Below are 72089 nucleotides of genomic sequence, written 5' to 3'. Positions count from 1 at the left end.
GTGGGATTCGGGTTTAAAAACGGCACAGAATTTTGAGAATGTAGGGCATTGTAGAACTATGAATATGTCCATTCATTTGAATGGGAATTTCCTGGAAATTTCTGGATAACCGGAATTTTTTGAAAATGTTGATATTAGCACAGTTGTCCTAGATGATCTGAATGGGTTGGTGTTGGAATTTTTGGAATTGGTTGAAAAATGTTGACGTAGTACTAATTTGAATTGAGAATGGGTGTTTCAAAATTTCAGGAAAACCAGGAATTTGTGTGAAAAACCCCCCCCAAAAAACTTGTTGTCCCAACTAAGAGGAAAGTTTTGAATGTGGAATGGTCAAAAACGGTTGAAAAATGTGGACTATGAAAACTTTCCAGGAAGAGGTGATAATAGGGGATTTGGGGAATTCCTGGAATTGTTTTGAACTTGTAAAATGGTAGTTTGATTGTCCAGGGTGAGTGGAGTGTGTGGATGGTGGAACACTTCCAATCGGGGGAGAAATGTGGGATATGCAGCAGATTGTATAATGCCCGTTCACTGTCAATCCTGGGAAATTCCGGGAAAACCGGGAATGTTGGAAGAGGAAAACATGTTTTGCGTTTGATATATTGGAAGAGTAGTGTGGGCGGATGGTTGAAAGGGGGGATTCGGGTTTAAAAACGACACAACATTTTGAGAATTTAGGGCATTGTAGAACTATGAACATGTCCATTCATTTGAATGGGAATTTCCTGGAAATTTCTGGAAAACCAGACATTTTTCAAAATGTTGATACTAGCACAGTTGTCCAAGATGAAATGAATGGGTTGGTGTTGGAATTTATGGAATCGGCTGCAAAATGTTGACGTAATATTAATTTGAATTGAGAATGGGTGTTTTGAAATTTCAGAAAAAACAGGAATTTGTATGAAAAAAAATAAAATAAAACTCTTGTCCCAACTAAGAGGAACGTTTTGAATGTGGAATGGTCAAAAACGGTTGAAAAATGTGGACTATGAAAACTTTCCAAGACGAGGTGATAATAGGGGATTTTGGGAATTCCTAGAATTGTTTTGAACTTGTAAAATGGTAGTTTGATTGTCCAGGGTGAGTGGAGTGTGTGGATGGTGGAACGCTTCCAATCGGGTGAGAAATGTGGGATATGCAGCAGATTGTATAATGCCCGTTCACTGTCAATCCTGGGAAATTCCGGGAAAACCGGGAATGTTGGAAGAGGAAAACATGTTTTGTGTTTGATGTATTGGAAGAGTAGTGTGGGCGGATGGTTGAAAGGTGGGATTCGGGTTTAAAAACGGCACAACATTTTGAGAATTTAGGGCATTGTAGAACTATGAATATGTCCATTCATTTGAATGGGAATTTCCTGAAAATTTCTGGAAAACCGGAAACATTTTTAAATGTTGATACTAGCACAGTTGTCTTAGATGATATGAATGGGTTGGTGTTGGAATTTTTGGAATCGGTTGAAAAATGTTGACGTAGTATTAATTTGAATTGAGAATGGGTGTTTAGAAATTTCAGGAAAACCAGGAATTTGTGTGAAAAAAACCAAAAGAACTTGTTGTTCCAACTAAGAGGAAAGTTTTGAAGGTGGAATGGTCAAAAACGGTTGAAAAATGTGGACTATGAAAACTTTCCAGGAAGAGGTGATAATAGGGGATTTGGGGAATTCCTGGAATTGTTTTGAACTTGTAAAATGGTAGTTTGATTGTCCAGGGTGAGTGGAGTGTGTGGATGGTGGAACGCTTCCAATTGGGTGAGAAATGTGGGATATGCAGCAGATTGTATAACGCCCGTTCAGTCAATCCTGGGAAATTCCGGGAAAACCAGGAATGTTGGCCCCCCGGAGCCGCCCCTTGAACACCCCTGCTGTAAAATGTAGTGTTTTTTTTGTTTTTTTACAATATATTATGGTAAGTGGAAAAACAGTATTATTGTTTCTTACAGTAAAAAACTGGCACCTAAAATTGACGGTGGTTTTTATAACACATTTCTGGAAATGGAAAAACAGTAACAGTGTTTTTTTTGTTTTTGGCAATCAGCTGCCAGTGTTTTACTGTAAAAAAAAATGTGGTACTGTGTTTCCATTTACAATAATACAGCATAAAAACAACAACCGTAGACTTTACTGGCAGCTCGTTGACAGAATTTCACCCTAAAAAACAGTGGAACATTTTTTTTAATTAAATTTTGTTATATGCGATTAAGAACACTGTAAAAAAAAAAAAAAAAAAAGTATATTGTCATCTTTACAATTTGATGGATAAAAATCATAGATTGAGCAAATATGTAAAAATTGATTTGTATAACATAAAAATAGTTTGGGAAGTATGATAATATAATATTTGTTGCAATAATAGATGATATTAAAGTGACTATTTACTATAAATACATCAATTATTGACGTTTAATAATCGATATTTTCATCATCCATGTCCGAATTGCAATGCATCTAAAAATCGAGTCCGCATTATGTTTGTCTTTAATCACAGTAAGTGTGTTTGTCCTACAGGTCTTTTTCCACAATAATATCATACTGTGGCTTTAATGCCGTGACAATATCGTAAAGAGAGATGTTCATGTTGTTACATCCCTAATGAATAATGTTTTACAGGTGATACTGCTGATCGGATTCATTTTGTAGATATTAATACCTCCGCCTCCCCTCTGTGGCACGTTGTGTAGATTCTGTGTAACATGTTTATGTGTGCTTATGACTATCAAGTTCTTTTCTTGGCCTCAATCTGAAAACCTGAATTTTCCCTTGGTGATTAATAAGGTATCCATCCATCCATCCATCTTAATTGTAACTCAGTCCTCATTTGAAAAGTGACAAATGCATAAAGCTCGCAGAGCTCTGCCCTCACGGAGTAATCTTGTTCATTAATTTTTAATCGCCAGGCCAGCGTTAGCGGCATGGAAGTGAATAAAAGGCCACACCCACTTCCTGTATGACCTCATACTTTAGCCCCCAGTCGCTCATCCAGAATTCCTGGATCACACGGCAGCAGATCCAGCAAGAGACTGACATCCTGAGCACAATCAGTTCTACAGCCTTCAATCATCAACTATGCTCTTTGACATCCAACTATACAGGTGTCATCCCAACCAGGCAGGTGTCATCCCAACCAGGCAGGTGTCATCCCAACTAAACAGGTGTCATCCCAACCAGGCAGGTGTCATCCCAACTAAACAGGTGTCATCCCAACTAAACAGGTGTCATCCCAACCAGGCAGGTGTCATCCCAACTATACGGGTGTCATCTCAACTATACGGGTGTCATCCCAACTATACGGGTGTCATCCCAACTATACGGGTGTCAACCCAACTATACGGGTGTCATCCCAACCAGGCAGGTGCCATCACAACCAGGCAGGTGTCATCCCAACCAGGCAGGTTTAATCCCAACTAAACAGGTGTCATCCCAACTAAACAGGCGTCATTCCAACCAGGCAGGTGTCATTCCAACTAAACAGGTGTTATCCCAATCAATACAGGTGTCATCCCAATCAATACAGGTGTCATCCCAACAATACAGGTGTCATCCCAACTAAACAGGTGTCATCCCAACTAAACAGGTGTCATCCCAACTAGACAGGCGTCATCCCAACTAGACAGGCGTCATCCCAACCAGACAGGTGTCATCCCAACCAGACAGGTGTCATCCCAACTATGCAGGTGTCATCCCAACCAGGCAGGTTTCATCCCAACCAGGCAGGTTTCATCCCAACTAAACAGGTGTCATCCCAACTAAACAGGTGTCATCCCAACCAGGCAGGTGTCATCCCAACCAGGCAGGTGTCATCCCAACTATACGGGTGTCATCTCAACTATACGGGTGTCATCCCAACTATACGGGTGTCAACCCAACTATACGGGTGTCATTCCAACTATACGGGTGTCATCCCAACTAAACACGTGTCATCCCAACCAGGCAGGTGCCATCCCAACCAGGCAGGTGTCATCCCAACCAGGCAGGTTTAATCCCAACTAAACAGGTGTCATCTCAACCAGGCAGGTGTCATCCCAACTAAACAGGTGTCATTCCAACCAGGCAGGTGACATTCCAACTAAACAGGTGTTATCCCAATCAATACAGGTGTCATCCCAACAATACAGGTGTCATCCCAACTAAACAGGTGTCATCCCAACTAAACAGGTGTCATCCCAACTAGACAGGCGTCATCCCAACTAGACAGGCGTCATCCCAACTAGACAGGTGTCATCCCAACCAGACAGGTGTCATCCCAACCAGACAGGTGTCATCCCAACCAGACAGGTGTCATCCCAACTATGCAGGTGTCATCCCAACTAAACAGGTGTCATCCCAACTAAACAGGTGTCATCCCAACCAGACAGGTGTCATCCCAACTAAACAGGTGTCATCCCAACTAGACATGTGTCATCCCAACTAGGCAGGTGTCATCCCAACTAAACAGGTGTCATTCCAACCAGGCAGGTGTCATTCCAACTAAACAGGTGTTATCCCAATCAATACAGGTGTCATCCCAATCAATACAGGTGTCATCCCAACAATACAGGTGTCATCCCAACTAAACAGGTGTCATCCCAACTAAACAGGTGTCATCCCAACTAGACAGGCGTCATCCCAACCAGACAGGTGTCATCCCAACCAGACAGGTGTCATCCCAACCAGACAGGTGTCATCCCAACTATGCAGGTGTCATCCCAACCAGGTAGGTTTCATCCCAACTAAACAGGTGTCATCCCAACCAGACAGGTGTCATCCCAACTAGACAGGTGTCATCCCAACTAAACAGGTGTCATCCCAACTAGGCAGGTGTCATTCCAACTAGGCAGGTGTCATCCCAACTATGCAGGTGTCACCCCAACCAGGCAGGTTTCATCCCAACTAAACAGGTGTCATCCCAACCAGGCAGGTTTCATCCCAACTAAACAGGTGTCATCTCAACAAGGCAGGTTTCATCCCAACTAAACAGATGTCATTCCAACCAGGCAGGTGTCATCCCAACAGATAACATTTGTATGGTCAAATGGAGATTTGGATGCATTTCCCAGCCCCAACTTGACAGCAATGTTGATGTGAGCGACTCACCTTTGTGACCCGTCATGACAGCCAGATGCAGCGGTGTGTTTCCTGGAGAAAACACAAGTCACAGTGTTTAGTTCAGGGGTGTCAAACTCAAATACAGAGTGGGCCAAAATTTTAAACTGAACAAAGCCGCGGGCCAAGGTTGAACAAATGAACCTTTTAATAGGGACCCAAACAAGTTTTGCATTGAATATTGAACAAGCAAGGCTTATATAACTTTATAGTGACATGCAAAATCGAGTTTCAAATAATAATAATAATAATAATTAAAAAATATAAATGGCATATCAAATACTATTTAAATAAAAATTGAATGCCTCTTTTCTATTTGCAGCCTTCTGAGGTAAATATCAACATTAACTTTTTCCACAGGCTAATACATTTGAAAATAAAATAATGAATACAACAACCATTCAGGACTTTAAACTGCTCAGTTTGCAACACACTGATCTAGTCTGATGTGCCCAAGCCAGATACCTGCCATCTTTTCTTGGATGCTAGTTCATTCATGTCGGGACTCAGGCTTTGAGCTGAGGCAACCTTCATTATCCAACCAAGGTGTTCATCAGTCATTATATCTCATATTCCACAGTCCTGGGGGCGTGCCTTACAGGCACTGCTTTTAACGTCCTCTACGAGCTGACGTCACGTCCGCTTTTCATCCCTTCTAACAACGTGCCCGCCCAGTCACAAGATATGAGGGGCTCCTGTACGCACACACACGTAAATGCAAAGCATACTTCATCAACAGCCATACAGGTTACGCTGAGAGTGGCCGTATAAGCAACTTTAACATTGTTAGAAATATACGCCACACTGTGAATCCACACCAAACAAGAATGACAAACACATTTTGGGAGAACATCCGCATAGTAACACAACAAAACAAATACCCAGAACCCTTTGCAGCACTAACTCTTCCGGGACGCTACAATATACACCCCCGCTACCTCCAAACCCCCCCCCCCCACCCCCCACAATGTAAACAAACGCCATGGGTGGATCTACACCTGACATCCACTGTAATGATACCAAGTACAGGGGCGTATCTCGTCGATACTACTATGATTACATCGATATTTTCAAGCATCACAAAATCTATTTTAGTTTTTTTCTATAAACTCAGGAAATACGTCCCTGGACACATGAGGACTTAAATTATGACCAACGTATGATCCTGTAACTACTTGGTATCGGATCGATACCTAAATGCGTGGTATCGTCCACAACTAATGTAAAGTATCAAAGAAGAGAAGAATAAGTGATTATTACATTTTAACAGAAGTGCAGATAGAACATGTTAAAACTGAAAATAAGCAAATATTAACAGTAAACGAACAAGTAAATAAATAATGATTTTTTACAGTTTGTCCTTTATAATGCTGACAAAATAATAGGTAGATAAATGACAATATGTTACTGCATACGTCAGCAGACTAATTAGGAGTCTTTGTTTGTTTACTTACTACTAAAAGACAAGTTGTCTAGTATGTTCACTATTTTATTTAAGGACTAAATTACAATAATAAACATATGTTTCATGTACACTAAGATTTGTTATTAAAATAAAGCCAATAATGTCATTTTTTGTGGTTCCCTTCATTTAGAAAAGTATCAAAATACATTTTGGTACCGGTACCAAAATATTGGTATCAGGACAACCCTACTTTAAAGACTACCTTTTAGTGCGAGTACCTTAAAAAATAGCAACTTACCAGTTACTCAGTTCTTCAGTAGTTTTTTTCCACTGAATACTCACTTGGGTGAGTACTTTTTTACTCCAGTCATATTACTGTAATAATGTCACAGTACTCTTACTTGAGTACAATTGGTGCCTACTCTGCGTCTCATATTACGGAAATGGTCTGTTAAGTGACATTAAAAGTGGTTATGTCACTAAAGGCTTTATCCTAGCAATGCATTCTGGGAAAATAAGCACTTGGGAATCCCTCCAGGGGAAACCAAGCAGCGCTTTTTCAAAAACAGGAGAGGAATTAGCAGACATTACAGTCAACACAAGTACAGGATGGCCATCTTTTACAAACAGCATAAAGCAGGGGTGGGCAATTAATTTTTACCGGGGGCCGCATGAGCAACCCGAGCACTGCTGGAGGGCCACACTGACAATATTTCAATTAAATTTTGCTCAAATTATTTTTGATATACCGTAAGATAGATAATAATAATAATAATATTTTCATTTAACCTAACTTATCTTTATACAAAAGCAGATGGCTTTTGATGGTTTTATTTTTAACACTTTCTTACACAACACTTCCTGATGTATATTACAATACAAAAATTTCAATTTCTGTCACTTTATCCTGCATCCTCTTTTTTGTAAAACCTTTATTTAACCAGATAAGAAAACGTTGTGAACGTAGCACGTACGCCTGTAAGGTGATTGGCGAAGAAGGAGGAAGCGTTGCTGTTGCGGAAATGAGGAGTGAGGATTGGTTTTCCTTTTGGAAAGAACGAGATAAGTTGAGCTGTGTTAGTATAGCATGCTCAATAAAAGTTTAAAAAGTGCATCAGACTTGGTGTGCATTTCTTCTGGACGCTACAATTGTTGTCAGAAGTGGGATGAAATGCCTCCCAGTTCGCCTTGCCATCAAACCTGGGAGTCTTCATTGAGGGCGGAATTCCCCCCGTGGCAAGCAGCGTGGCTGCACCTGTAAACGCTCTCTCTCTCTCTCTCTCTCTCTCTCTCTCTCTCTCTTTGCGGCGAGCTCCTCACGTGGCACGTACCTCCCGATGACGTAGCACACAAACAGTGCAGTATGCGCAAAGTTTTACTTCTGCCACCAATTGTAGCGTCCAGAAGACGTGCACATCAAGTCTGACGCTCTTTTTAAACTTTTATTGAGCAAGCTATACTAACACAGCTCAACATATCTCGTTCCTTCCACACGCACGTCTCCTCACTCCTCATTTACGCAACTCAAGAAGACAACATCTACTTCAGCAGGTGGTTACACTATATTCTTTAAACACAGCAACGTGTGTACCACAAATAAGCACACAGCTTTACCTTTACTTGTCTTGTTGAAAACACGCCATTCGTCATCAACTTTTCTCTTTTTAGCGTTTCGGGGATAACCGGGCATCACTTGTCGCTGTGCGCCTTCCCTCACAGGACATACGCACATATAACACTTTTCAAAATAAAAGCAGCACAGTTGTATTGCACGCACGACAAAGATGTTTTTTTAAATGTATTTTGTAATTTGAGATTGCCGCTGCGCGCACGAGCATACGTCCACACGGAAGTAATACAAATAACGCTTTTCAAAACAAAAGCAGCACCGTTGTATTGCACACTCGAAATAGATGCTTTTTAAAATTTATTTTGTAATTTATAATTGGCCTCACGCGGGCCGGACAGGGACGTACAAAGGGCCGGATGCGGCCCGCGGGCCGCACAATGCCCAGGTCTGGCATAAAGGGACAAGCGGTAGAAAATGGATGGATGGATGGATCATAAAAGTGTGGCAATAGGAGGGAGAATTAAATCTCTATTGAAGGTTATATTTCTGTTTCTACAGCACAATTATGCATACAAGGATTGTCCCGGTATCAATAGTTTAGTACCGGTACCAAAATGTATATGGATACTTTTCCAAATAAAGGGAACTACGAAAAACGTCAATATTGGCTCTATTTTAACAGAAAATCTTACACTACATTAAACACTCACAGTCAAAGAACAATTTTACAAGTTCAAATATGAATTAAAAGGCATATAAATGGCATCGACCCTGAAGGGAACGTCTTCCCTGTGCTCTTCGGACTACAGTCTGCACCGGACCGAACAGCAGGACAGGTGTAACAACTACATTATTACTTTTTATAACTCCTCGTGCAGATCTGAATGTTCATTATTTAAATGTTTACCTAAGTTTGAAGCAAAGCTGCTAATACTAATCGCCACATTTGGCGAGGTGTCTTTTAAAGCAGCCGTTGTGAGAGTAGCGTGTGTGTGTGTGCTCCTTTAAGAATGGCAGTATGTGGGGTGAGTGAGTGGGCTAGTTAGGAGAGGTAGCGCTAGCATACAAATACTTCCATATTGTTAGTTTTGAAGTCCAAATACTTCCATATTGTTAGTTTTGAAGTCCAAATACTTCCATATTGTTAGTTTTGAAGTCCAAATACTTCCATATTGTTAGTTTTGAAGTCCAAATACTTCCATATTGTTAGTTTTGAAGTCCAAATACTTCCATATTGTTAGTTTTGAAGTGCAAATACTTCCATATTGTTAGTTTTGAAGTCCAAATACTTCCATATTGTCAGTTTTGAAGTCCAAATACTTCAATATTGTTAGTTTTTAAGTCAAACTATTTCCATATTGCTAGTTTTGAAGTCCAAATATTTCCATCTTGTTAGTTTTGAAGTCCAAATACTTCCATATTGTTAGTTTTTAAGTCAAACTATTTCCATCTTGTTAGTTTTGAAGTCCAAATACTTCCATATTGTTAGTTTTTAAGTCCCAATACTTCCATATTGTTAGTTTTGAAGTCCAAATACTTCCATATTGTTAGTTTTGAAGTGCAAATACTTCCATATTGTTAGTTTTGAAGTGCAAATACTTCCATATTGTTAGTTTTTAAGTCCCAATACTTCCATATTGTTAGTTTTGAAGTCCAAATACTTCCATATTGTTAGTTTTGAAGTCCAAATACTTCCATATTGTTAGTTTTGAACTGCAAATACTTCCATATTGTTAGTTTTGAAGTCCAAATACTTCCATATTGTTAGCTTTGAAGTCCAAATACTTAAATATTGTTAGTTTTTAAGTCAAACTATTTCCATATTGTTAGTTTTGAAGTCCAAATATTTCCATCTTGTTAGTTTTGAAGTCCAAATACTTCCATATTGTTAGTTTTGAAGTCCAAATACTTCCATATTGTTAGTTTTGAAGTCTGAATACTTCCATATTGTTAGTTTTGAAGTCCAAATACTTCCATATTGTTAGTTTTGAAGTGCAAATACTTCCATATTGTTAGTTTTGAAGTCCAAATACTTCCATATTGTTAGTTTTGAAGTCCAAATACTTCCATATTGTTAGTTTTGAAGTGCAAATACTTCCATATTGTTAGTTTTGAAGTCCAAATACTTCCATATTGTTAGTTTTGAAGTCCAAATATTTCAATATTGTTAGTTCTAAGTCAAACTATTTCCATATTGTTAGTTTTGAAGTCCAAATAGTTCCATCTTGTTAGTTTTGAAGTCCAAATACTTCCATATTGTTAGTTTTTAAGTCCCAATACTTCCATATTGTTCGTTTTGAAGTCAAAATACTTCCATATTGTTCGTTTTGAAGTCAAAATACTTTCATATTGTTAGTTTTGAAGTCCAAATAAAGTTAAAGTTAAAGTACCAATGATTGTCACACACACACTAGGTGTGGCGAAATTATTCTTTGCATTTGACCCATCACCCTTGATCAATACTTCCATTATCGGACATCCCTAATTAAAATCGATCATTTCCTAACAAACATCATCCCTAGAACGCGCCCTCAGTCTCCGTCCGGCTGTTTGGTCCCGGGACTGTGGACACACTTGACCGAACGAACGACAAGACAATATCGGAATATCGGATATCGGCAAAAAGCCATTATCGGACATCCCTAATTGAAATCGATCATTTCCTAACAAACATCATCCCTAGAACGCGCCCTCAGACTCCGTCCGGCTGTTTGGTCCCCGGACTGTGGACACACTTGACCGAACGAACGACAAGACAATATCGGAATATCGGAAAAAAGCCATTATCGCACATCCCTAATTGAAATCGATCATTTCCTAACAAACATCATCCCTAGAACGCGCCCTCAGTCTCCGTCCGGCTGTTTGGTCCCAGGACTGTGGACACACTTGACCGAACGAACAACAAGACAATATCGGAATATCGGATATCGGCAAAAAGCCATTATCGGACATCCCTAATTGAAATCAATCATTTCCTAACAAACATCATCCCTAGAACGCGCCCTCAGTCTCCGTCCGGCTGTTTGGTCCCAGGACTGTGGACACACTTGACCGAACGAACGACAAGACAATATCGGATATCGGCAAAAAGCCATTATCGGACATCCCTAATTGAAATCGATCATTTCCTAACAAACATCATCCCTAGAACGCGCCCTCAGTCTCCGTCCGGCTGTTTGGTCCCCGGACTGTGGACACACTTGACCCGAACGAACGACAAGACAATATCGGAATATCGGCAAAAAGCCATTATCGCACATCCCTAATTGAAATCGATCATTTCCTAACAAACATCATCCCTAGAACGCGCCCTCAGTCTCCGTCCGGCTGTTTGGTCCCAGGACTGTGGACACACTTGACCGAACGAACGACAAGACAATATCGGATATCGGCAAAAAGCCATTATCGGACATCCCTAATTGAAATCGATCATTTCCTAACAAACATCATCCCTAGAACGCGCCCTCAGACTCCGTCCGGCTGTTTGGTCCCCGGACTGTGGACACACTTGACCGAACGAACGACAAGACAATATCGGAATATCGGCAAAAAGCCATTATCGGACATCCCTAATTGAAATCGATCATTTCCTAACAAACATCATCCCTAGAACGCGCCCTCAGTCTCCGTCCGGCTGTTTGGTCCCCGGACTGTGGACTAGGGCTGAACGATTTCAGGAAAAAATCTGATCACGATTTTTCTGACAGAAATTGCGATTTCGATTTTGACTCACGATTTCTTTTCAAATCAAGCTTCAGTAACAGTAACAGATTTAAAACATGACAAAAAATGATATACCATGAAAACATTAAATGCTATGTAATGCAAGGATGAATACTAAAAGGTAAGAATTGCTTCAAACATGTATTTATTAAGAAACATGCATGTACATTCTCCAAAGTTCTTGACCAACAGCAGTTATTAAAACTAAAGAACTAAAACCAGTACAAAAACCTTAATTATGTTAAGATAAATAAAAAAGTTTAAGTTAAATAAAATACAAAACAATTCCAACACAAAAAGCAATGCTTAATATATAATAAGAAAAACAAAATTCAACAACTTCAATAAAGGAAAAAAAGGATCCTGACCTTATGTAAACAGTCTTATACTCAAGTAGGTAGGTCAGTCTTTTATGGCTCAAGAGAGCTAGCCTATCAACATCTATAGCAGCAATTCAAGTACTTTATTCAACCCTGGAAGAAACCTGAACAATATTTTAAAGTGAAATTGAAAAGTAATGGTAATAAAGAAAATACTATTACAAAAACAAAATGACCCAACCTCTGCCCTTCTGAAAAATATGTCCGACATTAAAATAGGTGGGTCATTCATTTACCGCTTAGCAGCACCCAAATATTGCACATCTATTCTGTTAACAATAGAACATAATATTCCTGAAAACTAGCATTTATCTTTTTTTTTTTTTACAAAAACTGACACCACAAGTCAGGGTAAAGTGCAGAACAAACACAATCTAAAAAGTACTTTAACAATAATACTTGCTTCCCTGACATCTCTACATCACTCTTCACAGATTTTTGGTCAAGAAAACTAGCATGTCAACCTTTGATGGTTTAAGACATGAGCGCTGACATGTGACAACATTGCCACTAGCACTAAACAATCTTTCTGATGTAAGGAGTTATACTGGCAAACGACGCTGTAATTGTGGTATGTTTGCTACAATGGGCTGAATCGCTCGGGGTTGACTTTTCACCGGACTTTTTGGTCATACATTCGTCGTGTAACTGCCGGTGGTGATTTTTCAAGTGCCGGAATAAATTAGTCGTGTTGCCTTGGGATGTGGCGACTTTGGCCCGACAAGTTTTACAAAGTACCTGTTTCTGATGCACATCTGAAGTTTCGAAACCGAAGTAGTCCCAAATGACAGACGTGCTGCTCTTCTTCTGTATTAAAACTAAATCCTCCTCCACTTCTGACCCGGCGGCAGCAGCCATTTCCTCCAGGACGTTTGTTTCTTCACCAAAGTTGTTAGTGGGCGTGTACGCGGTAGCCTCGTCAATGGCCGCCTCTGATTGGTTAGCGTGACGGCATGCCCTGCTCACAAGTAGTTTACCACTTCTGATTGGTGAGTTTGACAAGGCATGAGAGTAGCACGAGCAGGCTGCATATACACAACAGACATGTCAGCCAGGAGAGCTAAATAACGTTCGTCTAAAACCGAAGCCTTCACGATCTCAAGATTGAGACTTCTGAAATCGCAATTTCGATCTGAAAACGATAAATCGTTCAGCCCTACTGTGGACACACTTGACCGAACGAACGACAAGGCAATATCGGATATCGGCAAAAAGCCATTATCGGACATCCCTAATTGAAATCGATCATTTCCTAACAAACATCATCCCTAGAACGCGCCCTCAGACTCCGTCCGGCTGTTTGGTCCCCGGACTGTGGACACACTTGACCGAACGAACCGCACCAAAACAGCCCGAGTTGTGATATTGATGAGCCTTTTGACTCACCGTGGACGTCTTTCTGGGCGATGTTTTGTGTCCGAATGAGCGAGGAAAGCAGCCTGACGTCCCCTTGGAACACGCACTCGTGGACGGGGAAGTGGAGTTCGCGTGGAACGACCACGGGGTTCTTGTTGTCGTCGTCCAGGACCTGAGACGCGGTCACCCCGCAGGTGTTTCTGTTGTCGGCGCACTTGACTAACTTGTGCTTGCTGAAGAGTCGACTCGCCCTGCTCTTGTTGCTCTTGTTGGCGGCAAACATCGCACTGGCCGCCGCCGCCGCCGCCGCCTCCTCGTCGTCGTCGTCCGGCTCCAGCAAGTCGTCGTCCGGACTCGGCCTGTGGTCCTTCCGCGCGGATCGCAGCTTCTCTCCGGTCATTTTCTTGCGTGGATGAAGCTCGGGCCGGCGAGAAGCATGCGGGCCGACCGATGCGGTTCGCCGGCTGGAAGTCTCCGAGCCGACAATGGCGAGGGAAGAAGTGGCGTGGAATGAGAGGCGAGACGCTAAAAAGTCATTTTAGCTTCCATTGCGACTCCGTGTCAACAACATGAGCGCCTCTCGCTGACTTCCGCATTGAGTTCTCGCCTGATGACTCCCGCGTTGAGTTCTCGCGAGAGTTCGGCAAAGGGCTACCGGTGTTCGCTGGTCATCGCCCACCAAAACAAACCTGTGCATTTGTGAGATCGATTCATGTGGAATAAACACGCAATCAAATCATGTTGATTGAATGAATTGTTTAGCGTTAACAACACATTTATATTTGGGTTAAAAATATTTTTTGCAAACTAGTAATTATAGTCTGCAAACTATGTGTTGTTGTTGACGGTCTAGAGCTCAGCAGAGTAACCGTGTAATACTCTTCCATATCAGTAGGTGGCAGCACAGCAGTCCAGTGGTGATGTCCTTAAATTACACCAGTGGTTCTCAACCTTTTTTCAGTGATGTACCCCCTGTGAACATTTTTTTAATTCAAGTACCCCCTAATCAGAGCAAAGCATTTTTGGTTGAAAAAAAAAGAGATAAAAAAGTAAAATACAGCACTTTGTCATCAGTTTCGGATTTATTAAATTGTATAACAGTGCAAAATATTGCTCATTTGTTGTGGTTTTTCTTGAACTATTTGGAAAAAAAGATATAAAAATAACTAAAAACTTGTTGAAAAATAAACAAGTGATTCAATTATAAATAAAGATTTCTACACATAGAAGTAATCATCAACTTAAAGTGCCCTCTTTGGGGGTTGTAATAGAGATCCATCTGGATCCATGAACTTAATTCTAAACATTTCTTCACAAAGAAAGAAATCTTTAATATCAATATTCATGGAACATGTCCACAACAAATCTAGCTGTCAACACTGAATATTGCATTGTTGCATTTCTTTTCACAGTTCTTTTTGACAGACATTTAAAAAAAATCTCACGTACCCCTTGGCAGTTAAATTCTGTTTTCAATTACAAAACCCGTAAATTAATTTACTATTACAATATAGTAAAATAACAATTACTAGTAATTACTGATACATTATAAAATAGCAATAGTTATTGATAAAAATAATTTTTTTGATAAAAAACAATATGATTGAGTTTCTGTTTTGTGTTTCCCAGAGGAAATTGCCATATGCAATTATATAAACATTGCATTTTGTTGGATAACTGAGGTTAAACAATTGTCAGAAAAAGAAACAAAATGATTTAAATACACAAACATGTTACTTTGTTGGATAACTGAGGTTAAACAATTGTCATAAAAAGAAACACAATGATGTAAATACACACAAATGTTACATTGTTGGATAACTAAAGTTAAGCAATTCAAATAAAAAGAAACAAAATGATGTAAATACACACACATGTTACATTGTTGGATAACTAAAGTTAAACAATTGTAAGAAAAATAAACACAATTATTTAAATACACAAAAATGTTACATTGTTGGATAACTAAAGTTAAATAATTGTAGCAAAAAGAAAGAAAATGATTTAAAAACACAACATTTTTTACAATGTTGGATAACTTAAGTTAAACAATTCGAATAAAAAGAATCAAAATGGTTTAAATACACACAAACATTTTACATTGTTGGTTAACTAAAGTTAAACAATTCAAATAAAAAGAAAAACAATGATTTAAATACACAAAAATGTAACATTGTTGGATAACTAAAGCTGAAACAATCAAATAAAAAGAAACAAAATTATTTAAATACACACAAATGTTACATTGTTGGATAACTAAAGTTAAACAAATTAAAAAAACAAAATGAGATAAATACACACAAATGTTACATCGTTGGATAACTAAAGTTAAACAATTGTAAGAAAAAGAAACAGGATGTATAGGAAAGAAGAACTGTTGCATCAGCTCTTTTAGGTCGACTCAAATGTTGACACCAATGTTAATATCGGTATTGGATCGATACTAGTACGGCAAAGTGGATGTTTTTTCAGTTTCACAAATAATTGCATTGTTGGTCATACTGTTTGTTACATCCATGACATTGTTATATTCATTCATTTTCTACTGCTTGTCCCTTTCGAGGTGCGGCAGCCTATTCACACATGTTCTATTGTGTACACATGAAGATACTATGTTTTAGGAGGGCTTGTAGGGGCAAAAGAAACACCAAAATATTTGAATGTTCCCCAATCTTTTTTTTTTTTTTTAAACTATTGCCTTCATTTTGTCATTCGACTTTTCAAACTAAAAGACACATGCTAGTAAATGGAATGAAGATGACTAATTGTATTAGTTTGTTGATATCGTAAATTACAATAGACAAAATTACACTTTGTGATATTGTCTTATTGTACGGGATACCTTGTTTTGATCTGATTAAACTGTGATCAACGACTTAAAGGCAAAATCATTCAGGGATGTGAAAAAGATTTTATATAGGAGTGGCACTGTTATCAGTCGATATTAGGCCAACTCTAACGTTTTCAGTATCGCCCCACCGCTACTACTGCCAGCTAAACAACGTGTATGGGCTGGTCACGTGGCACAACGCCCCTGGCGATCCACCAATCACCCCCGCGCATGCCATGTTGCCGGGCGCTGATTGGTCGACAGACAGGACAGGGGGCGGGGCGAGTGTACATGACGTCTCCTCACTTCCTGGTGAAACCGGCTGCTACTTCCACTTCACGCTGCCTAAAGAGGCTTTAAGGACCATGGAGAATCACGTTGACAGCCACGAAAGTAACGCGTTTGCCGGCTTCAGTGCGGCGTTCAAGTCGTTTGCCACGGAGGCCATTCACGTCGGCCAAGAGCCAGAACAATGGACGTCCATGGCGGTCGTGCCGCCGATTTCTCTCTCGACCACGTTTAAGCAACACGCCCCGGGGAAACACGCAGTAAGTATCCTGCCACATGTGCCTTGTTTATTAACCATAACATGGAGAACTGTAACGTTATGGCAACTAATCCGGCGAGCGTGTATATTTACTAGCATGTGGCTTTTAGTTTGATAAGTCCAATGACACTTCCGGTGTAAGCAATGTAGTAGTTTCGATAATATGGAACTATTATATTCAGTGGTGGGCCAGCAAGACCTCCCCTGCTGGCCTAACATAACCAGAAATCATGATCATAATTAAAGTATTTTTTTAATTTACTTTCCCTAAATATCTAAAAGTATTCATATTCTCTTCGTGTCATATTATGCTCCTTCCTGCGCTGTTGTTTCTAGTTTAGAGTTTTTATCCAATCAGAATCCAGCTATCTTATGTTGCCATGCTGTACCAAATCTGCCCGGGGCCTTCAGGATCAACAATGCGGGCGTACGGAATATGTACTGTACTTTTCAATCAATCAAAAAAATCCATCTACTATAAGTGGACGGGCACATACAGGTGATGGACAGTTGCGATAGCCAATCAGATCACGAGTTGTTGTCAGTAAGGCCTTCTGGAAGGCTGATTTTTGACATCCATCCATCCATCCATCCATCCATCCATCTTCAACCGCTTATCCGGTATCGGGTCGCGGGGACAACAGGTCCAGCAGAGACCCCCAGACTTCCCTCTCCAGAGCAACATTTGCGACTTCCTCCTGGGGAATCCCGAAGCGTTCCCAGGCCAGAGAGGAGATGTAATCCCCCCATCTGGTCCTTGGCCTGCCGCGGGGTCTCCTCCCAATGGGACGTGATTTTTGACACTTTAAAAAAATCCAGACTTTTTGACAGGAAAAATCCAGACTTTTTGACAGAAAAAATCCAGACTTTTTGACAGAAAAAATCTCAAATTTTTGACAAAAAAAATCTCAAATTTTTGACAGAAAAAATCTAGAATTTTTGACAGAAAAAATCTAGAATTTTTGACACTTAAAAGAATTCCCGACTTTTTGACACTTAGAAAAAAATCCAGACTTTTTGACACTTAAAAGAAATCCAGACTTTTTGACACTTAGAAAAAGATCCCGACTTTTTGACACTTAGAAAAAATCCCGACTTTTTGACACGTAAAAGAAATCCAGACTTTTTGACACTCAGAAAAAAATCGCTATTTTTTTGACAGAAAAATCCCAAATTTTTGACACTTAGAAAAAATCCCGACTTTTTGACACTTAAAAGAAATCCCAATTTTCTGAGATTTAGAAAAAATCCATACTTTTTGACAGAAAACATCCAGACTTTTTGACAGAAAACATCCAGACTTTTTGACAGAAAACATCCAGACTTTTTGACAGAAAACATCCAGACTTTTTGACAGAAAACATCCGGACTTTTTGACAGAAACATCCAGACTTTTTGACAGAAACATCCAGACTTTTTGACAGAGAACATCCAGACTTTTTGACAGAAACATCCAGACTTTTTGACAGAAAACATCCAGACTTTTTGACAAAAAGAAATCCCAACTGTCTGAGACTTCGAAAAAAATCCAGATTTTTTGACACTTCTTTTTGACCAAAAAATCCCAACTTTTTGACACTTAAAGAATTCCCGACTTTTTGACACTTAGAAAAAAATCCAGACTTTTTGACACTTAGAAAAAAAATCCAGATTTTTTGACACTTAGAAAAAAATCCAGATTTTTGACACTTAAAAGAATTCCCGACTTTTTGACACTTAGAAAAAAATCCAGACTTTTTGACAATTAGAAAAGAATCCCAAATTTTTGACAATTAACACAAATCCAGACTTTTTGACACTTAGAAAAAATCCCAATTTTTTGACACTCAGAAAAAAATCCCAATTTTTTGACACTTAAAAGAAATCCCGATTTTTTGATACTTAGAGAAAATCCAGACTTTTTGACACTTAAAAGAAATCCCAATTTTCTGAGACTTAGAAAAAATCCAGACTTTTTGACAGAAAACATCCAGACTTTTTGACAGAAAAATTTTGACACTTATTTTTGACCAAAAAATCCCAATTTTTTGACACTTTAAAGAAATCCCGACTTTTTGACACTGAAAAGAATTCCCGACTTTTTGACACTTAGAAAAAAATCAAGATTTTTTGACACTTAGAAAAAAATCCCGAATTTTTGACACTTAAAAAAAATCCAGACTTTTTGACACTTAGAAAAAAATCCCAATTTTTTGACATTTAAAAGAATTCCCAACTTTTTGACACTTAGAAAAAAATCCAGATTTTTTGACAATTAGAAAAAAATCCAGATTTTTTGACAATTAGAAAAAAATCTCGACTTTTTGACACTTAGAAAAAATCCAGACTTTTTGACACTTAAAAGAAATCCAGACTTTTTGACACTTAGAAAAAAAATCCCAATTTTTTTTACACTTAAAAGAAATCCGACTTTTTGACATCTCGGTAGCCTGAGACTGTGATTGGACACTCACTTGTCATAGCAGGAAGCAGGAAGTGTTGACCCACAAAGAAGGAGAACAAAACGTTGATTAGGTGGCAGATATTTATTTGCAAGGCCATTTTCAAGAAGGATATTCAAAGAGAAACTGCATCTTGTGAGACCATGTCGGCGATGAAATGCCCGCCATTGTGCTGCAAACATTTTTGGCCCAACTATTTTAAACAACTCATTTTTAAGTTGTTAATGTTCTTAAAACCTTGTCCAAGTCTCCCCAAACTTGTCCTTATCGTTTTTCGCTGCAAAAAGTTTTATCTAACTGTTATAGTTTTTAGACAATTAGACCAGGGATTTGTCGCAGCAGGGAGGTTTTGACAAAGTGGGTGTGCTGGTTATGAATATTGAAACGTTAATAAATTCAAACTAAGAGTAGTTACACAAAGACATGTTGCAACACAAACGAGTTGGACAAGTTTGGGAGGTGGGGCCAACTTCACAGAGGTCCTTTACCTTACACATTACCTGTCAACTTGGAAGTCAATGACTGACCCAAAAAGTTACATTTTTCCCGAAACCACCACTTCTGCCGGCCCGTTGACCTTTGGCTTATTGTCAAAAATAAAGATGTGTACTTAAAGTAAAAGCAAGGCCAGCAACACTCGTGTCCTTCTAATAATCTTAATACAAACTATCAAACACAGTTTGAAAATGTCTTCGTCAGTGTGCAACTTTCCATAGGAAGTGATGCACTTAAATAGTCCCAGCTGTGGTCGAGCCATCGACAACAATAAATCAAGAACAACTTCAAAAAGGAACGTGCACAAATAGTAGACAAAATGGAAAATTGTACAAAATGAATCACTCAGTACAGTAGCATAGGAAAGTAAATAAAGCATTAAAGTGGCATGCTTGTGGCCCTTGTGAGGGCCTTTTCTGTTTCCTGTGCAGTCCTCGTATCAGCTGGCGTCTGCACACGTGGCTCAGTTCTCAAGGATCTTGTAACCACCAAGTGAAGTCATGCACACGGCAAACATGATCAACCTAACTGTGTGCAACCTTTGAAAAAGACCCACTCTCAATATGTTGTAGCACAAAAGCAGTGAAGTTGTCACGTTGTGTAAATGGTAAATAAAAAGAGAATACAACAAATCCTTTTGAACTTATATTCAATTGAATAGACTGCAAAGACAAAATATTTCATGTTCACACTGAGAAACTTCCTTTTTTTTGCAAATAATCATGAGCTTAGAATTTAATGGCAGCAACACATTGCAAAAAAGGCATTTTTACCAGTGTGTTACATGGCCTTTCCTTTTAACAACACCCAGTAAAGGTTTGGGAACTGAGGAGACACATTTTTGAAGTGGAATTCTTTCCCATGTACAGCTTAAGTTGTTCAACAGTCTCCCTTCTCATATTTTAGCCTTCAACATTTTCAACAGGAGACAGGTCTGGACTACAGGCAGGCCAGTCTAGTACCCGCACTCTTTTACTACGAAGCCACGCTGTTGTAACACGTGGCTTGGCATCGTCTTGCTGAAATAAGCAGGGGCGTCCATGGTAACGTTGCTTGGATGGCAACATATGTTGCTCCAAAAGCTGTATGTACCTTTCAGCATTAATGGTGCCTTCACAGATGTGTAAGTTACCCATGCCCTGGGAACTAACACACCCCCATACCATCACAGATACTGGCTTTTGAACTTTGACCCTAGAACAGTCCGCATGGTTCTTTTCCTCTTTGGACGTCCACAGTTTCCAAAAACAATTTGAAATGTGGACTGGTCAGACCACAGAACACTTTTCCACTTTGCATCAGTCCATCTTAGATGAGCTCAGGCCCAGCGAAGCCGGCAGCCTTTCTGGGTGTTGTTGATAAATGGCTTTGGCTTTGCATAGTAGAGTTTTAACTTGCTCTTACAGATGTAGCGACCAACTGTAGTTACTGACAGTGGTTTTCTGAAGTGCTCCTGAGCCCATGTGGTGATATCCTTCACGCTGATGTGGCTTGTTGATGCAGCACCATCCGAGGGATCCAAGGTCATTCAATTCATTCAACATTCAATGTTTATTACGCTTACGTGCAGTGATTTCTCCAGATTCTCTGAACCTTTTGATGATATTACGGAGCGTAGATGGTAAATTCCTTGCAATAGCTGCTTGAGAAATGTTGTTCTTAAACAATTTGCTCAGGCATTTGTGGACAAAGTGGTGACCCTCGCCCCGACCTTGTTTGTGAATGACTGAGCATTTCATGGAAGCTGCTTTTATACCCAATCATGGCACCCACCTGTTCCCAATTATCCCGTTCACCAGTGGGATGTTCCAAATAAGTGTTTGATGAGCATTCCACAACTTTTTCAGTCCTTTTTGCCACTTGTGCCAGCTTTTTTGAAACATGTTGCAAGCATCAAATTCCAAATGAGCTCATATTTGCAAAAACATAACAAAGTTTACCAGTTCCAACGTTAGGTATCTTGTCTTTGCAGTCTATTCAATTGAACTAAAGTTGAAAAGGATTTGCAAAATCATTGTATTCTCTTTTTATTTACCATTTACACAACGTGACAACTTCACTGCTTTTTGTAGATTTGAACACAGGCAGCCCACGAACCATCCTTTCATGCTGAGACAGGAAGTTTTAGCATCTCCATACTCCTTTTGGATCACGTTGTGCAAGACTGAACACAATGTTCCTCGGTCTAACTGGTTCTTTCAAGCACATACTGTAGTTAATTGCCTCCATGCTCCTTTTTTTATGACGGCTGACAATAATAAATGTCTTCAGTACTCTAAGGATTCTCAGTGAATGTTGCGCAACATGTCTTGCAGTCATTACATCTCTGTCAAAAATGCCATAGGTTGCTTATTTTTGTGGTAAACTACGGTCTTTGGTTGAAGGAACAATGCCATGAAGAATGTTTAATGGTCCACACTTCTTCCATGCAGCCACGAGAAGGAACATGCAATAGAGCACACATTCTTCAACAACGTTGTTTTAATTAGTGATCACTAGAGATGGACTGAGATGGTTTTTTCAAGGCCGATACTGATACCGATCATTATCAGTCCAGGAGGACGATATTTCGAATAATATTATTTTGCAGTAAACGTTATTTAACATGAATATTATACGTCAGTAAACATCAGGGGCCGTACTTATCAAGCTTCTTAGAATGACTCCTAAGAAGTCTGGTAAGAGTTGACTTAAGAGTAAATAAATTCTTCGCTGAAAGCTGCACTTAAAAGTTAGTTATCAAGCGTCTTACTCACACTTTCAGTGAAGTGTAGGACTGAATCTAAGTGTCACACTCAGAGCTGAATTACGACATTACTATGTGCCGTAAACGCAATTTTAGGTGACGTCATTTCTGTGTCCATAGAAATGACCAATCACGGAAGGGAATCCGTTGTCTAAGAATAAAGAAATATCTTGGAAATATTTAAGTGGACAATGGGAGTGTATATTTTGACAATAAACTACAAAATAATACAAAACAAACTAGTCCCCGCCGGCACTCACGCTACCGCTCCCTCTCTTCTATCGCCCACACACTCACTGACGTCACTCACCTCACGGCCACACACATACGCTACTGTCATAACATTTTCTTTCCAATTCATTAATTAGGCAACTAATTTGAAACTGGTGTGGGTGGCTCTATATATACTAGCCCACTGCAGACACATGCAGAAATCAACAAAGAATCGAAAAGTATTAAATCTGTGACAAAAATAATATCCGCTCTGTCTAAACGATACCGTTTGATCAGCTGCTCGTCATCAAAAAAAAACAAAAACATTGTTCGCGCACGTCTCTCTCGCCTCAGTGCCATCCCCTGCTGGCAACTCCTAACCACTTAAGACACCTCTGAAGGTCTCTTAAATATCGTGGAGAGTAGGAGTGATTCTTAGACTTAAGAACGTTGATAAAAAGCTTTTATTCTTAAGTTTGAGAGTAGGACTAAATTTCGCAAATTCTCAGGACTTAAGTGTAAAATGGCACTCTAAGAAGCTTGATAAGTACGGCCCCTGGACAAGACTTTAAGTTGTTTTTGAACATTATTTTGTAGTGACATAATGTGTTTAATTTCCCGTCAAACACCTTTATTACGTGTGTCTAAGACAGGGGTCGGCAACCTTCAGCATACAAAGAGCCATTTGAGCCCATTTCCCACCAAAGTTAACCCACCTAGAGCTACAAACTCAGTTTTAAGCCCTAAAATGACAATAACACAAATTTTAGTTTCATTACATTTAAAGGCCTACTGAAATGACATTTTTTTATTTAAACGGGGATAGCAGATCTATTCTATGTGTCATACTTGATCATTTCGCGATATTGCCATATTTTTACTGAAAGGATTTAGTGTAGAACAACGACGATAAAGATCGCAACTTTTGGTATCTGACAAAAAAAAGCCTTGCCCCTACCGGAAGGAGCGTGACGTAGTCAGCTGAACATTTCCGCAAAGTTCCCTATTGTTTACAGTGATGGCGGCCAGAAGTGAGAGCGATTCGGACCGAGAAAGCGACGATTTCCCCATTAATTTGAGCGAGGATGAAAGATTCGTGGATGAGGAACGTTACAGTGAAGGACTTGAGAGGCAGTGATGGAAGTATCTTTTTTCGCTCTGACCGTAACTTAGATACAAGCTGGCTCATTGGATTCCACACTCTCTCCTTTTTCTATTGTAGATCACGGATTTGTATTTTAAACCACCTGGGATACTATATCCTCTTGAAAATGAGAGTCGAGAACGCGAAATGGACATTCACAGTGACTTTTATCTCCACGACAATACATCGGTGAAACACTTTAGCTACGAGCTAGCGGGATAGCATCGTGCTTTAACTGCATATAGAAACAAAAGAAATAAACCTCTGACTGGAAGGATAGATAGAAAATCAACAATACTATTAAACCGTGGACATGTAAATACACGGTTAATGCTTTCCAGGCTGGCGAAGCTTAACAATGCTGTGCTAACGACGCCATTGAAGCTAACTTAGCAACCGGACCTCACAGAGCTATGCTAAAAACATTAGCTCTCCACCTACGCCAGCCAGCCCTCATCTACTCATCAACACCCGTGCTCACCTGCGTTCCAGCGATCGACGGTGCGACGAAGGACTTCACCCGATCACAGATGCGTTTGGCGGCCCGGAGACGTAGGAAGTCAAGGTGAGGTCGCCGGCTAGCGCGTCTGCTCTCCAACAAAGTCCTCCGGTTGTGTTGCTGTAGTCCGCCGCTAATACACCGATCCCACCTACAACTTTCTTCTTTGCAGCCTTCATTGTTCATGAAACAAATTGCAAAAGATTCACCAACACAGATGTCCAGAATACTGTGGAATTATGAAATGAAAACAGAGCTTTTTGTATAGGATTCTACGGGGTACCAATACTTCCGTTTAACTGACTACGTCACACGCATACGTCATCATACCGAGACGTTTCAGCCGGATATTTCCCGGGAAATTTAAAATTGCACTTTATGAGTTAACCCGGCCGTATTGGCATGTGTTGCAATGTTAAGATGTCATCATTGATATATAAACTATCAGACTGCGTGGTCGCTAGTAGTGGCTTTCAGTAGGCCTTTGAATGTTTTATTTTCATCAGAAATGGGTCTCTTTTTGATTTGTCCATTGCTAATTTACTGGGGGTTGACCACTCCAAACAATGCAATTGCTTGGCAGCAAAAGATGACGCATCGGGGGTGTTACGTACATTTCGATAGACAAAATATTGCAAGATCACAAACTCTAAAATAAAAAACGGCGACATTAAAATAGACTAACTAAATAAAATAAAATAAATTAAAATTAAAGGCCTACTGAAATGATTTTTTTTTATTTAAACGGGAATAGCAGATCCATGCTATGTGTCATACTTGATCATTTCGCGATATTGCCATATTTTTGCTGAAAGGATTTAATAGAGAAAATCGACGATAAAGTTCGCAACTTTTGCTCGCTGATAAAAAAAAAGCCTTGCCTGTAGCGGAAGTAGCGTGACGTCACAGGAGCTAGTATTCCTCACAATTCCCCGTTGTTTACAATGGAGCGAGAGAGATTCGGACCGAGAAAGTGATGATTACCCCATTAATTTGAGCGAGGATGAAAGATTCGTAGATGAGGAACGTTACAGTGAAGGACTAGAGTGCAGTGCAGGACGTATCTTTTTTCGCTCTGACCGTAACTTAGGTACAAGCTGGCTCATTGGATTACACACTCTCCTTTTTCTATTGTAGATCACAGATTTGTATGTTAAACCACCTGGGATACTATATCCTCTTGAAAATGAGCGTCGAGAACGCAAAATGGACATTCAGTGCCTTTTATCTCCACGACAATACATCGGCGAAATGCTTTAGCTACGAGCTAACATGATAGCATCGTGCTTTAACTGCATAAAGAAACAAAAAAATAAAGGATAGAGGAAGGATAGATAGAAAATCAACAATACTATTAAACCGTGGACATGTAAATACACGGTTAATGCTTTCCAGGCTGGCGAAGGTTAACAATGCTGTGCTAACGACGCCATTGAAGCTAACTTAGCAACTTAGCAACGGGACCTCACAGAGCTATGCTAAAAACATTAGCTCTCCACCTACGCCAGCCAGCCCTCATCTACTCATCAACACCCGTGCTCACCTGCGTTCCAGCGATCGGCAGAAGGACGAAGGACTTCACCCGATGCGTTTGGCGGCCCGGAGACGTAGGAAGTCAAGGTGAGGTCGGCGGCTAGCGCGGCTAGCGCGGCTAGCGCTCCAACAAAGTCCTCCTGGTTGTGTTGCTGTAGTCCGCTGCTAATACACCGATCCCACCTACAACTGTCTTCTTTGCAGCCTTCATTGTTCATTAAACAAATTGCAAAAGATGTCCAAAATACTGTGGAATTATGAAATGAAAACAGAGCTTTTTGTATAGGATTCTACGGGTACCATAACTTCCGTTACTCGGACTTCGTCACGCGCATACGTCATCATACCGCGACGTTTCAGCCGGATATTTCCCGGGAATTTTAAAAAGTCACTTTATAAGTTAACCCGGCCGTATTGGCATGTGTTGCAATGTTAAGATTTCATCATTGATATATAAACTATCAGACTGCGTGGTCGGTAGTAGTAGGTTTCAGTAGGCCTTTAAATAGCCATTATTTATTTAAATTTTTTAAAAGCCAAAGGGAGCCAGGCTGGAGGCATGAAAGAGCCGCATGCGGCTCCAGAGCCGTGGGTTGCAGACCCCTGGTCTAAGAGGAGCATCAACATTTTATTTCAAATTCTCCTGGGAAAATATGACATTTGTCTACATCACAATAACTCATCCACTACATTTTATACACTTTTATGACACTTTATGGTTATAACACTTGTAGGGTTTCCTCGTGAGGAACCATAAAATATTGGTTGGTTGAAGTTCCTGTGGAACATGTACAAAGTTCCAATGTGATATGTCACGAATTTGACTCGTTTTCATTTCTCTTTACATGTCTGAAAAGGAGTAGGAAGATTTAATTCTACTTCATAGCAATCACCGACACATATCTTCACTTCCTGTTCTCAATTTGTAACAATTTACATCAATGACTTCTCAATATTGATATGAAATATACGATTTCTAAATATTGTCAACGTTGCAATTCTGAGCTCCTTCACGTAGATTATAGTTGGGACATTTTCCAAGATGGATGTGACAGAAAGTATGAGAATGTGTGAGCTGCTGCCTCACCTTCTTGACTTATATAATCATCTCATATTTGTCAAGATATTTACACATTTTTGTCAGTGATATCATTTCTGTGGTCTTCGTGGTCCATCCATGTCTGTCACCTTATGTGATTGAATGACGGATCATGAAACTCGTGGCGCTCCTTCCAATGAACCCACACGGCGAGTGTTGCAAATGGAGATTTGCGGCGCGACTCGCCGTAGAAGCCAAAACTCAGAGAACGGGAGAAAGACTCCGGGGAAAGAAGGACAAAATCTGGAATTCCCGTTTAAAAAAAAAAGGAAGACGTACTGTTAGCGATAAGCACTGCAAGGAGGGAAAGGGGGCGTGGCCTGGTGAGCAGTGCTTCTTAGCAAACTTATTACTAATTGTTATTTTTAATTTACTGGTATTTTATGTGTACATGTTGCATCTGCTGCTGTAGTTCTGTTGCAGTTATGAATTATTATTATTGGCCTTTTTTTTACGTCCTCATGCCAAAACTGGGCTGAGATAACGGAGGATGTTTCTATCCAGGGCTTTGAGTACAGTCGCAGTGGAAACCCGACAAGGAACTGTCTTGAGAAGGCTGTCGCGGCACTGGACGGGGCCAAGTACTGTAAGTAAATACTGCAGTAGGACCTCCATGGTCAACCACAATCCGTTCTTTGACGCTCAAATGTTCACATTCTGAAACAATCTTCATACAATAAAATCTGTAGGGAAGTTTACTTTCATAGCAGCACAATGAAACCTTGAATTGTAAAGGTTGACATTCTCATATTTTACATTTCTACAGGATGTTCAGTGTTTGAACGTGTAGACTTCAGTGTTTGAACGTGTAGACTTCAGTGTTTGAACGTGTAGACTTCAGTGTTTGAACGTGTAGACTTCAGTGTTTGAACGTGTAGACTTCAGTGTTTGAACGTGTAGACTTCAGTGTTTGAACGTGTAGACTTCAGTGTTTGAACGTGTAGACTTCAGTGTTTGAACGTGTAGACTTCAGTGTTTGAACGTGTAAACTTCAGTGTTTGAACGTGTAGACTTCAGTGTTTGAACGTGTAGACTTCAGTGTTTGAACGTGTAGACTTCAGTGTTTGAACGTGTAGACTTCAGTGTTTGAACGTGTAGACTTCAGTGTTTGAACAAGTAGACTTCAGTGTTTGAATGTATAGACTTCAGTGTTTGAACGTGTAGACTTCAGTGTTTGAACGTGTAGACTTCAGTGTTTGAACGTGTAGACTTCAGTGTTTGAACGTGTAGACTTCAGTGTTTGAACGTGTAGACTTCAGTGTTTGAACGTGTAGACTTCAGTGTTTGAACGTGTAGACTTCAGTGTTTGAACGTGTAGACTTCAGTGTTTGAACGTGTAGACTTCAGTGTTTGAACGTGTAGACTTCAGTGTTTGAACGTGTAGACTTCAGTGTTTGAACGTGTAGACTTCAGTATTTGAACGTGTAGACTTCAGTGTTTGAACGTGTAGACTTCAGTGTTTGAACGAGTAGACTTCAGTGTTTGAATGTATAGACTTGTTTGAACAAGTAGACTTCAGTGTTTAAACGTGTCGACTTGAGTGTTAGAACGTGTAGACTTCAGTGTTTGAACGTGTAAACTTCAGTGTTTGAACGTGTATACTTCAGTGTTTGAACGTGTAGACTTCAGTGTTTGAACGTGTAGACTTCAGTGTTTGAACGTGTAGACTTCAGTGTTTGAACGTGTAGACTTCAGTGTTTGAACAAGTAGACTTCAGTGTTTGAACATGTAGACTTCAGTGTTTGAACAAGTAGACTTCAGTGTTTGAACAAGTAGACTTCAGTGTTTGAATGTATAGACTTCAGTGTTTGAACGTGTCGACTTCAGTGTTTGAACGTGTCGACTTGAGTGTTTGAACGTGTCGACTTGAGTGTTTGAACGTGTCGACTTGAGTGTTTGAACGTGTCGACTTGAGTGTTTGAACGTGTCGACTTGAGTGTTTGAATGTGTCGACTTGAGTGTTTGAACGTGTAGACTTGAGTGTTTGAACAAGTAGACTTGAGTGTTTGAACTTGTAGACTTCGGTGTTTGAACGTGTACACTTCAGTGTTTGAACGTGTAGACTTGAGTGTTTGAACGTGTAGACTTGAGTTTTTGAACGTGTCGACTTGAGTTTTTGAACGTGTCGACTTGAGTGTTTGAACGTGTCGACTTGAGTGTTTGAACGTGTGGACTTGAGTGTTTGAACGTGTGGACTTGAGTGTTTGAACGTGTCGACTTGAGTGTTTGAACGTGTGGACTTGAGTGTTTGAACGTGTGGACTTGAGTGTTTGAACGTGTGGACTTGAGTGTTTGAACGTGTGGACTTGAGTGTTTGAACGAGTAGACTTCAGTGTTTGAACGAGTAGACTTCAGTGTTTGAACGTGTCGACTTCAGTGTATGAGCGTGTCGACTTGAGTGTTTGAACGTGTCGACTTGAGTGTTTGAACGTGTCGACTTGAGTGTTTGAACGTGTCGACTTGAGTGTTTGAACGTGTCGACTTGAGTGTTTGAACGTGTCGACTTGAGTGTTTGAACGTGTCGACTTGAGTGTTTGAACGTGTCGACTTGAGTGTTTGAACGTGTCGACTTGAGTGTTTGAACGTGTCGACTTGAGTGTTTGAACGTGTCGACTTGAGTGTTTGAACGTGTCGACTTGAGTGTTTGAACGTGTCGACTTGAGTGTTTGAACGTGTCGACTTGAGTGTTTGAATGTGTCGACTTGAGTGTTTGAACGTTTCGACTTGAGTGTTTGAACATGTCGACTTGAGTGTTTGAACGTGTCGACTTGAGTTATTGAACGTGTCGACTTGAGTTATTGAACGTGTCGACTTGAGTTATTGAACGTGTCGACTTGAGTTATTGAACGTGTCGACTTCAGTGTATGAACGTGTCGACTTCAGTGTATGAACGTGTCGACTTCAGTGTATGAACGTGTCGACTTCAGTGTATGAACGTGTCGGCTTCAGTGTATGAACGTGTCGACTTCAGTGTATGAGCGTGTCGACTTGAGTGTTTGAACGTGTCGACTTGAGTGTTTGAACGTGTCGACTTGAGTGTTTGAACGTGTCGACTCGAGTGTATGAGCGTGTCGACTTGAGTGTTTGAGCGTGTCGACTTGAGTGTATGAACGTGTCGACTTGAGTGTATGAACGTGTCGACTTGAGTGTATGAACGTGTCGACTTGAGTGTTTGAACGTGTCGACTTGAGTGTTTGAACGTGTCGACTTGAGTGTTTGAACGTGTCGACTTGAGTGTTTGAACGTGTCGACTTGAGTGTTTGAACGTGTCGACTTGAGTGTTTGAACGTGTCGACTTGAGTGTATGAGCGTGTCGACTTGAGTGTTTGAGCGTGTCGACTTGAGTGTGTGAACGTGTCGACTTGAGTGTGTGAACGTGTCGACTTGAGTGTGTGAACGTGTCGACTTGAGTGTGTGAACGTGTCGACTTGAGTGTGTGAACGTGTCGACTTGAGTGTGTGAACGTGTCGACTTGAGTGTGTGAACGTGTCGACTTGAGTGTGTGAACGTGTCGACTTGAGTGTGTGAACGTGTCGACTTCAGTGTGTGAAAGTGTCGACTTCAGTGTGTGAAAGTGTCGACTTCAGTGTGTGAAAGTGTCGACTTCAGTGTTTGAACGTGTCGACTTGAGTGTGTGAACGTGTCGACTTGAGTGTGTGAACGTGTCGACTTGAGTGTGTGAACGTGTCGACTTGAGTGTGTGAACGTGTCGACTTGAGTGTGTGAACGTGTCGACTTCAGTGTTTGAACAGGTAAACATGAGTGTTTGAACAGGTAAACTTGAGTGTTTGAACAGGTAAACTTGAGTGTTTGAACAGGTAAACTTGAGTGTTTGAACAGGTAAACTTGAGTGTTTGAACAGGTAAACTTCAGTGTTTGAACGTGTAGACTTCAGTGTTTGAACACATGTTCTTTATGTAAGCAGGTGAAAAGTTATTGTGAATAAAGTCTGTGTTCCAAGTAGAGCTGCAGCTATCGAATATTTTAGTAATCGAGTATTCTATCGAATATCCCGATCGATTAATCGAGTAATCAAATGAATGATATTGTTCCTTAATTAAGGTTTAATTATACATGTTAAGATGTGCCCTCAATTATTGCGCTTGGCCTAATTGTCTTTTATTTCCTAAACGCCTGTTTTCATTATTGAAGGCTGACACGCACAGGTGAAATGCGTCCGTGGTTGATTGTGCCAATTTGTGTGTGCTGATAAAAACTGGTGCGCTCACAGCCCTATGTGCTGTGTGGTGTGACCGCATAAACAAAGCGTGTCAACTTGTATTTTCCTGGAGCAGTTTCATGTCTTCCTTTGAGCGCTATTCCCCACACCTGCTTTGTTTTAGCAATCCAGACTTTAAATTGTGCGGATGCTATCCTTCTTTGTGGGGACATTGTTGATTGTCATGTCATGTTCGGGTGTACTTTGTGGACGCCGTCTCTGCTCCACACGCTGTAAGTCTTTGCTGTCGTCCAGCATTTTTGTGTTTTTGTTTACTTTGCAGCCAGTTCAGTTTTAGTTTCGTTTTGCATAGCCATTCCTAAGCTTCAATGCCTTTTCTTAGCGGCACTCACCTTTTGTTTATTTTTGGTTTAAGCATAAGATACCTTTTTACCTGCACACTGCTTTCCGCTGTCGTCCGCATATTGTGATCATGACACGACGCGTTTCCGACATCTCCAAAGCAATTAGCTACCTGCTGCCACCTACTGATATGGAAGAGTATTACACAGCTCTAGACAGCACGGACACTCAACAACAACACATTATTGATGGATTAATAATTACTTCTGTGCAAAAAAATATTTTTAACCCAATTAGGTGAAATTAGATAATCTCCCACGGCACATCAGACTGTATCTTGCGGCACAGTGGTTGAAAAACACTGCCTTAGACAACGTTTTGTCACTTCTTAATTGCCTCGTTTTGCTATGGCTCTTGTCCTCTGCTTTCTGCGGCGTCTGCCATTGCGAGGTATGTTGGCGAAAAGGTTTTCTAAACTCAAGCGTATTTTAAAAGAGCGGTGTTGTGCAGTGCAGGGGGGGGGGTATGATCTGTGACGTAAACACGCTGTGCAACACCTAAACCAGGGGTCACCAACGCGGTGCCCGCGGGCACCAGGTCGCCCGTAAGGACCCGATGAGTCGCCCGGTGGCCTGTTCTAAAAATAGCTCAAATAGCAGCAATTACCAGTGAGCTGCCTCTATTTTTTAAATTTTATTTATTTACTAGCAAGCTGGTCTCGCTTTGCTCGACATTTTTGATTCTAAGAGAGACAAAACCCAAATAGAATTTGAAAATCCAAGAAAATATTTTAATATTTTTTAAATTTTATTTATTTACTAGCAAGCTGGTCTCGCTTTGCTCGACATTTTTGATTCTAAGAGAGACAAAACCCAAATAGAATTTGAAAATCCAAGAAAATATTTTAATATTTTTTAAATTTTATTTATTTACTAGCAAGCTGGTCTCGCTTTGCTCGACATTTTTAATTCTAAGAGAGACAAAACTCAAATTAGAATTTGAAAATCCAAGAAAATATTTTAAAGACTTGGTCTTCACTTGTTTAAATAAATTCATTAATTTTTTTACTTTGCTTCTTATAACTTTCAGAAAGACAATTTAAGAGAAAAAATACAATCTTAAAAATGATTTTAGGATTTTTAAACACATATACCTTTTTACCTTTTAAATTCCTTCCTCTTCTTTCCTGACAATTTAAATCAATGTTCAAGTAAAAAAATGTTTTATTGTAAAGAATAATAAATAAATATTAATTTAATTCTTCATTTTAGCTTCTGTTTTTTCGACAAAGAATATTTGTGAAATATTTCTTCAAACTTATTATGATTAAAATTCAAAAAAATTATTCTGGCAAATCTAGAAAATCTGTAAAATCAAATTTAAATCTTATTTCAAAGTCTTTTGAATTTCTTTTAAAATTTTTGTTCTGGAAAATCTAGAAGAAATAATGATTTGTCTTTGTTAGAAATATAGCTTGGTCCAATTTGTTATACATTCTAACAAAGTGTAGATTGGATTTTAACCTATTTAAAACATGTCATCAAAATTCTAAAATTAATCTTAATCAGGGAAAATTACTAATGATGTTCCATAAATTCTTTTTTTAATTTTTTCAAAAAGATTCAAATTAGCTCGTTTTTCTCTTCTTTTTTTCGGTTGAATTTTGAATTTTAAAGAGTCGAAATTGAATATAAACTATCTTTCAAAATTTAATTGTCATTTTTTTCGTGTTTTCTCCTCTTTTAAACCGTTCAATTAAGTGTAAATATCATTAATTATTAATAAAAATTGAGCAAATTGGCTATTTCTGGCAATTTATTTAAGTGTGTATCAAACTGGTAGCCCTTCGCATTAATCACTACCCAAGAAGTAGCTCTTGTTTTCAAAAAGGTTGGTGACCCCTGACCTAAACAGTCCGTGCGAAATGTGAGCTTTGACTACTGTTTACTAAACAACGTGAAATGGCGTTAAAAAAAACCTAGCGAATGAATGGTATCACCTCTAGTTCCAAGTGTGAACTGGACGAGAAGTTTGTGTGCTGCAGGTCTGGCGGTGGCTTCAGGTCTGGCAGCAACAGTCACCATCACTCACATGCTGAAAGCGGGAGACGGCATCATCTGCATGGATGATGTTTATGGAGGTGAGCTCAGCCGGCGTGCATGAGATGTTCTGCTTTGACGTTGAAGATGTTGTCACTTTGCCAACTCAGGCACCAATCGCTACTTCCAAAAAGTCGCTGCGGAGTTCGGGCTGCAGATCACTTTGGTGGATTGTACCAACCTGGAGCTGCTCAAGGCGGCCATGAAGCCCAACACCAAAGTAAGTCACATGTGCTGGTTTTTCTCCACATCACTTCATGACCACAGCCGATGTTAGGTTAGCTTTTTTTTCTCAACAATGACTTCATCTGATAACTCCAAGTCATAGCTGCACGTCGAGCTCCAAGTTCGCTCATTCGGTTCATGTCGGCTGTAAACGACAACCAAAAGTGGAGCCGGAAGAGGTCCGCTCTGATTGGCTAAAATCATCAGCCCAGAGGTTGGGTTGGGTTGGGTGTTCCAACAGGACAATGACACTATGTACATGACACTATGTACATGACACTATGTACATGACACTATGTACATGTTGACTCCAAGACCACATATATATATATATATATATATATATATATATATATATATATATATATATATATATATATATATATATATATACACTATAACCACATATAAATATATATAAACCACATACATATGTTGAAGAGGTTCATTTAGCCTACTAATGTGTATTTATAAATGGTTGATTTATATAGGCTAGTAAGATAAAGTTTTGTACCTGACAAGTTTTTATCTTTTATCTTACTAGCCTATATAAATCAACCATTAATAAAAAACCACATACAGTATATATATATATATATATATATATATATATATATATATATATATATATATATATATATATATATATGTATATATATATATACACCATAACCACATATAAATATATATACACTACAACCATATAAATATATATACACTATAACCACATATAAATATATATATACACACACTATAACCATATATATATATATATATATATATATATATATATATATATACATATATATATGTATATATATATATATATACATATATATATGTATATATATATATATATATATATACATATATATATATATATATATATATATATATATATATATATATATATATATATATATATATATATATATATATATATATATATATATATATATATATATACTATAACCATATAAATATATATACACTATAACCACATATAAATATATATACACTATAACCACATATAAATATATATATACTCTATAACCACATATAAATATATATACTCTATAACCACATATAAATATATATAGACTATAACCACATATAAATATATATAGACTATAACCACATATAAATATATATACTCTATAACCACATATAAATATATATACTCTATAACCACATATAAATATATATACACTATAACCACATATAACCTGTTTGATGCTTCAGAAAGTTGCTGGGGATCAATTTTGGTTGAGATCAGGTAGAGGTTGAGCTGAGCCATGATTTTATGGCAGTTTTAAAATTTAGTAGGGAAGTTGGAATTTGAAGGTGTGTTGGTAGTGCATTCAGGTTTGGTTGATATCAACACTTCAGTCATCAACAATTGCATCATCAGAGAAATGGACATTGAAACAGTGTAGGACTGACTTGGTAGGATAAGTAGTGGACATAGAGAGAGAGATCAGAAGGCATAAGCAAAAGTATCTACATTTGATTATTAGCAATCCGGGGAGGGTGTTAGTTTAGGGTAGAAGTTGCCTGGAGGTGTTCTTTTAGTGTGGTTTTGAAGGAGGATAGAGATGCCCTTTCTTTTACACCTGTTGGGAGTGCATTCCACATTGATGTGGCATAGAAAGAGAATGAGTTAAGACCTTGGTTAGTTCGGAATCTGGGTTTAACGAGGTTAGTGGAGCTCCCCCTGGTGTTGTGGTTATGGCGGTCATTTACGCTAAGGAAGTAGTTTGACATGTACTTTGGTATCAGGGAGGTGTAGCGGATTTTATAGACTAGGCTCAGTGCAAGTTGTTTTACTCTGTCCTCCACCCTGAGCCAGCTCACTTTGGAGAAGTGGGTAGGAGTGAGGTGGGATCTGGGGGTGGAGGTCTAGAAGTAATCTGACTAGCTTGTTCTGGGATGTTTGGAGTCTAGATTTGAGGGTTTTGGAGGTGCATGCGTAATGGAAAAAGGGTTGAACGAGAGTTCCCGCCAGAATCCTCAAGGTGCTTTTGTTGACCAGAGAGGAGATTCTGTAGAGAAATCTCGTTCGTTGGTTGACCTTTTTCATGACCTTGGTTGCCATTTTATCACAGGAAAGGTTAGCCTCTAGAATGGAACCTAGGTAGGTGACCTCATCTTTCCTGGTGATAACAATGTCACCTACTTTTATGGTGAAGTCACTGACTTTCTCAAGGTTGATGTGGGACCCAAACAGGATGGATTCAGTTTTACCCAAGTGTATGGATAGCTTGTTGTCAGCGAGCCAGGTGCAAGTTCTACAGAGCTCAGCACTGAGGATTTTCTTCACCTGTGACTTGTCCTTGTCGGATACCAGCAAGGCCGAGTCATCCGCAAACAAGAACAATTCACAGTCGCATGCCGATGACATGTCGTTTGTGTATATTAGGAACAGTAAAGGCCCTAATATACTGCCTTGGGGGACTCCACGGCTCACTGAGAGGGGGGGGGGGACACGGTGCCGTTCACCCTCCCCTCCAAGTAAGACTGCATCCAGCTCCATGAGGTTTTGTTAAATCCGATTGCTCTGAGCTTATCCAACAATATAGTGTGGTTAACGGTGTCAAAGGCCTTGTGAAGGTCCAGCATGACCATGCCGCAGTATTTGCCCGCGTCCACCTCATGTTTGACGTGGTCGCTCAGATAGAGAAGGCATGTGTCAGTGGAGTGGTTAGTTCTGAAGCCGGATTGGAATTCATGGTGTCCCCACTTGTGTAGATGGTGTGGCTGGAGACACCCACCAACCCCACCATGAAGGTGGTGGACATCAGGGCCTGCTCCGACTTGGTGCACCACCACAGCAAGGACATCGTGGTGGTGGTGGACAACACCTTCATGTCCGCCTACTTCCAGGTGAGACAGGAAGACGTCAGCACCAACGTCTTCACTCATTGCCGGACACTCATTCTTTGTGTCCTCTACCAGCGCCCCCTGGCTTTGGGAGCAGATATCTGCATGTACTCAGCCACCAAGTACATGAACGGTAGGTGGACTTTGTTCCCATGAGACCTCCATCCCAGTACATTTGTCATTAACTTTTAAGTGTTTTTTTTTTGTAAAATAACGTGAGTAAATAAACTGTGGTTTGTTTGTAAAATTACGTGTGTAAATAAACTAGTTTGTAAAATAACGTGTGTAAATAAACTAGTTTGTAAAATAACGTGTGTAAATAAACTTGTTTGTAAAATAACGTGTGTAAATAAACTGGTTTGTAAAATAGCGTGTGTAAATAAACTGGGGTTTGTTTGTAAATAAACTAGTTTGTAAAATAACGTGTGTAAATAAACTGGTTTGTTTGTAAAATAACGTGTGTAAATAAACTGGTTTGTTTGTAAAATTACGTGTGTAAATAAACTAGTTTGTAAAATAACGTGTGTAAATAAACTGGTTTGTAAAATAGCGTGTGTAAATAAACTAGTTTATAAAATAACGTGTGTAAATAAACTGGGGTTTGTTTGTAAAATAACGTGTGTAAATAAACAAGTATGTAAATAAACTAGTTTGTAAAATAACGTGTGTAAATAAACTGTTTTTTTTGTAAAATTACGTGTGTAAATAAACTAGTTTGTAAAATAACGTGTGTAAATAAACTGGTTTGTAAAATAGCGTGTGTAAATAAACTAGTTTATAAAATAACATGTGTAAATAAACTGGGGTTTGTTTGTAAAATAACGTGTGTAAATAAACAAGTATGTAAATAAACTAGTTTGTAAAATAACGTGTGTAAATAAACTGGTGGTTTGTTTGTAAAATTACATGTGTAAATAAACTAGTTTGTAAAATAACGTGTGTAAATAAACTGGTTTGTAAAATAGCGTGAGTAAATAAACTAGTTTATAAAATAACGTGTGTAAATAAACTGGGGTTTGTTTGTAAAATAACGTGTGTAAATAAACAAGTATGTAAATAAACTAGTTTGTAAAATAACGTGTGTAAATAAACTGGTTTGTAAAATAGCGTGTGTAAATAAACTAGTTTATAAAATAACGTGTGTAAATAAACTGAGGTTTGTTTGTAAAATAACGTGTGTAAATAAACAAGTATGTAAATAAACTAGTTTGTAAAATAACGTGTGTAAATAAACTGTGGTTTTTTTGTAAAATTACGTGTGTAAATAAACTAGTTTGTAAAATAACGTGTGTAAATAAACTGGTTTGTAAAATAGCGTGTGTAAATAAACTAGTTTATAAAATAACGTGTGTAAATAAACTGGGGTTTGTTTGTAAAATAACGTGTGTAAATAAACAAGTATGTAAATAAACTAGTTTGTAAAATAACGTGTGTAAATAAACTGGTTTGTTTGTAAAACAACGTGTGTAAATAAACTAGTTGGGGCGGTATAGCTCGGTTGGTAGAGCGGCCGTGCCAGCAACTTGAGGGTTGCAGGTTCGATCCCCGCTTCCGCCATCCTAGTCACTGCCGTTGTGTCCTTGGGCAAGACACTTTACCCACCTGCTCCCAGTGCCACCCACACTGGTTTAAATGTAACTTATATATTGGGTTTCACAATGTAAAGCGCTTTGAGTCACTTGAGAAAAACCGCTATATAAATGTAATTCACTTCACTTCACTAGTTTGTAACATAACGTGTGTAAATAAACTAGTTTGTAAAATAACGTGTGTAAATAAACTGTGGTTTGTTTGTAAAATAATATGTGTAAATAAAGTAGTTAGTAACATAACGTGTGTAAATAAACTAGTTTGTAAAATAACGTGTGTAAATAAACTGTGGTTTGTTTGTAAAATAACGTGTGTAAATAAACTAGTTTGTAAAATAATGTGTGTAAATTAACTGGTTTGTTTGTAAAATAACGTGTTTAAATAAACTAGTTTGTAACATAACGTGTGTAAATAAACTAGTTTGTAACATAACGTGTGTAAATAAACTAGTTTGTAAAATAACGTGTGTAAATAAACTGTGGTTTGTTTGTAAAATAATATGTGTAAATAAAGTAGTTTGTAACATAACGTGTGTAAATAAACTAATTTGTAAAATAACGTGTGTAAATAAACTGTGGTTTGTTTGTAAAATAACGTGTGTAAATAAACTGTGGTTTTTTTGTAAAATTACGTGTGTAAATAAACTAGTTTGTAAAATAACGTGTGTAAATAAACTGGTTTGTAAAATAGCGTGTGTAAATAAACTAATTTATAAAATAACGTGTGTAAATAAACTGGGGTTTGTTTGTAAAATAACGTGTGTAAATAAACAAGTATGTAAATAAACTAGTTTGTAAAATAACGTGTGTAAATAAACTGGTTTGTTTGTAAAACAATGTGTGTAAATAAACTAGTTGGGGCGGTATAGCTCGGTTGGTAGAGCGGCCGTGCCAGCAACTTGAGGGTTGCAGGTTCGATCCCCGCTTCCGCCATCCTAGTCACTGCCGTTGTGTCCTTGGGCAAGACACTTTACCCACCTGCTCCCAGTGCCACCCACACTGGTTTAAATGTAACTTAGATATTGGGTTTCACTATGTAAAGCGCTTTGAGTCACTTGAGAAAAAGCGCTATATAAATGTAATTCACTTCACTTCACTTCACTAGTTTGTAACATAACGTGTGTAAATAAACTAGTTTGTAAAATAACGTGTGTAAATAAACTGTGGTTTGTTTGTAAAATAATATGTGTAAATAAAGTAGTTAGTAACATAACGTGTGTAAATAAACTAATTTGTAAAATAACGTGTGTAAATAAACTGTGGTTTGTTTGTAAAATAACGTGTGTAAATAAACTGTGGTTTGTTTGTAAAATTACGTGTGTAAATAAACTGGTTTGTAAAATAACGTGTGTAAATAAACTGGTTTGTAAAATAGCGTGTGTAAATAAACTAGTTTATAAAATAACGTGTGTAAATAAACTGGGGTTTGTTTGTAAAATAACGTGTGTAAATAAACAAGTATGTAAATAAACTAGTTTGTAAAATAACGTGTGTAAATAAACTGTTTTGTTTGTAAAACAACGTGTGTAAATAAACTAGTTGGGGCGGTATAGCTCGGTTGGTAGAGCGGCCGTGCCAGCAACTTGAGGGTTGCAGGTTCGATCCCCGCTTCCGCCATCCTAGTCACTGCCGTTGTGTCCTTGGGCAAGACACTTTACCCACCTGCTCCCAGTGCCACCCACACTGGTTTAAATGTAACTTAGATATTGGGTTTCACTATGTAAAGCGCTTTGAGTCACTTGAGAAAAAGCGCTATATAAATGTAATTCACTTCACTTCACTTCACTAGTTTGTAACATAACGTGTGTAAATAAACTAGTTTGTAAAATAACGTGTGTAAATAAATTGTGGTTTGTTTGTAAAATAATATGTGTAAATAAAGTAGTTAGTAACATAACTTGTGTAAATAAACTAGTTTGTAAAATAACGTGTGTAAATAAACTGTGGTTTGTTTGTAAAATAACGTGTGTAAATAAACTAGTTTGTAAAATAACGTGTGTAAATTAACTGGTTTGTTTGTAAAATAACGTGTTTAAATAAACTAGTTTGTAACATAACGTGTGTAAATAAACTAGTTTGTAAAATAACGTGTGTAAATAAACTGTGGTTTGTTTGTAAAATAATATGTGTAAATAAAGTAGTTTGTAACATAACGTGTGTAAATAAACAAATTTGTAAAATAACGTGTGTAAAAAACTGGGGTTTGTTTGTAAAATAACGTGTGTAAATAAACTGGGGTTTGTTTGTAAAATAACGTGTGTAAATAAACTACTTTATAAAATAACATGTGTAAATAAACTGGGGTTTGTTTGTAAAATAACATGTGTAAACAAACAAGTATGTAAAATAACGTGTGTAAATAAACTAGTTTGTAAAATAAGGTGTGTAAATAAACTGGTTTGTAAAATAACGTGTGTAAATAAACTGGGGTTTGTTTGTAAAATAACGTGTGTAAATAAACGGGTTTGTTTGTAAAATAACGTGTGTAAATAAACAAGTATGTAAAATAACTTGTGTAAATAAACTAGTTTGTAAAATAACATGTGTATATAAACTAGTTTGTAAAATAACGTGTATATAAACTAGTATGTAAAATAACGTGTGTAAATAAACTAGTTTGTAAAATAACATGTGTATATAAACTAATTTTGTAAAATAACGTGTGTAAATAAACTAGTTTGTAAAATAACGTGTGTAAATAAACTAGTTTGTAAAATAACATGTGTATATAAACTAGTATGTAAAATAACGTGTGTAAATAAACTAGTTTGTAAAATAACAAGTGTATATAAACTAGTATGTAAAATAACGTGTGTAAATAAACTAGTTTGTAAAATAACGTGTGAAAATAAACTAGTTTGTAAAATAACATGTGTATATAAACTAGTATGTAAAATAACGTGTGTAAATAAACTAGTTTGTAAAATAACGTGTGTAAATAAACAAGTCTGTAAAATAACTTGTGTAAATAAACTAGTTTGTAAAATAACATGTGTATATAAACTAGTTTGTAAAATAACGTGTATATAAACTAGTATGTAGGCAAGGCAAGGCAAGGCAACTTTATTTGTATAGCGCTTTTCATACACAAGGCAGACTCAAAGTGCTTCACAGACAACAAAGTGAAATGAAAGAAAATAAAAGCAAAATTAAAATGCAGACAATAAAAATAAAAACAGTGCAGACGTTAAAAGTTAAAAGATTAAAAGATTTAGCTGAAAGCTAAGGTGAACATAAAAGTCTTCAGTCTAGTTTTAAAAGTAGTGAGAGTTGGGGAGAGTCTGACATCTTCAGGAAGTTTATTCCAGCTATGTGTTGCATAGTGACTGAATGATGATCTCCCTTGATTTGAGTTTACTCTTGGAACCGCTAACAGATTGGTCTCAGAAGATCTTAGTGATCTAGAGGGCGTATATAGTGGGAGCATATCAGTGATATACTTGGGCCCTAGACCATGTAGTGATTTATATGTGAGCAGGAGGATTTTGAAATCTATTCTCTGATGTACAGGGAGCCAATGTAAGGATTTAAGAATTGGTGTAATGTGCTCACATTTTTTGGTCTTTGTTAGAACTCTAGCAGCAGCGTTCTGAACAAGCTGTAGCTGCCTGACAGTTTTTTTGGGAAGACCTGCAAGGAGACCATTACAATAGTCTAGCCTACTGGTAATAAAGGCATGTACAAGTTTTTCTAAGTCTTGAGCTGACATGAGCCCTCTAAGTCTTTTTACATTTTTGAGGTGATAGTAGGCCGATTTTGTTACTGATTTGATGTGACTGTCGAAATGTAAATCAGAATCTAAAATAACCCCAAGATTTCTGGCTTTATTTGAGGTTTTCAGGGACAGTGATTGAAGGTGTTGGATGACTTTAAACCTTTCTTTTTTAGCACCAAAAACAATTATCTCAGTTTTATCTTCATTTAGTTGTAGGAAATTTTGGCACATCCAGTGTTTGACTTGCTCAATGCACTGGCACAGAAGATCTATGGGGCGATAGTCATTTGGTGATAGCGCTACATAGATTTGGGTGTCATCGGCATAGCAATGATGGTCAATGTTATTATTTTGCATGATTTGTCCTAGTGGGAGCATATAGATGTTAAATAAAGTCGGCCCCAAGATTGAACCTTGGGGGACTCCACACGTTACGTTGGTTGGTTCTGATACAAAGTCACCAATGGAAACAAAATAGTTCCTATCTTGTAGATATGACTTGAACCAGCTTAAAACTGTGCCTGAGATCCCCACCCAGTTTTCCAACCTGTCCAAAAGTATTGAGTGGTCGACAGTGTCAAATGCAGCACTGAGGTCCAAAAGCATTAATACTGAAGTTTTGCCAGAGTCTGTGTTTAGACGGATGTCATTTATAACTTTAAGAAGGGCCGTCTCTGTGCTATGAAGAGGTCGAAAAATAACCTCTTTACACACGTTAATGTAAAATAACGTGTGTAAATAAACTAGTTTGTAAAATAACATGTGTATATAAACTAGTATGTAAAATAACGTGTGTAAATAAACTAGTTTGTAAAATAACGTGTGTAAATAAACTTGGGTTTGTTTGTAAAATAACGTGTGTAAATAAACAAGTATGTACAATAACGTGTGTAAATAAACTAGTTTGTAAAATAACTTGTGTAAATAAACTGGTTTGTAAAATAACGTGTGTAAATAAACTGGGGTTTGGTTGTAAAATATCGTGTGTAAATAAACAAGTATGTACAATAACTTGTGTAAATAAACTGGGGTTTGGTTGTAAAATAATGTGTGTAAATAAACAAGTATGTAAAATAACATGTGTAAATAAACTGGGGTTTGTTTGTAAAATAACGTGTGTAAATAAACAAGTATGTAAAATAACGTGTGTAAATAAACTAGTTTGTAAAATAACGTGTGTAAATAAACTGGTTTGTTTGTAAAATAACGTGTGTAAATAAACAAGTATGTACAATAACGTGTGTAAATAAACTAGTTTGTAAAATAACATGTGTAAATAAACTAGTTTGTAAAATAACGTGTGTAAATAAACTAGTTTGTAAAATAACTTGTGTAAAAAAACTGTAGTTTGTAAAAGAACGTGTGGAAGTAAACTGGTTTTAAAATAATGTGTATAAATAAACAAGTATGTCAAATAACGTGTGTAAATAAACAAGTATGTAAAATAACGTGTGTAAGTAAAGTGTAGTTAGTAAAATAAATGAAGTAAGTTGATTATTTGTAGCAATGGTGTGATTGACAGGTCACAGTGACGTGGTGATGGGCCTGCTGTCTGTGAGCAGAGAAGATCTTTATGACAGACTGAAGTTCCTGCAGAACGGTGAGGAAACTTTTCACCCTCAGTCACGGTCCAGAAGTAAAGATGTGGAACATGTATAAGTCCAGGTCCAGAAGTAAAGATGTGGGACATGTATGAGTCCAGGTCCAGAAGTAAAGATGTGGAACATGTATGAGTCCAGGTCCAGAAGTAAAGATGTGGGACATGTATGAGTCCAGGTCCAGAAGTAAAGATGTGGAACATGTATAAGTCCAGGTCCAGAAGTAAAGATGTGGAACATGTATAAGTCCAGGTCCAGAAGTAAAGATGTGGAACATGTATAAGTCCAGGTCCAGAAGTAAAGATGTGGAACATGTATAAGTCCAGGTGCAGAAGTAAAGATGTGGAACATGTATGAGTCCAGGTCCAGAAGTAAAGATGTAGAACATGTATAAGTCCAGGTCCAGAAGTAAAGATGTAGAACATGTATAAGTCACGGTCCAGAAGTAAAGATGTGGAACATGTATAAGTCCAGGTCCAGAAGTAAAGATGTGGAACATGTATAAGTCCGGGTCCAGAAGTAAAGATGTGGAACATGTATAAGTCCGGGTCCAGAAGTAAAGATGTGGAACATGTATAAGTCCAGGTCCAGAAGTAAAGATGTGGAACATGTATAAGTCCAGGTCCAGAAGTAAAGATGTGGAACATGTATAAGTCCAGGTCCAGAAGTAAAGATGTGGAACATGTATAAGTCCAGGTCCAGAAGTAAAGATGTGGAACATGTATAAGTCCGGGTCCAGAAGTAAAGATGTGGAACATGTATAAGTCCGGGTCCAGAAGTAAGGATGTGGAACATGTATAAGTCCAGGTCCAGAAGTAAAGATGTAGAACATGTATAAGTCACGGTCCAGAAGTAAAGATGTGGAACATGTATAAGTCCAGGTCCAGAAGTAAAGATGTGGAACATGTATAAGTCCAGGTCCAGAAGTAAAGATGTAGAACATGTATAAGTCACGGTCCAGAAGTAAAGATGTGGAACATGTATAAGTCCAGGTCCAGAAGTAAAGATGTGGAACATGTATAAGTCCAGGTGCAGAAGTAAAGATGTGGAACATGTATGAGTCCAGGTCCAGAAGTAAAGATGTAGAACATGTATAAGTCCAGGTCCAGAAGTAAAGATGTAGAACATGTATAAGTCACGGTCCAGAAGTAAAGATGTGGAACATGTATAAGTCCAGGTCCAGAAGTAAAGATGTGGAACATGTATAAGTCCGGGTCCAGAAGTAAAGATGTGGAACATGTATAAGTCCGGGTCCAGAAGTAAAGATGTGGAACATGTATAAGTCCAGGTCCAGAAGTAAAGATGTGGAACATGTATAAGTCCAGGTCCAGAAGTAAAGATGTGGAACATGTATAAGTCCAGGTCCAGAAGTAAAGATGTGGAACATGTATAAGTCCAGGTCCAGAAGTAAAGATGTGGAACATGTATAAGTCCGGGTCCAGAAGTAAAGATGTGGAACATGTATAAGTCCGGGTCCAGAAGTAAGGATGTGGAACATGTATAAGTCCAGGTCCAGAAGTAAAGATGTAGAACATGTATAAGTCACGGTCCAGAAGTAAAGATGTGGAACATGTATAAGTCCAGGTCCAGAAGTAAAGATGTGGAACATGTATAAGTCCAGGTCCAGAAGTAAAGATGTGGAACATGTATAAGTCCAGGTCCAGAAGTAAAGATGTGGAACATGTATAAGTCCAGGTCCAGAAGTAAAGATGTGGAACATGTATAAGTCCAGGTCCAGAAGTAAAGATGTGGAACGTGTATAAGTCCAGGTCCAGAAGTAAAGATGTGGAACATGTATAAGTCCAGGTCCAGAAGTAAAGATGTGGAACATGTATAAGTCCAGGTCCAGAAGTAAAGATGCGGAACATGTATAAGTCCAGGTCCAGAAGTAAAGATGTGGGACATGTATAAGTCCAGGTCCAGAAGTAAAGATGTGGAACATGTATAAGTCCAGGTCCAGAAGTAAAGATGTGGAACATGTATAAGTCCAGGTCCAGAAGTAAAGATGTGGAACATGTATAAGTCCAGGTCCAGAAGTAAAGATGTGGGACATGTATAAGTCCAGGTCCAGAAGTAAAGATGTATATAATTCATCCCTTTTGTCTCCTCCCCCAGCACTTGGGGGCGTGCCCTCCCCCTTTGACTGCTACCTGGTCAACCGCGGGCTGAAGACCCTCCACCTGCGCATGGAGCGCCACTTTAAGAACGCCATGGCTGCTGCCAGGTTTCTGGAGGCTGATGCCAGAGTGGAGCGTGTCATCTATCCTGGTAGAAGAATAACTTTATTGTTGCAATCAATTATTTTTCTGTACAGTACGGTATTTATTTCATCTATCCTGGTAAAAGAATAACTTTACTGTAGCAGGTAATTATTTTTGTGTACAGTACGGTATTTAATTTATCCTGGTAAAAGAATAACTTTACTGTAGCAGTTAAATTCCTTTTCTGTACAGTACGGTATTTAATTCATCCATCCTGGTAGAAGAATAACTTTACTGTAGCAGGTAATTATTTTTGTGCACAGTACGGTATGTAATCCATCTGTCCTGGTAGAAGAATAATTTTATTGTAGCAATTAATTATTTTTGTGTACAGTACGGTATTTAATTCATCTGTCTTGGTAGAATAATAACTTTATTGTAGCAATTAGTCCCTTTTCTGTACATTACGGTATTTAGTTAATCTATCCTGGTAGAAGAATAACTTTACTGTCGGAGGTAATTATTTTTGTTTACAGTACGGTATTTAATTAATCTATCCTGGTAGAATAATAACTTTATATTAGCAATTAATTATTTTTGTGTACAGTACGGTATTTAATCAATCTGTCCTGGTAGGAGAATAACTTTAGTGTAGCAATTAATTCCTTTTTTGTACAGTACGGTATTTAATTAATCTGTTTTGGTAGAAGAATAACTTTATTGTAGCAATTATTTTTGTGTACAGTACGGTATTTAATTCATCAATCCTAGTAGAAGAATAACTTTATTGTAGCAATTAGATATTTTTGTGTACAGTACGGTATTCATCTGTCCTGGTAGAATAATAACTTTATTGTAGCAATTAGTCCCTTTTCTGTACAGTACGGTATTTAATTAATCTATCCTGGTAGAAGAATAACTTTATTGTAGCAATTAATTATTTTTGTGTACAGTACGGTATTTAATAAATCTGTCCTGGTAGGAGAATAACTTTCGTGTAGCAATTAATTACTTTTTTGTACAGTACGGTATTTAATTCATCTGTTTTGGTAGAAGAATAACTTTACTGTCAGAGGTAATTATTTTTGTGTACAGTACGGTATTTAATTAATCTATCCTGGTAGAATAATAACTATATTGTAGCAATTAATTATTTTTGTGTACAGTACGGTATTTAATTCATCTGTTTTGGTAGAAGAATAACTTTACTGTCGGAGGTAATTATTTTTGTGTACAGTACGGTATTTAATTAATCTATCCTGGTAGAATAATAACTTTATTGTAGCAATTAATTATTTTTGTGTACAGTACGGTATTTAACTCATCTATCCTGGTAGAAAAATAACTTTATAATAGCAATTAATTATTTTTGTGTACAGTACGGTATTTAATCAATCTGTCCTGGTAGGAGAATAACTTTAGTGTAGCAATTAATTCCTTTTTTGTACAGTACGGTATTTAATTAATCTGTTTTGGTAGAAGAATAACTTTATTGCAGCAATTATTTTTGTGTACAGTACGGTATTTAATTCATCAATCCTAGTAGAAGAATAACTTTATTGTAGCAATTAGATATTTTTGTGTACAGTACGGTATTTATCTGTCCTGGTAGAATAATAACTTTATTGTAGCAATTAGTCCCTTTTCTGTACAGTACGGTATTTAATTAATCTATCCTGGTAGAAGAATAACTTTATTGTAGCAATTAATTATTTTTGTATACAGTACGGTATTTAATCAATCTGTCCTGGTAGAATAATAACTTTCGTGTAGCAATTAATTACTTTTCTGTAAAGTACGGTATTTAATTAATCTGTTTTGGTAGAAGAATAACTTTACTGTCGGAGGTAATTATTTTTGTGTACAGTACGGTATTTAATTAATCTATCCTGGTAGAATAATAACTTTATTGTAGCAATTAATTATTTTTGTGTACAGTACGGTATTTAATCAATCTGTCCTAGTAGGAGAATAACTTTCGTGTAGCAATTAATTACTTTTCTGTACAGTACGGTATTTAATTAATCTGTTTTGGTAAAAGAATAACTTTATTGCAGCAATTATTTTTGTGTACAGTACGGTATTTATTTCATCTGTCCACACTTTAAAGTAGCAGTATCATGTAAAATAAGTGGACTTTATAATGACACGACTATCATACTTCGGATTTTTAACACCAAAAGACTGAGAAGGTTGGCGAGTAAATAGATACTGTATGATCAAAACGATATCAATCTCCGAGATCCCTGAGCTTTGATGAGCGTGAGACTACAGAAACTACTTTGGGACCAATTATAACCCAGAACTTTATATTTAAAGCCGGAATAAAAGGAGGACGTAGCTGTGTGCTAAACATATCCAACAAGTAGCAGTATTGCTAAGTGCTAAACAAGAAATACATAATCAAACAATCACTTACTGTACAATGTCTGCTCTCACTGGGATAAAGACCTATATCTTCCCGTTTATACGAAAAATTCATCATAATCCACATAAAAGGTAGTCGCAAATGAGTCTCTTTTCGTGTGTTTCTCATCATCTCTGGGTCTAAATTGGATGTCGAAGTTGACCAACTTGCGGTTTATGTTCACAACCTTCTACTATCCAGGTGAGAGACATAATTTATCATCTACAAGTAACTTTCACCCACTCAGAGGCGATGCAGCAGCTCAACATGTCAATATAGTTAGCTCTCTAAAAGTAGTTCCTCTGCGTTAGCACGTATAATAACAATATGGCTAATACTTGTTAGTGTTCAGGTCACCACATGTCAAAGGAGTATTGTTGGCGTTTTTTGGCTGTTTTTTTAAATTTTTTTTTAAAGGTTTCGTGTCCCCCATTGACTCCATTGTTAGCTGACTTTTGCTAGCGTTTATTTACGACTTAGAATACTTAAAAAAAGAAAAGAAAAAGGTGTTGTGTTTTAACGCATACAATGACACAATTCTGCATATTAATAGCATGTATTTTGTATTATACTGCTGCTGTAAAGGTGAACAGTATTTATTGTCATGTACTGCTCGTGTATCATGTTCATGTGTTCACGACTCCATGTCTGGACGTGTCCCAGGTCTGTCGTCTCACCCTCAGTATGAAGTGGTGAAGAGACAGTGCACAGGATGTCCGGGCATGATCACCTTCTACATCAAGGGGGACCTCAAACATGCCGAGACCTTCCTCAGTGCGCTCAAAGTACGTCGACCTTTTTTATTATCTCAATGTATAAATATATGACTAACATCACGTTTGGACCGTCATGAAGGATGAACATGGGTTCTAGAGCGTGCCAAAATCTGGAGAAGAAGAAGAAGTTGAATAAATAGATGAATGTTGGTGTAGAAGAACATTCACACAATAAAAATATGTCACTTTCCAACTCCTTTGAGCTTATATTATACAGTCTATTATACAGCATTATTCACATGTGAATAATATAAATACAGTCTATTATACAGCATTATTCACATGTGAATAATATAAATACAGTCTATTATACAGCATTATTCACATGTGAATAACACAAATACAGTCTATTATACAACATTATTCACATGTGAATAATATAAATACAGTCTATTATACAACATTATTCACATGTGAATAATATAAATACAGTCTATTATACAGCATTATTCACATGTGAATAACACAAATACAGTCTATTATACAACATTATTCACATGTGAATAATATAAATACAGTCTATTATACAACATTATTCACATGTGAATAATATAAATACAGTCTATTATACAGCATTATTCACATGTGAATAACACAAATACAGTCTATTATACAGCATTATTCACATGTGAATAACACAAATATAGTCTATTATACAGCATTATTCACATGTGAATAACACAAATACAGTCTATTATACAGCATTATTCACATGTGAATAATATAAATACAGTCTATTATACAGCATTATTCACATGTGAATAACACAAATACAGTCTATTATACAACATTATTCACATGTGAATAATATAAATACAGTCTATTATACAACATTATTCACATGTGAATAATATAAATACAGTCTATTATACAGCATTATTCACATGTGAATAACACAAATACAGTCTATTATACAGCATTATTCACATGTGAATAACACAAATATAGTCTATTATACAGCATTATTCACATGTGAATAACACAAATACAGTCTATTATACAGCATTATTCACATGTGAATAATATAAATACAGTCTATTATACAGAATTATTCACATGTGAATAACACAAATACAGTCTATTATACAGCATTATTCACATGTGAATAACACAAATACAGTCTATTATACAACATTATTCACATGTGAATAATATAAATACAGTCTATTATACAGCATTATTCACATGTGAATATTATAAATACAGTATTATACAGCATTATTTACATGTGAATAATATAAATACAGTCTATTATACAGCATTATTCACATGTGAATAATATAAATACAGTCTATTATACAACATTATTCACATGTGAATAATATAAATACAGTCTATTATACAGCATTATTCACATGTGAATAATATAAATACAGTCCATTATACAGCATTATTCACATGTGAATAATATAAATACAGTCTATTATACAGCATTATTCACATGTGAATAATATAAATACATTCTATTATACAGCATTATTCACATGTGAATAATATAAATAGAGTTATTTATACACATCTAGCTGTAAAACTCTGCTGTACAGTATGTGTGTTTGGCTCCCTTTTTTTTTTCCAGGAACACCAACACCAAAAGTCACAATGTCCCATAGAATTCTAAAAAAGTTATAACAGACCACCTCAAAAAAAATGGAATGGAATTTTACAGTTTTTTCCTGAATGGGACATCCAAAATGTGCATGAAAATGAAGAAAGTGGGATTTACAATATTAACTATGAACAATAAAACTGAGAATATCTGATTGTCTTTTTTTTTAAAATCCAAGATGTTTGCAGTGGCTGAGAGTCTTGGTGGCTACGAAAGTTTAGCAGAACACCCGTGAGTATTCTCGCCAAAAAGTAGACCTTTAATAGTATTATTATTAGTATGAAAAGGATGTTGCCACCAGAGGGCAGCAAAGATTTAAAAAAAAAAGAAAAAAAGAATGTATTTTTCTTTTTAGTGGCTTTTTTTGTTGCCAAGCTTTGCAACTTGGATTGAGATCATTAAGTCCTCATTTATTATCTTCCCGTGCAAGATGATATACATGTTACACAACTAATAATAACAATGGTATCCAAGCGCTCACAATAATAAGACGTCTATGTTGAATGCAGGGCCATCATGACACACGCCTCCGTGCCCGAGGAGGAAAGAAGCATCCTGGGCATCAGCGACACTCTCATCCGACTCTCCGTAGGACTGGAGGATGAAGATGATATCATAGAAGATCTGGATCAAGCACTGAATGCTGCTGTAAGTACTGTGAATGAAGCTGTGATCAAAGGAAGCACGTCTTGGAAAAGAAAAGCAGGCCCGAGATGTTTCCTCATTCCCGAGATAGTTAGTTTGTCCTTATAAAAGTTGACATTGCCAGTAAATGATACTCATGAATGTCACACTGCAGGAGACCGTAAAATACTTCTCACAAGCAATTATGTAAGATGCACATCACTAAAACATTATGAGTATTGGCCGATGCTGATATTACTGGGATGTGATATCAGACTTGTTAATTTAGTCGTGTAGAATGTGAGAAAAGGTTGAATTGAGTCAACCAGAGGACGATGGTAGCTAGGAAAAACACTAACCTGTTTATTATTAACCGTCTGGAGTGGACTTGTGCTGTCTTTGAGTTGAAGTGGGGTGGTATTTTTTTTAAATTTTGGCGAATGATTCTTGAAGTTAAGCTCACGATGCAGTAAGTTGAATAATGCAGACACGTTTGTTACTGGACACTTTACGCGCGCACGCATGTGTGAATAATGGTGTGTGTGTGCGTGTGTGTGTGTGCGTGTGTGTGTGTGTGTGTGTGTGTGTGTGTGTGTGTGTGTGTGTGTGTGTGTGTGTGTGCACTTGTCTCACCGTCCTTGTGTGGACATACACTTGATAAACCACCTTTCTGTGAGGATCTTTTGACTTGTGAGGACATTTGCCTGGTCCTCACAACTACAGAAGTCAAATATTTTTTTTACTTTGTGTGTTTTGCATTCTGAAGTGAGGTTGCAACTAGGGATGTCCGATAAATGTTTTAAAATGTAATATCGGAAATTATTGGTATCGTTTTTTTTATTATCGGTATCGTTTTTTTTTGTTTTTTTTGTTTTTTTTGTTTTTGTTTTTTAAATTAAATTAACATAAAAAAACACAAGATACACTTACTCGTGCACCAACCCCAAAAAACCTCCTTCCCCCATTTACACTCATTCACACAAAAGGGTTGTTTCCTTCTGTTATTAATATTCTGGTTCCTACATTATATATCAATATATATCAATACAGTCTGCAAGGGATACAGTCCGTAAGCACACATGATTGTGCGTGCTGCTGCTCCACTAATAGTACTAACCTTTAACAGTTAATTTTACTCATTTTCATTCATTACTAGTTTCTATGTAACTGTTTTTATATTGTTTTACTTTCTTTATTATTCAAGAAAATGTTTTTAATTTATTTATCTTATTTTATAATTTTTTTTAAAAAGTACCTTATCTTCACCATACCTGGTTGTCCAAATTAGGCATAATAATGTGTTAATTCCACGACTGCATATATCGGTTGATATCGGTATCGGTTGATATCGGTATCGGTAATTAAAGAGTTGGACAATATCGGAATATCGGATATGGGCAAAAAGCCATTATCGGACATCCCTAGTTGCAACTCTCTGCTCCCATCTAGGGCTAGATGTATATTTTTTCATCATTCTAGCTATAGTGGAAAGGGGGGCCCTCACAACCTACTAACCAAACGTGGGTCCACACAAAGTAGGCAAGACATGTATGTGTCTGTGTGTGTGTGTGTGTGTGTGTGAGTGTGTGTAAGGATGTGTATATTGTTTATACGTGTGCGTATGTGTGTGTGCGTGTAAGTGTAAGGATGTGTATATTGTTTATAAATGTGTGCATGTGTGTGTGTGTGTGTGCGTGTTTAAAAAATATTTAAGGAAGTGAGCGTGTAAGGATGTGTATATTGTTTTTACATTTGTGCGTGTGCGTGTGTGTGTGTGTGTGTGTGTGTGTGTGTGTGTGTGTGTGTGTGTAAGGATGTGTATATTGTTTATACGTGTGCGTGTGTGTGAATGTGTGTGTGTGTGTAAGTGTAAGGATGTGTATATTGTTTATAAATGTGTGCATGTGTGTGTGTGTGTACGTGTTTAAAAATATTTAAGGAAGTGTGTGTGTGTGTGTGTGAGTGTGTGTAAGGATGTGTATATTGTTTATACGTGTGCGTGTGTGTGAATGTGTGTGTGTGTGTAAGTGTAAGGATGTGTATATTGTTTATAAATGTGTGCATGTGTGTGTGTGTGTGTACGTGTTTAAAAATATTTAAGGAAGTGTGTGTGTGTGTGTGTGTGTGTGTGTGTGTGTCTGTGTGTGTGTGTGTGTGTGTGTGTGTGTGTGTGTGTGTGTGTGTGTGTGTGTGAGTGTGAGTGTGTGTAAGGATGTCTATATTGTTTATACGTGTGCGTATGTGTGTGTGTGTGTAAGTGTAAGGATGTGTATATTGTTTATAAATGTGTGCATGTGTGTGTGTGTGTATGTGTTTAAAAAATATTTAAGGAAGTGTGCGTGTAAGGATGTGTATATTGTTTTTACATTGTGTGTGTGTGTGTGTGTGTGTGTGTGTGTGTGTGTGTGTGTGTGTGTGTGTGTGTGTGTGTGTGTGTGTGTGTGTGTGTGTGAGTGTGTGTAAGGGTGTGTATATTGTTTATACATGTGTGTGTGTAAGTGTAAGGATGTGTATATTGTTTACAAATGTGTATATTGTTTATATAAGTGTGTGTGTGTAAAAATATTTATGGATGTCTGCCAACATGAAAATATTCTCAGATCATCAAGTAAATATTTTCTTACAATTATTTAATTAGTTTTATTCAACATTAATTCCGAGTTTTGTGTCATCTTTGACTTTCTTCTCCAGCATCCCAAGAAGTGAAGCGTGAGAAGAGAAACCAATCAGCTGTCCAGGAACAAGAAGTTCTTCACGGGAGAAAAATGTCAACTCACATTTTGTCATTTCTTGTTGCAATTATTGTTGTTTTCACCAGAACAACACAACTTTTATTTATCTCTTCTGCTTCTCCGGCGTTGCAAACGGGAGCGAAATGATCCAAAAATGTTTTGTAGGACACAATATTGTGTTAGCATCATGCTACACCTGGTTACCTTTTTTAAATGCATTGCAATAACATCATGAGAAGATAATGTATGATAGTTGAATAAATAAACATCATATTCATGAGAAGATAATGTATGATAGTTGAATAAATAAACATCATATTCATGAGAAGATAATGTATGATAGTTGAATAAATAAACATCATATTCATGAGAAGATAATGTATGATAGTTGAATAAATAAATATCATATTCATGAGAAGATAATGTATGATAGTTAAATAAATTGTGAATAATTGTGTGTTTCTTATGTGCTTGTCTTCATGAAACAGTCACTGCTTCATCAAGCACACTCCTGATGCTGGGCGTCGACCACATTTACAATTAATTAATTCAAGCTTGCATTCATTTATTCAAGCTTGCTCGCCGTGTCATAGCTCAAAAGAGAGCGTCCACGGCCCTATAGCACATCAAAAGGTGTTTGCATGTTTCTGCCCTTTGCTTTCACACAGCACTCGAAAAGATGAAGCATGTTTGTACTGACGTGAATTCATGTTTTGCATGTGCTAAATGTTTATATTCATCGTGGAGAAAGCAAATCACCAACTTTATTTAAATACTGGTGTTTCAGTTTTAGCACATACTAAGATAAGGCCCCTGACTTCTCGTACGAAAGAGGCCCTGATAGCCCTATCCTCGAGAAGAGACTACATGTAATTTAACACTTAAAGCAGCTGTTTTCCAGACACTTGCACACGAACATCTCCTTTTCTGCGGGCTATAGAGCGTTTTCTATTGGGGCTCCAGTACTCTGGAATGTTCTAGAGGTAACAGTTAGAGATGCTACCTCAGTAGAAGCATTTAAGTCCCATCTTAAAACTCATTTGTATACTCTAGCCTTTAAATAGACCCCCCTTTTTAGACCAGTTGATCTGCCGTTTCTTTTCTGCTCTGCACAAGGAAGGCGGGGGCACACCCTGGACGAGGAAGGCAGGGCACACCCTGGACGAGAAACATAATTGTGTGTAAATATTAATGCTATAACAATAATAATGCTACAACATAATTGTGTGTAAATGTTAAATAATCTATAACAATAATAATGCTACAACATAATTGTGTGTAAATGTTAATTAATCTATAACAATAATAATGCTACAACATAATTGTGTGTAAATGTTAAATAATCTATAACAATAATAATGCTACAACATAATTGTGTGTAAATGTTAAATAATCTATAACAATAATAATGCTACAACATAATTGTGTGTAAATGTTAAATAATCTATAACAATAATAATGCTACAACATAATTGTGTGTAAATGTTAAATAATCTATAACAATAATAATGCTACAACATAATTGTGTGTAAATGTTAAATAATCTATAACAATAATAATGCTACAACATAATTGTGTGTAAATGTTAAATAATCTATAACAATAATAATGCTACAACATAATTGTGTGTAAATGTTAAATAATCTATAACAATAATAATGCTATAACATAATTGTGTGTAAATGTTAAATAATCTATAACAATAATAATGCTACAACATAATTGTGTGTAAATGTTAAATAATTTATAATAATAATGTTACAACATAATTGTGTGTAAATGTTAAATAATCTATAACAATAATAATGCTATAACATAATTGTGTGTAAATATTAATGCTATAACAATAATAATGCTACAACATAATTGTGTGTAAATGTTAAATAATCTATAACAATAATAATGCTACAACATAATTGTGTGTAAATGTGTTAAATGCTGTCAACCTCAACGTGATCACACATGTGATTAATTAAATACATGATCATGTTATCAAATATGAATGATGATTAATCACTTCTGGGTTAAGGCTTAACCCGCAAGACGTGCACATTGAATGTATTTTGCTTCCTGGAGAACGTTGGACATCATGACTATATTATTTATTATGTAATGGATAATACATACAATTATACTGGATTATATTATTTATTATGTAATGGATAATATATACAATTATACTGGATTATATTATTTATTATGTTATGGATAATATATAAAATGTACTGGACTATATTATTTATTATGTAATGGACAATATATAAAAAATATACTAAAGTATATTAATATGTTATGGACCATATATAGAATTATACTGGACTATATTATTTATTATGTTATGGATAATATTAAAAAAAATATTCTGGACTATATTATTATGTTATGGACCATATATACAATTATACTGGACTATATTCTTTATTATGTTATGGACAATATATATAAAATATACTGGACTATATTATTTATTATGTAATGGACAATATATAAAAAATATACTGAAGTATATTAATATGTTATGGACCATATATAGAATTATACTGGACTATATTATTTATTATGTTATGGATAATATTAAAAAAATATTCTGGACTATATTATTATGTTATGGACCATATATACAATTATACTGGACTATATTCTTTATTATGTTATGGACAATATATATAAAATATACTGGACTATATTATTGATTATGTTATGGACAATATATATAAAATATACTGGACTATATTATTATGTTATGGACATTATATATAAAATATACTGGACTATATTATTATGTTATGGACAATATATATACAATATACCGGACTATATTATTTATTATGTTATTGACCATATTAAAAAAATATACTGGACTATATTATTATGTTATGGACCATATATACAATTATACTGGACTATATTCTTTATTATGTTATGGACAATATATATAAAATATACTGGACTATATTATTATGTTATGGACAATATATATAAAATATACTGGACTATATTATTGATTATGTTATGGACAATATATATAAAATATACTGGACTATATTATTATGTTATGGACAATATATATACAATATACCGGACTATATTATTTATTATGTTATGGACCATATATAAAAATATACTGGACTATATTATTATGTTATGGACATTATATATAAAATATACTGGACTATATTATTTATTATGTTATCGACAATATATAAAAATATACTGGACTATACATCATTATGTTATGGACAATATATATAAAATATACTGGACTATACATCATTTATTATGTTATGGACAATATATATAAAATATACTGGACTATATATCATTTATTATGTAATGGACAATATATATAAAATATACTGGACTATACATCATTTATTATGTAATGGACGATATATATAAAATATACTGGACTATATATCATTTATTATGTAATGGACAATATATATAAAATATACTGGACTATACATCATTTATTATGTTATGGACAATATATATAAAATATACTGGACTATACATCATTTATTATGTAATGGACAATATATATAAAATATACTGGACTATATATCATTTATTATGTTATGGACAATATATATAAAATATACTGGACTATACATCATTCATTATGTTATGGACAATATATATAAAATATACTGGACTATACATCATTCATTATGTTATGGACAAGTCAGGAAGAATATTGACATACATTCTGTGTTTCCCAGAAAAAACATAATTAACTTGAATTAATTATGAATATGATCAATGTTCAGGCTTCGGTGGCAACAACAACAAAACTTGTGATGCTGAAGTCATTTTGGAACATGAATCATAATCTGTGGAATATTACACAGTTTAGAGGAATTAAAAATCCACACATATACATATACAGTATATATATATATATATATATATATATATATATATATATATATATATATATATATATATATATATATATACACATTAGGGATGTCCGATAATATCGGCCTGCCGATATTATCGGCCGATAAATGCGTTAAAATGTAATATCGGAAATTATCGGAATCGGTTTTTTTATTATCTGTATCGTTTTTTTTGGTTTTTTGTTTTTTTGTTTTTTTTAATAAATTAAATCAACATAAAAAACACAAGATACACTTACAATTAGTGCACCAACCCAAAAAACCTCCCTCCCCCCATTTCTTTCTGTTATCAATATTCTGGTTCCTACATTATATATCAATATATATCAATACAGTCTGCAAGGGATACAGTCCGTAAGCACACATGATTGTGCGTGCTGCTGGTCCACTAATAGTACTAACCTTTAACAGTTAATTTTACTCATTTTCATTAATTACTAGTTTCTATGTTACTGTTTTTATATTGTTTTACTTTCTTTTTTATTCAAGAAAATGTTTTTAAATTAGTTATCTTATTGTATTATTTTTTTAAAAAAGTACCTTATCTTCACCATACCTGGTTGTCCAAATTAGGCATAATAATGTGTTAATTCCACGACTGCATATATCGGTTGATATCGGTATCGGTTGATATCGGTATCGGTAATTAAAGAGTTGGACAATATCGGAATATCGGAAAAAAGCCATTATCGGACATCCCTAATGTATATATATATATATATATATATATATATATATATATATATATATATATATATATATATATATATATATATATATATATATATATATATATATATATATATGCATATATATATATATATATATATATATATATATATATATATATATATATATATATATATATATATATGTATATATATATACACATATATATATATACAGATATATATATGTATATATATATATATATGTATATATATATATATATATATATATATATATATATATATATATATATATATATATATATATATATATATATATATATATATATATATATATATATATATATATATATATATATATATGTGTGTGTGTGTGTGTGTGTGTGTGTGTGTGTGTGTGTGTGTGTGTGTGTGTGTGTGAGTGTGTATGTGTGTGTGTGGGAGGGGGTGTGTCTGTGTTTACTAACAAGACGTCATGGCGAAGCCCGAAGCCGAGTTTCTTAACTTGGAGATATTCTCACTACTTTTCTTTTGTCGACCACAAAGAGAAGAACATTTTAGTTGAATGTAAGTTGTGTCTTGGATCAAAGATCCTATCCTAGCAATTCAAATCTGCTGAAACAGCTACAAAAGCAACACGCTTCGAAGAAGCTAGTAAAGAGAGACACACTTCACCTCCTAAGCAACAGCGGCTGGATTTTAACTGCACACTGAAGGTACACACGCTGTCAATTCTCTTATATACTCTCTCATTCTAGACTTCTAGAGTGTTTGATTATCACATCACTCTAAATGTATAGACTATAAAGTTCACAAACATAAAGAGGGATGCTAGTGGGCCAGGCCAATCTTACCTTATCGCTAAACTAAAACTGGGGAAATGTGTAGAATGTTCTGGGCTTCAGACATGATTTTATTTCACAATTCCTTGAGAGAAAAAAAGGCCTGGTTAGGCGTGTGTATGTAGTGTGTGCCTTCCTTGCTTCACAGCTATGTTGTTATTATGCTGTTTGTCACTTATGCATGTTACGTTGCAGCTATTTAAAATAGTTTGGTCAATTTGTTCTGGCCCGAAACAAATTGGCCCTTTGAAACATATCTTTGTGTTTGTGTGTTGTATGTAGAGCGCATTGTTTGTGTGTTGTATGTAGACCACATTGTTTGTGTGTTGTATGTAGACCACATTGTTTGTGTGTTGTATGTAGAGCACATTGTTTGTGGGTTGTATGTAGACCACATTGTTTGTGTGTTGTATGTAGACCACATTGTTTGTGTGTTGTATGTAGACCACATTGTTTGTGTGTTGTATGTAGAGCACATTGTTTGTGTGTTGTATGTAGAGCGCATTGTTTGTGTGTTGTATGTAGACCACATTGTTTGTGTGTTGTATGTAGACCACATTGTTTGTGTGTTGTATGTAGACCACATTGTTTGTGTGTTGTATGTAGCCCACATTGTTTGTGTGTTGTATGTAGAGCACATTGTTTGTGTGTTGTATGTAGACCACATTGTTTGTGTGTTGTATGTAGACCACATTGTTTGTGTGTTGTATGTAGACCACATTGTTTGTGTGTTGTATGTAGACCACATTGTTTGTGTGTTGTATGTAGACCACATTGTTTGTGTGTTGTATGTAGACTACATTGTTTGTGTGTTGTATGTAGACCACATTGTTTGTGTGTTGTATGTAGACCACATTGTTTGTGTGTTGTATGTAGACCACATTGTTTGTGTGTTGTATGTAGACCACATTGCTTGTGTGTTGTATGTACACCACATTGTTTGTGTGTTGTATGTAGACCACATTGTTTGTGTGTTGTATGTAGACCACATTGTTTGTGTGTTGTATGTAGACCACATTGTTTGTGTGTTGAATGTAGACCACATTGTTTGTGTGTTGTATGTAGAGCACATTGTTTGTGTGTTGTATGTAGAGCACATTGTTTGTGTGTTGTATGTAGACCACATTGTTTGTGTGTTGTATGTAGCCCACATTGTTTGTGTGTTGTATGTAGAGCACATTGTTTGTGTGTTGTATGTAGACCACATTGTTTGTGTGTTGTATGTAGACCACATTGTTTGTGTGTTGTATGTAGCCCACATTGTTTGTGTGTTGTATGTAGACCACATTGTTTGTGTGTTGTATGTAGACCACATTGTTTGTGTGTTGTATGTAGACCACATTGTTTGTGTGTTGTATGTAGACCACATTGTTTGTGTGTTGTATGTAGAGCACATTGTTTGTGTGTTGTATGTAGAGCACATTGTTTGTGTGTTGTATGTAGACCACATTGTTTGTGTGTTGTATGTAGACCACATTGTTTGTGTGTTGTATGTAGACCACATTGTTTGTGTGTTGTATGTAGACCACATTGTTTGTGTGTTGTATGTAGACCACATTGTTTGTGTGTTGTATGTAGCCCACATTGTTTGTGTGTTGTATGTAGAGCACATTGTTTGTGTGTTGTATGTAGAGCACATTGTTTGTGTGTTGTATGTAGACCACCTTGTTTGTGTGTTGTATGTAGCCCACATTGTTTGTGTGTTGTATGTAGACCACATTGTTTGTGTGTTGTATGTAAACCACATTGTTTGTGTGTTGTATGTAGACCACATTGTTTGTGTGTTGTATGTAGACCACATTGTTTGTGTGTTGTATGTAGAGCACATTGTTTGTGTGTTGTATGTAGAGCACATTGTTTGTGTGTTGTATGTAGAGCACATTGTTTGGGTGTTGTATGTAGACCACATTGTTTGTGTGTTGTATGTACACCACATTGTTTGTGTGTTGTATGTAGACCACATTGTTTGTGTGTTGTATGTAGACCACATTGTTTGTGTGTTGTATGTAGACCACATTGTTTGTGTGTTATATGTAGCCCACATTGTTTGTGTGTTGTATGTAGAGCACATTGTTTGTGTGTTGTATGTAGACCACATTGTTTGTGTGTTGTATGTAGACCACATTGTTTGTGTGTTATATGTAGACCACATTGTTTGTGTGTTGTATGTAGACCACATTGTTTGTGTGTTGTATGTAGACCACATTGTTTGTGTGTTGTATGTAGAGCACATTGTTTGTGTGTTGTATGTAGACCACATTGTTTGTGTGTTGTATGTAGACCACATTGTTTGTGTGTTGTATGTAGACCACATTGTTTGTGTGTTGTATGTAGCCCACATTGTTTGTGTGTTGTATGTAGACCACATTGTTTGTGTGTTGTATGTAGACCACATTGTTTGTGTGTTGTATGTAGAGCACATTGTTTGTGTGTTGTATGTAGACCACATTGTTTGTGTGTTGTATGTAGACCACATTGTTTGTGTGTTGTATGTAGAGCACATTGTTTGTGTGTTGTATGTAGAGCACATTGTTTGTGTGTTGTATGTAGAGCACATTGTTTGTGTTGTATGTAGACCACATTGTTTGTGTGTTGTATGTAGACCACATTGTTTGTGTGTTGTATGTAGACCACATTGTTTGTGTGTTGTATGTACACCACATTGTTTGTGTGTTGTATGTAGACCACATTGTGTGTGTGTTGTATGTACACCACATTGTTTGTGTGTTGTATGTAGACCACATTGTTTGTGTGTTGTATGTAGACCACATTGTTTGTGTGTTGTATGTAGACCACATTGTTTGTGTGTTGTATGTAGACCACATTGTTTGTGTGTTGTATGTAGACCACATTGTTTGTGTGTTGTATGTAGAGCACATTGTTTGTGTGTTGTATGTAGAGCACATTGTTTGTGTGTTGTATGTAGAGCACATTTTTTGTGTGTTGTATGTAGACCACATTGTTTGTGTGTTGTATGTAGACCACATTGTTTGTGTGTTGTATGTAGACCACATTGTTTGTGTGTTGTATGTAGACCACATTGTTTGTGTGTTGTATGTAGACCACATTGTTTGTGTGTTGTATGTAGAGCACATTGTTTGGGTGTTGTATGTAGAGCACATTGTTTGTGTGTTGTATGTAGAGCACATTGTTTGGGTGTTGTATGTAGACCACATTGTTTGTGTGTTGTATGTAGACCACATTGTTTGTGTGTTGTATGTAGACCACATTGTTTGTGTGTTGTATGTAGACCACATTGTTTGTGTGTTGTATGTAGACCACATTGTTTGTGTGTTATATGTAGCCCACATTGTTTGTGTGTTGTATGTAGACCACATTGTTTGTGTGTTGTATGTAGACCACATTGTTTGTGTGTTGTATGTAGACCACATTGTTTGTGTGTTATATGTAGACCACATTGTTTGTGTGTTATATGTAGACCACATTGTTTGTGTGTTGTATGTAGACCACATTGTTTGTGTGTTGTATGTAGAGCACATTGTTTGTGTGTTGTATGTAGAGCACATTGTTTGTGTGTTGTATGTAGAGCACATTGTTTGTGTATTGTATGTAGACCACATTGTTTGTGTGTTGTATGTAGACCACATTGTTTGTGTGTTGTATGTAGACCACATTGTTTGTGTGTTGTATGTACACCACATTGTTTGTGTGTTGTATGTAGACCACATTGTTTGTGTGTTGTATGTACACCACATTGTTTGTGTGTTGTATGTAGACCACATTGTTTGTGTGTTGTATGTAGACCACATTGTTTGTGTGTTGTATGTAGACCACATTGTTTGTGTGTTGTATGTAGACCACATTGTTTGTGTGTTGTATGTAGAGCACATTGTTTGTGTGTTGTATGTAGAGCACATTGTTTGTGTGTTGTATGTAGACCACATTGTTTGTGTGTTGTATGTAGCCCACATTGTTTGTGTGTTGTATGTAGAGCACATTGTTTGTGTGTTGTATGTAGAGCACATTGTTTGTGTGTTGTATGTAGACCACATTGTTTGTGTGTTGTATGTAGACCACATTGTTTGTGTGTTGTATGTAGACCACATTGTTTGTGTGTTGTATGTAGACCACATTGTTTGTGTGTTGTATGTAGAGCACATTGTTTGTGTGTTGTATGTAGAGCACATTGTTTGTGTGTTGTATGTAGAGCACATTGTTTGTGTGTTGTATGTAGACCACATTGTTTGTGTGTTGTATGTAGACCACATTGTTTGTGTGTTGTATGTAGACCACATTGTTTGTGTGTTGTATGTAGACCACATTGTTTGTGTGTTGTATGTAGACCACATTGTTTGTGTGTTGTATGTAGACCACATTGTTTGTGTGTTGTATGTAGACCACATTGTTTGTGTGTTGTATGTAGAGCACATTGTTTGTGTGTTGTATGTAGACCACATTGTTTGTGTGTTGTATGTAGAGCACATTGTTTGTGTGTTGTATGTAGACCACATTGTTTGTGTGTTGTATGTAGAGCACATTGTTTGTGTGTTGTATTAGACCACATTGTTTGTGTGTTGTATGTAGAGCACATTGTTTGTGTGTTGTATGTAGACCACATTGTTTGTGTGTTGTATGTAGACCACATTGTTTGTGTGTTGTATGTAGACCACATTGTTTGTGTGTTGTATGTAGACCACATTGTTTGTGTGTTGTATGTAGACCACATTGTTTGTGTGTTGTATGTAGACCACATTGTTTGTGTGTTGTATGTAGACCACATTGTTTGTGTGTTGTATGTAGACCACATTGTTTGTGTGTTGTATGTAGAGCACATTGTTTGTGTGTTGTATGTAGAGCACATTGTTTGTGTGTTGTATGTAGAGCACATTGTTTGTGTGTTGTATGTAGACCACATTGTTTGTGTGTTGTATGTAGACCACATTGTTTGTGTGTTGTATGTAGACCACATTGTTTGTGTGTTGTATGTAGACCACATTGTTTGTGTGTTGTATGTAGACCACATTGTTTGTGTGTTGTATGTAGACCACATTGTTTGTGTGTTGTATGTAGACCACATTGTTTGTGTTTGTATGTAGAGCACATTCTTTGTGTGTTGTATGTAGACCACATTGTTTGTGTGTTGTATGTAGACCACATTGTTTGTGTGTTGTATGTAGACCACATTGTTTGTGTGTTGTATGTAGACCACATTGTTTGTGTGTTGTATGTAGAGCAGATTGTTTGTGTGTTGTATGTAGACCACATTGTTTGTGTGTTGTATGTAGACCACATTGTTTGTGTGTTGTATGTAGACCACATTGTTTGTGTGTTGTATGTAGACCACATTGTTTGTGTGTTGTATGTAGAGCACATTGTTTGTGTGTTGTATGTAGACCACATTGTTTGTGTGTTGTATGTAGACCACATTGTTTGTGTGTTGTATGTAGACCACATTGTTTGTGTGTTGTATGTAGACCACATAGTTTGTGTGTTGTATGTAGAGCACATTGTTTGTGTGTTGTATGTAGACCACATAGTTTGTGTGTTGTATGTAGACCACATTGTTTGTGTGTTGAATGTAGACCACATTGTTTGTGTGTTGAATGTAGACCACATTGTTTGTGTGTTGTATGTAGACCACATTGTTTGTGTGTTGTATGTAGAGCAGATTGTTTGTGTGTTGTATGTAGACCACATTGTTTGTGTGTTGTATGTAGACCACATTGTTTGTGTGTTGTATGTAGAGCACATTGTTTGTGTGTTGTATGTAGAGCACAATCAAGTAAGCATGCTGCAGGACTGCTTGTATAACACATGATATCATTTGCAAGTAAACACTCTGCAGGATTGCGTGTATCACACATGATATCACACACAAGTAAACACTCTGCAGGATTGCATGTATCACACATGATATCACACACAAGTAAACACTCTGCAGGACTGCTTGTATCGCACATGATATCACACACAAGTAAACACTCTGCAGGACTGCTTGTATCGCACATGAAATCACACACAAGTAAACACTCTGCAGGACTGCTTGTATCACACATGATATCACACACAAGTAAACACTCTGCAGGACTGCTTGTATCGCACATGATATCATACACAAGTAAACACGCCGCAGGACTGCTTGTATCGCACATGATATCACACACAAGTAAACACGCTGCAGGACTGCTTGTATCGCACATGATATCATACACAAGTAAACACTCTGCAGGACTGCGTGTATCGCACATGATATCACACACAAGTAAACACGCTGCAGGACTGCTTGTATCGCACATGATATCATACGCAAGTAAACACTCTGCAGGACTGCTTGTATCGCACATGATATCATACACAAGTAAACACGCTGCAGGACTGCTTGTATCGCACATGATATCATACGGAAGTAAACACTCTGCAAGTCTGCTTGTATTACACATGATATCACAATCAAGTAAACATGCTGCAGGACTGCTTGTATCACACATGATATCACACACAAGTAAACACGCTGCAGGACTGCTTGTATCGCACATTATATCATACACAAGTAAACACTCTGCAGAACTGCTTGTATCACACATGATATCACACACCAGTAAAAACTCTGCAGGACTGCTTGTATCGCACATGATATCATACGCAAGTAAACACTCTGCAGGTCTGCTTGTATCGCACATGATATCACAATCAAGTAAGCATGCTGCAGGACTGCTTGTATCGCACATGATATCACACACAAGTAAACACGCTGCAGGACTACTTGTATCGCACATGATATCACACACAAGTAAACACGCTGCAGGACTGCTTGTATCGCACATGATATCACACACAAGTAAACACGCTGCAGGACTGCTTGTATCGCACATGATATCACACACAAGTAAACACGCTGCAGGACTGCTTGTATCGCACATGATATCACACATGAGTAAACACGCTGCAGGACTGCTTGTATCGCACATGATATCACACACAAGTAAAAACGCTGCAGGACTGCTTGTATCGCACATGATATCACACACAAGTAAACACGCTGCAGGACTGCTTGTATCGCACATGATATCACACATGAGTAAACACGCTGCAGGACTGCTTGTATCGCACATGATATCACACACAAGTAAACACTCTGCAGGACTGCTTGTATCGCACATGATATCACACACAAGTAAACACGCTGCAGGACTGCTTGTATCGCACATGATATCACACACGAGTAAACACGCTGCAGGACTGCTTGTATCGCACATGATATCACACACAAGTAAACACGCTGCAGGACTGCTTGTATCGCACATGATATCACACACAAGTAAACACTCTGCAGGACTGCTTGTATCGCGCATGATATCACACACGAGTAAACACTCTGCAGGACTGCTTGTATCGCACATGATATCATACACAAGTAAACACGCCGCAGGACTGCTTGTATCGCACATGATATCACACACAAGTAAACATGCTGCAGGACTGCTTGTATCGCACATGATATCACACACAAGTAAACACGCTGCAGGACTGCTTGTATCGCACATGATATTAGTGAGGGTGGTGTGTCATGGCGGCCAGAGGTAAAGATGGAAGCCAGCGATGGATCTGAGCCAACGCAGCCAATTAGTGAGAGTGAAGAATATTCTAGAAGTGGTCGGGTTGACGAGGAGGTCAGGAGAGCAGTCAGTGCTGGACTTGACATAAACTACACTCATCATGTCCATGCAGGAAGAGAATCACTTTAGAAGAAATAACAACTAATGAAAAGTCAATCTGCTGATTTATTGATGAAGTTACTGCACTCATGTAATTACTGCACTATTACACTATGCCATCCGTCCATCCATCCATCCATCCATCCATCCATCCATCCATCCATCCATCCATCCATCCATCCATCCATCCATCCATCCATCCATCCATCCATCCATCCATCTTCTTCCGCTTATCCGAGGTTGGGTCGCGGGGGCAGCAGCCTAAGCAGGGAAGCCCAGACTTCCCTCTCCCCAGCCACTTCGTCCAGCTCCTCCCGGGGGATCCCGAGGCGTTCCCAGGCCAGCCGGGAGACATAGTCTTCCCAACGTGTCCTGGGTCTTCCCTGTGGCCTCCTACCGGTTGGACGTAGGGAGGCGTTCGGGTGGCATCCTGAGCAGATGCCTGAACCACCTCATCTGGCTCCTCTCCATGTGGAGGAGCAGTGGCTTTACTTTGATCTCCTCCCGGATGACAGAGCTTCTCACCCTATCTCTAAGGGAGAGACCCGCCACCCGGCGGAGGAAACTCATTCGGCCGCTTGTACCCGTGATCTTGTCCTTTGGGTCATAACCCAAAGCTCATGACCATAGGTGAGGATGGGAACGTAGATCTAGCGGTAAATTGAGAGCTTTGCCTTCCGGCTCAGCTCCTTCTTCACCACAACGGATCGATACAGCGTCCGCATTACTGAAGACGATCTACTCTTCCCTCACTCGTGAACAAGACTCCGAGGTACTTGAACTCCTCCACTTGGGGCAGGGTGAGATGGCACTCCACCCTTTTCCGGGCGAGCACCATGGATTCGGACTCGGAGGTGCTGATTCTCATCCCAGTCGCTTCACACTCAGCTGCGAACCGATCCAGTGAGAGCTGAAGATCCTGGCCAGATGAAGCCATCAGGACCACATCATCTGCAAAAAGCAGAGACCTAATCCTGCAGCCACCAAACCGGATCCCCTCAACGTCCTGACTGCGCCTAGAAATTCTGTCCATAAAAGTTCAGAACAGAATGGGTGACAAAGGGCAGCCTTGGTGGAGTCCAACCCTCACTGGAAACATGTCCGACTTACTGCCGGCAATGCGGACCAAGTTCTGGCACTGATCATACAGGGAGCGGACCGCCACAATCAGACAGTCCGATACCCCATACTCTCTGAGCACTCCCCACAGGACTTCCCGAGGGACACGGTCGAATGCCTTCTCCAAGTCCACAAAGCACATGTAGACTGGTTGGGCAAACTCCCATGCACCCTCCAGGACCCTGCCCAGAGTATAGAGCAGGTCCACAGTTCCACGACCAGGACGAAAACCACACTGTTCCTCTTGGATCCGAGGTTCTACTATCCGGTGTAGCCTCCTCTCCAGCACACCTGAATAGACTTTACCGGGAAGGCTGAGGAGTGTGATCCCACCAGAGTTAGAACACACCCTCCGGTTCCCCTTCTTAAAGAGAGGAACCACCACCCCGGTCTGCCATACCAGAGGTACCACCCCCGATGTCCACGCGATGCTGCAGAGCCTTGTCAACCAAGACAGCCCCACAGCATCCATGTTGACATCTCCTCCTCCTTCATGTTGACCATCTCCTCCACCTTCATGTTGACCACCTCCTCCTCCTCCTCCTCCTTCATGTTGACCATCTCCTCCACCTTCATGTTGACCACCTCCTCCTCCTCCTCCTTCATGTTGACCATCTCCTCCACCTTCATGTTGACCACCTCCTCCTCCTCCTCCTTCATGTTGACCACATCCTCCTCCTCCTCCTTCATGTTGACCACCTCCTCCTCCTCCATGTTGACCTCCTCCTCCTCCTTCATGTTGACCACCTCCTCCTCCTTCATGTTGACCACCTCTTCCTCCTCCTTCATGTTGACCACCTCCTCCTCCTCCTTCATGTTGACCACCTCCTCCTCCTTCATGTTGACCACCTCCTCCTCCTCCTCCTCCATGTTGACCATCTCCTCCTCCTCCATGTTGACCACCTCCTCCTCCTTCATGTTGACCACCTCCTCCTCCTTCATGTTGACCACCTCCTCCTCCTCCTCCATGTTGACCACCTCCTCCTCCTTCATGTTGACCACCTCCTCCTCCTCCTCCTTCATGTTGACCACCTCCTCCTCCTCCTCCATGTTTACCACCTCCTCCTCCTTCATGTTGACCACCTCCTCCTCCTCCTCCATGTTGACCACCTCCTCCTCCTCCTCCATGTTGACCACCTCCTCCTCCTTCATGTTGACCACCTCCTCCTCCTCCTCCATGTTGACAACCTCCTCCTCCTTCATGTTGACCACCTCCTCCTCCTCCTTCATGTTGACCACCTCCTCCTCCTTCATGTTGACCACCTCCTCCTCCTCCATGTTGACCACCTCCTCCTCCTCCTTCATGTTGACCACCTCCTCCTCCTTCATGTTGACCACCTCCTCCTCCTCCTTCATGTTGACCACCTCCTCCTCCTCCTCCATGTTGACCACCTCCTCCTCCTTCATGTTGACCACCTCCTCCTCCTCCTCCTTCATGTTGACCACCTCCTCCTCCTCCATGTTGACCACCTCCTCCTCCTTCATGTTGACCACCTCCTCCTCCTCCTCCTTCATGTTGACCATCTCCTCCTCCTACATGTTGACCACCTCCTCCTCCTACATGTTGACCACCTCCTCCTCCTTCATGTTGACCACCTCCTCCTCCTTCATGTTGACCACCTCCTCCTCCTACATGTTGACCACTCCTCCTCCTCCTCCTTCATGTTGACCACCTCCTCCTCCTTCATGTTGACCACCTCCTCCTCCTACATGTTGACCACCTCCTCCTCCTACATGTTGACCATCTCCTCCTCCTACATGTTGACCACCTCCTCCTCCTACATGTTGACCACCTCCTCCTCCTTCATGTTGACCACCTCCTCCTCCTTCATGTTGACCACCTCCTCCTCCTACATGTTGACCACCTCCTCCTCCTCCTCCTCCTTCATGTTGACCACCTCCTCCTCCTTCATGTTGACCACCTCCTCCTCCTACATGTTGACCACCTCCTCCTCCTACATGTTGACCACCTCCTCCTCCTACATGTTGACCACCTCCTCCTCCTTCATGTTGACCACCTCCTCCTCCTTCATGTTGACCACCTCCTCCTCCTTCATGTTGACCACCTCCTCCTCCTCCTCCATGTTGACCACCTCCTCCTCCTTCATGTTGACCACCACCTCCTCCTCCTCCTTCATGTTGACCACCTCCTCCTCCTCCATGTTGACCACCTCCTCCTCCTTCATGTTGACCACCTCCTCCTCCTCCTCCTTCATGTTGACCATCTCCTCCTCCTACATGTTGACCACCTCCTCCTCCTACATGTTGACCACCTCCTCCTCCTACATGTTGACCACCTCCTCCTCCTTCATGTTGACCACCTCCTCCTCCTTCATGTTGACCACCTCCTCCTCCTCCTCCTTCATGTTGACCACCTCCTCCTCCTTCATGTTGACCATCTCCTCCTCCTACATGTTGACCACCTCCTCCTCCTACATGTTGACCACCTCCTCCTCCTTCATGTTGACCACCTCCTCCTCCTTCATGTTGACCACCTCCACCTCCTTCATGTTGACCACCTCCACCTCCTCCTCCTCCTCCTCCTCCTCCTGCTGCTGTTGCCAGGCAGGTCACAGGTGAGGTGAAGTGGGTGCAAACATCAATTAGGAGATCATTAACAAAGACACTTCATGCACCTGCTCCACTTACACATAAACAATGATGCGTTCGGGTGATGCTGGGAAAAGCAGACGCTGAATTACTGGAACTTGTTTTGTGTGCAGAGAAGATCATTTCCATGGGTTTCCATGGCAACCAACATACCCCAAAGCGAAGAGTGGACAAGAACTGCATGTGAACTCCAGACTTGATCGATCTGGACCAAGACTTCCCGCTCCGAGTCGCCATTAGCTTGGTGCTTTGTCAAAGGTTAGCGGCTGTAACAAGTCGTAAAATAATCCACTTTATTCAACCATCTGTTCCCAAAACATCACAATTCTTTGGTGACTAAGATCACGCCTTTGACTTCTGGACCAAGCAGTCTCATCTTAATACACGCTTTTTAACATGTAAATACACACTCTTTAACATGTAAATACACGCTTTTTAACATGTAAATACACGCTCTTTACATGTAAATACACGCTTTTTAACATGTAAATACACGCTCTTTAACATGTAAATACACGCTTTTTAACATGTAAATACACGCTTTTTAACATGTAAATACAAACTCTTTAACATGTAAATACACACTCTTTAACATGTAAATACACGCTTTTTAACATGTAAATACACACTCTTTAACATGTAAATACACACTCTTTAACATGTAAATACACGCTTTTTAACATGTAAATACACACTCTTTAACATGTAAATACACGCTTTTTAACATGTAAATACACACTCTTTAACATGTAAATACACGCATTTTAACATGTAAATACACACTCTTTAACATGTAAATACACGCTTTTTAACATGTAAATACACACTCTTTAACATGTAAATACACACTTTTTAACATGTAAATACACACTCTTTAACATGTAAATACACGCTCTTTAACATGTAAATACACGCTTTTTAACATTTAAATACACGCTCTTTAACATGTAAATACACACTTTTTAACATGTAAATACACGCTTTTTAACATGTAAATACACACTCTTTAACATGTAAATACACGCTTTTTAACATGTAAATACACACTCTTTAACATGTAAATACACACTCTTTAACATGTAAATACACACTCTTTAACATGTAAATACACGCTTTTTAACATGTAAATACACACTCTTTAACATGTAAATACACGCTTTTTAACATGTAAATACACACTCTTAAACATGTAAATACACGCTCTTTAACATGT

General features: G+C 37.8%; 2 protein-coding genes across 3 annotated transcripts in view; one reads left to right on the top strand and one right to left on the bottom strand.

Moving 5' to 3' along the window:
• LOC133635386 (ankyrin repeat domain-containing protein 13C-like) overlaps positions 1 to 14143 on the bottom strand; it is a 61842-nt gene extending 47699 nt beyond the window's left edge. The window contains exons 1-2 of one of the 2 annotated variants that reach the window (XM_062028539.1): positions 13548 to 14143; positions 5072 to 5113 (exon numbers count right to left, since the gene is read on the bottom strand). In XM_062028539.1, the coding sequence (XP_061884523.1) occupies positions 5072 to 5113; positions 13548 to 13917 (412 nt within the window). In that variant the 5' untranslated portion in view covers positions 13918 to 14143. The remainder of the gene's footprint in view (positions 1 to 5071; positions 5114 to 13547) is intronic. The other variant, XM_062028538.1, reaches the window with a different exon arrangement.
• Positions 14144 to 16624: 2481 nt separating this feature from the next.
• Positions 16625 to 54415, top strand: LOC133634945 (cystathionine gamma-lyase-like). The gene is made up of 12 exons (XM_062027605.1): positions 16625 to 16895; positions 27569 to 27650; positions 33631 to 33726; positions 33796 to 33905; positions 36659 to 36793; positions 36866 to 36923; positions 43617 to 43694; positions 45808 to 45960; positions 48964 to 49085; positions 50861 to 50913; positions 51192 to 51330; positions 53998 to 54415. Exons 1-12 carry the CDS (start codon positions 16713 to 16715, stop codon positions 54010 to 54012), a joined length of 1224 nt encoding a protein of 407 aa, XP_061883589.1. The 5' UTR covers positions 16625 to 16712; the 3' UTR covers positions 54013 to 54415.
• The last annotated feature ends 17674 nt before the right edge of the window (positions 54416 to 72089 follow it).

The sequence above is a fragment of the Entelurus aequoreus genome, linkage group LG19, assembly GCF_033978785.1.
Source record: "Entelurus aequoreus isolate RoL-2023_Sb linkage group LG19, RoL_Eaeq_v1.1, whole genome shotgun sequence".
Classification (NCBI taxonomy): Eukaryota; Metazoa; Chordata; class Actinopteri; order Syngnathiformes; family Syngnathidae; genus Entelurus; species Entelurus aequoreus.
Note: the sequence above shows the minus strand (reverse complement) of the source record. Positions and strands in the feature narration are given on the sequence as shown.

Excerpts from the sequence above, each read along its gene's own strand:
- LOC133634945 (XM_062027605.1), top strand. The coding sequence starts at position 16,713 with ATGGAGAATCACGTTGACAGCCACGAAAGTAACGCGTTTGCCGGCTTC. Across the intron at positions 33,906-36,658 it reads CCATGAAGCCCAACACCAAA|ATGGTGTGGCTGGAGACACC; the intron begins GTAAGTCACATG and ends CCACTTGTGTAG. Across the intron at positions 36,794-36,865 it reads TCATGTCCGCCTACTTCCAG|CGCCCCCTGGCTTTGGGAGC; the intron begins GTGAGACAGGAA and ends GTCCTCTACCAG.